The sequence below is a fragment of the Chanos chanos genome, chromosome 2 (assembly GCF_902362185.1).
Source record: "Chanos chanos chromosome 2, fChaCha1.1, whole genome shotgun sequence".
NCBI classification, from domain to species: domain Eukaryota; kingdom Metazoa; phylum Chordata; class Actinopteri; order Gonorynchiformes; family Chanidae; genus Chanos; species Chanos chanos.
In genome coordinates, this window is record NC_044496.1 from 16,284,644 (window position 1) to 16,356,732 (window position 72,089).

Sequence of the window (72,089 nt, forward strand, 5' to 3'; positions counted from 1 at the left end):
TGCTTCAAGCTAATACTTGGTCACAGACTCACAAATCTCATTTCATTTTTCGTGAGCTTTGGATTTAGATTTCAGACAAGGTTCTGAAGGTATCACCTGAAAGTCTTATATGTCCAAATCAAAGGGTCCAATGTCAGTTTTTCTTTGACTACTTGAATGTAATGTTTCCACAGTGCAAAATTTCTCTTCCTGCAATGCATGTTCAGCAAAAGTTGATTTGCATGGATTGTCTGTCTCTGGCCCCATGTGGTAGTCCTTTCTCTATACGCACACACTCCGCACAACCCAACCCTTATCAGATTTTTCTTTACTTTGTAGCTCATATCCAATCTCTTCCTAATTTCACAGCTACATGTCTCTCCCTCCCCTATAAAACCAGTCTGGGGTAAGAATTTGCACTTTAGAGCGTGTGGTTTATAGATGGGAGAGAGTGAAAGAGAGCCCAAGAAAGAATAATTTATGTATAACTGTAGCAAACACACTGTGTTGTGAGTGCTGTATCAAACATACTGTGAAAAGTGAACTACTGAATTTGTAGTATTGTAGCAAACATAGGTAACATCACCACAGTGGAAAAAAGCCACCTGTTTTTGCTTAAACTGACTTATTGTTTGGATTGTTTAGATCCAATCCACCAAATAATTTAAATGTTACTGGCCAGTTTGTGCAAAGGCACAAAAAGACAATAGAAGAGGTCACTAACCTCTTTCTGGGGGTATGATACTATCCTTATTTTTTAGTATTGCTAGTGGCTTTTTTTATTGCCCGAGTAATTCTATTTGATGCAGACCTGATATGACGGTTCCTGGACCTGTAGTTTGCTTTTTCAGTTTCAAGGCTCATTTGGAGTCAAGTCACGTATTTCTGATATTTCTTCACTGATTGATGTAGTGGAAATATCCCCAGTGCTAATTAGCAGCCTCTCTGACTGAAACTTTCCATGGGACAGTACTGCTATGAGTTTGGATGGCTGGGCAATGGTTTAATTATTTGTGCCCTGACTGATAGTCAAGAAATTTAAAGTAAAAATTAAGTGAAATTAAGTACATGTTCATGACTGCCCATGAGTAACCCGTTCCAAACACACACTAAGAACTAAAGGCAGAGGTGAAGACTCTTATCTCTTGTACTGTACCACCTGCAGGGATATGAAGAATGTTGCAGAGTGTTTTATGAGCATCACACATAAAACATCTACTGAGCAGAATCTCCAGACTAGCTGCCTCCATCCCCATTCATCTGAGATGACTTACCTATTTCACTCGCTTCTCAATGATTCTCGCACCAAAAAATCTCTCGCCAACAACTCCATCTAAAGATCAAGGAAAGGCTTTTTTTTATTTTTACTTTCACCAATGAGAGAGAGACAGGGTTAAGAAAGCTTCCAGAGAGGCACAGATGACATCAGTATTGGCTTGCCAGTTATATGCTAAGAGACTCATTTAGCCTTATTTCACTGTGGCGCCACACTATTGCCACATTCTGTTCAAGTAAAGTGACTAGTAACATGAAATGTTTTTCAAATTAGTAGAAACAAATGAGAGAGAAGGGGACAACAGGCAGAGATAGAGGGGCTTCTGGGATTTTCGGAATGCCATAGAGGGCACCTTGCTTGGCTAACCACCTTTGATCCTGATTCCAGTAGATGTCCATTCTGTTGGGGGTATTTTGAGACACACGGGCACAGATGCAGTCCCCCACTGTGAGTCCCCTAAGCCCTCTGCCTCCCACTGCCTAGAATCAGCCCAAACACATCTGATCAAATCTTACCCCTTCCCAGCCCAACCCAAACACATCCAGCTAAAAAACAAGTGCTCATTGATACCTCCTGCCAGGCCACAGAGTTCAGTCATTTGATTAAAGCTATTTTGGAGGTCACTAAAAGGCTGTGTGTTCCACAGAGAGGCCTATCTTTTGTAGCAACATGCACATGTGCTTTGGCATCTCATTCCATCTTTACTTCATGCAGGCTGTGACTGTAGGATTATTTGTGTGACTTTAATATGTGTACTACTGCTTAGGTGAGCAGGTTGAGCATTATGTTAAGTAGTATGTTTGACTGTGTAAGAGTGAGTGAGTGCATGAGTAAGTGACAGAGCCTTGAACACAGATGCCTTTTTATTGAGGCAATGTGCCAGTATCCTTCAGTCCATTCTCTCTCTCTCTCTCTCTCTCTCTCTCTCTCTCTCTCTCTCTCTCATATGTTGCCCAAGCTCTGTTGTTAACACACAGACAGTTGAGACAAAGCTTCACAGACAGCTCTGTATTCACCTCATTCAAATACTCATTATCCTACTTTCATTTCCACACAAACCCAGAAAGTAAAGTACGCGCGCGCGCGCACACACACACACACACACACACACACACACACACACACTTTGGAGCTCATGAAAGGATTTAATCACACACAGTAACACTCTGTCTCTACATGTGATATGAAACTATGACAATCAAACAAAATATCAATGACAGGCTTGACCTCAACAACCAATCAGAGGGCAAGCCTGACAAATGACCTTGCTGGGAAGGAGCTGATTGGTTGTGTCAGGGCTGTCAGTCACATCAGGACCCTTCTGACAGAGGTTTCAAGATAGAGAGATGGAGATAGAAAAAGGGGGGCTGGAATGCCAGGAGAGGAGAATATGCAGTAGGAAGGACCATGAACAGCAAAAGAGAGAAGGGGGAAGTAAAAGAATATTAAGATGCAAAATAAGTATAATATTGCATGCTTACTTCCTATGATTTTACAATGAACTGAGTTCATAGGTGTTGTGTAACAGTGAACATTCCTCTCTTTCTCAATCTCTGCCTGCTTTTCTCTAATGAATCTCTCTCTTCCTGAAAACTGGCATCTTAATCAAAGCCACAGGAGACCACAACCACAGAATGCACTGCACTGACTCCAGAAAACATTGCATGACATGCCTAGGCATTGAACTGCTTATGAGTGAGTGTGTGTGTGTGTGTGTGTGTGTGGGTAGGGTGGGGTGGGGTGGGGTAGGTCTCTTTAGGTCCATATTAACCAAGAGTGTCTCTTTTTCTTAATTCAGCCCAGAGGATTTATAGGAATAATCAGCTTAATGAGACTAAAAACCAAAAATGCTGTCCTGCACCTCAGGGGAGGGGTCATAGTGTGAGAACAGCACCCCCAATTTAGCCACATTCCCCTTTGCCACCCTTACTAAGTTTGTCTCTCTCTTTAATCTTCTTTATTTACACCTGAAAAATCATGAGGTTGGAATAACATTGCCAGTTTATTCTTTTTGGGATTTTGGATCACAATTCTAAGAGCATATGATTTTATTTACACTTCAATAAGTCTACGACTTTTGATTGTACAATATTTACTTATTTACTTGTTTAATGTATTGTCTTAAATGCATATGCTGGAGTGTATCAGTGTCTAAAATGAGGAATGATAGTGGAGGACACCCCTCACCTCCCCCCTTCCTGCAGTGGCACTTCCTTTAGCCTCTCTGTGGGTGTTGGTCTCTTCTGGAGATGCCCCACAAGGCTTATCCTGTCAGGCCTGCTGCTCAGGAAACACACCACATGGCAGGGGTCCCCATGGGCAAGATGGCACACTGAGAACTGGCTATGCTCCACAAGTCAACACCACTCTCTGTCTCATTGTTTTTTTGTTTTTTTTTTTTATCACCGACCTTAACTGGCTATTGCTATTGTAGACAGCAAAGAATTGGGGTCAAGCCATGGATCTGTTTCAATTTTACTATCATGCTATGTCTTGAGGGGTTTTGATGAAGCTGGTTTTGTCACTCCATGAATACCTACTCCTTTTGAAGTCAAAATTTTAAACAAACAGAGCTGCACAGTACCCCAGCATCTACAGCTTTTGAATCTCAAGACAGGAAGTGTGGCCCATCTAAGCCACTCAAACACACCACTGCATTTAAGGAGACCGAGCTACGAGCATGTATATGTAACAAACAGATGCCTCAGTTTGGTACAAAGTTCATTCAGTCTCAGACCTCTGCTTTTACAAAGGCTGTATTAATCTTACACAAACTCTTCATTACTCCATAACTGACTAGATGTCCTTTCTCTCAACACTGGCGGATTTCTCATGTTTTCCCTTAATTTGTTCAACACAACATTCCAGTATAGAAAGAACTAAAATACTCAGACAAAGAGAAATGAGATGGTGGGTGAGGTCACCTTTATTCCTAGTCTTATTTCTGGCTGGGTTTGAAGCATGTTAAGTTGTAGTGGTGAGTCACAGAACAATGAAGTCATAAGTCCATAACCTGTGCACTTAAACAAAGTAACAGAGCCTGTTTAACCACTAGTGATGTAATGGATGCCCTCTGAGTCTGACCCATGTGTTAGTGGCTAGTATTAACCTTTGACCCTGTCACATCCTCCTTGCAGTCAGTGACCCTGGCTGACCCCGTCCAAGAACTTATTTATCAGCCCCTCCTAATGTATGATTTCTTTCCTGTTGACCACAATAGTGTTTATGAGGATACAAATCGGCAGTTTCTTTAAAAGCACATCCACTAAATTGTGTTCTTTTTTTCTAACTTCAGTCTTTCTTATCCCTCCTTTTTATTGCACCCTTGAAGCTCAACTCAGTGCATTAAGAGGGTTTTGTGGGAAATGTATGCTGTGGTATGTCCAGGTTCCTTCACAGAGTGCCTATAAGGTAAACAGCCACTTCACTTCAACAAGGTAAGCAATGAAACGCATCAAACCCAGTGCATGGCACAGCTGAAAAGGCTCGCCAGCCAGAGTACTTAACCCCACAGCCTCCCTGAAAAGTTCTCATAAATTACAGGCTGCTGGAAGCATTAAGCTGGGTAATTTTCTTTTGTGGCTTTCCTTTTTTACCTTGTACTCACCACAACGCCTCCGAACATTCTCCTACCTGATCCGTAAAAGAACATACAGAATGCTGAATGACTTCAAAGGGCAGTTTTTGAGTCACAAATTGATAGAAAATCTGTGCTTCCTTTTGAGGCATATTATTAACATGGCTCTCAGAGAAATGTGCCGTGTCGCACAAACTGTCATAATTTTTCTTGCATGTTTCATGGCATCTCAACATCAAGGAAAATTCCTTTTTTCATCTCTATTAACTATAGGTCTGTAGACCAGTCGGTTCTCTATTCTAAGGACAAAATGGTGCCTTAGAAACTATATAAGAACCTCTCAAGCAGAATCTGTAAATGCGGCATTTGTCAAAAAAATGTAAAAGAAATCCCTCAGTCAGACTGACGGCGTAACCCCTTAGTTGTAAAATATTTTATCAGCACATATAGCAACACAACAGTAAACTGATTTCAACTCAAAATGTACAGTTTCCATCTTTCACTCATTTTTACACGAGAGACGTAAGCGTCGATCCAAAACGAGAATTTTTTTTTTTTTTACAAGAATGTAAGCATGACCATCTAAATATAACTGTTTCTACCCTCTTTGCCACACCTAAGTGATGACTCAAACAGTTTTTAAAAAGTTCAGGCTAACTCTGAGAATCAACTCTTGCAATAAGCAGTATCTGGCTGATTACCATCAGTTACAATGAAATAATTTCCATGTGTTCAAAGACAATGACAGAGGAGGAGATGGGGGGAAAAGAAAAAAAAAAATGAACAGAAAAGATAGAACAGAGTAGGAGGATGGTATGAAAAAGTGTGGAAAAAGATGAAGTTCAAAGTGGAAAGAAGTGGTGGAGAACAGAAAAGAGGATTTGCAGGGTATGGCAAAACAGAGAAGAGAAGCAACACTGACATGCAGATTATAAATAGAACTCCAGATATAGCCAAGGAAGGTTCTGAGTACCTGGCTTGGGGCGAGCGGTTGCTAAGATAATAGGTTCCTGGAGATAGGGCTGATATACACCAGCGTATGGCGGAAAACTATGATTCTACATCGCAGTGGCCGGTGCGACAGAATCATCGACTAGCTCTGCTCAACTCAGACCTGTCTTGCACTGTCACAGAGGCTCAGACTTGCCCTCCGGGCTCTTTTTCACAGTCCAGCCTGGGATGATTCTGAAATGGTAATAAGTTAACAAGCACAGGGTTGATCTGTTTCAGTGACTTAAAAACCATAAAAACCTAAATCACTGAAACAGTAAGGCGTGTATAGAGTCACACTGATTGCGCTGATAAACAGTTTTGCTGGTGCCCAAAAAGTCATCAAATATTGCACATTCAAAATACTACTGTGGTAGAATGAGATGACTTATGACCATTTTCCTGCCCTTGAATGTGATGTTGGTTGCATTTATAGCTTTACAATTCCAACAAGCTAATTTTAGTAAGAAAACACACGCAAACCAAGTAATCTCAGTTAGAAATAACTGCCTCTCTCTCCTCTGTAACTCTCCCTTTTTTCTCAGTTCTGTCAATATATTTAATTTATCTAGCTCATTCTCTGTCTTTTCTTGTCCCCTTCCCTTCTTCCAAATGCATCATCCTCTAGTCACACTTTCTCATGTTCTTTTGTCTTCCACTTTTTTCTATCTTACTATATATCTGTATTCGACTTTCTCCCTGTAGGGGCTGAGGGAGTTGCTTTGAGAAGGTGATCATTCAGAAGTGCCCTTTGCGCTCTTGTCCCATCTTGATTGCTGGGATTGCTGGAGATGTTTCTTCAGGGGTGCTTTAAGAGAGGTCACCTGCAAGGCCCAGCACAACATTCCAGACAACAATACCCCCAAAAACATGACAATCACACCATTGTTTCAAAAAAACAACGCCACAGAAAAGAGAAAGGTCATGGGTATGTCTGAGGGTGACGGCAGGGAGTGTACACCAGTGTCACCTGTGATTGGCCTCTGGGACACACCGCAGAGGAAAGGAGAAAATCGCAGCCGTTGAATGAGATGTATAGAGAGACTCTATGGGCAAGACTCAGAAGACAAACAACCTGCAGCAGGGGAAGGACAGCACAACATAAATATTCTTCCCTCTGTTCTCCATTCTTTTCTTCCCTGTCTGTACACTGTCTGAATAGAGAGGAGAGCGAAAGAATGAACTCAGCTTCAGCAAAAATGAGTTGTGCTAAATCAGTTCAAACTGAATCAAGTAGAATTGTACTGTGGTTGACTTTTTTTTTTTTGTTTGAATTGACTGAGAAGGAGATTACCATGCATAGGACATTGTCACATGTGTCATTGACAGAGGGACACACTGAAGAGGCCTTGTAACTCCAAACCTCAAGGTTGCTCTTTCAAAGGTAAAAATATTTAGTCACTACCTAAATAAGCTTATTAAAAGTTTTTTAAAGGTTATGCAAAGGCCAGGGTTAAGTGAAGCAACTATAGACACACTTATTGTCATGAGACTGATAACAATGGGCCCCAAAGCATCAGATAGACTGTAATGAAATTTAATTGTATGGTGAGAAACAAAACCCTGAAGCTGAAATGAGGCAATAATGACAGGCGGGTTACAGAGGGAATAAAGTGCTTTTTTTGTGGTTTAGGGTTTTTTTTTTGTTGTTTGGATTTTTCTTTTTTTGGGGGGGGGGGGGGGGGGGGGGTCTCGTGGACAGTTTTCCCTCTGGTGTCAAAGAAGTTCTCCCAGCTCCATTCCCCCAGCATAAAAATACAAACATACACACACACACTCTCTGTCTCTCTCTCTCACACAAACACACAAACACAAACGCACACACAGACTTCACCTTTTGCTCTTCCCAGTGCCTGCCTTCCATGCAGCACACACACACACACACACATGCATACATACACATTTACAAATGTGCCTCTGCTTTGCTTTGCCACACCACAACCTCTAATATGCATGCATTCCTGCATTTGCTGCAAAAACAAATGGCTCCAGTTATTGGCAGAAAATAATAGCTCCATTTTTCTTCCTCTCTCTCTTTCTCTCTCTCTAAGACAGACTGTTCTTTACATCCCATGAATAGTGCATAAGCACAGCCACGCGCCCATCAGTCCTGAGGGGCTCTTGGTCAAGGCAAGCCAAGGCCCACTCAAAGAGATCTTTTTCCTTTATTCCTTGATATAGCAGACACTCTCCCTCTCTCACTCTCCATCTCTCACTCACACACACACACACGCATGCATGCATGCGCACACTTGCACATACATGCGCATATACATGCATGCATGCACATGCTCAACAAAACAGTAGAAAACAAACAGTGCAGTTTGGCTACTTTCTTACAAACATGGATTATACCACATTCATTGCCTCACAGTGGAATGAATGACAATGAGCCCTAATATAACAGTATTTTACATAGCTCACACTTAGGGACAGAAAAAGGCCACTAGTCTATGTGCTACAAACTTGGCCATGTCATCATCTATTTATGAACACCCAGTGTCATGACAACAGTTGCCCTGTGTACTCATAACTGGTTCTGACAGTATCTGCTGATCAGGCCTCTCAGAGACTTCAGGGCAGAACTGCATAGATAACTTCTCTAATGGCATAACAGCAATTGTCTGCTTCAGCATTCAAGTTTAGATCAGGAAATCGTCAGAGCCAACACAGCCTTGAAGGGGTTAAGAATGAAATTTAGGAAAACATGCTTGAACATTCTCACGTCACAAATCACTACGCTGAGAATAAACACTGAGATCATTTCAAAAATAGTCAATAGTGAACACTCATTTTTGGCTCCTCTATACAATCTCATCAACAGCTCTATGACAATTTGTCTGACCAGCAGGATGGGCAATAACTGATACTGCTCTGAGAGAGTGTGTGAGTGATGTATTGATGTCTCAGTGACAGAGTGAAGATGGCAGTAGAGACACCACACATCTGCCAGTCAGAGGGTTTGCTTCATGTGATGGCACTGAGTACTAAATAAAGATGCATTACAGACATACAGCTTTCGGTTTGACAATCTTTGTCCTCTTTTTCTTTGCATTCATCCTTTATCATTTCTCTTTTCTGTAGCACACACATACTGCATCTCTCTGTGTCACCATCAACCAAAGTCCTCACACTCTCCCTCTGTGTCACAGAGAAAGAGAGGGAGAGAAAGAAAAAGAGAGCAAAGCTCTTTGTTGTTCATCTTGATATAAATCATTTACAGGCTTTGCATAAATTTGTTTAATCTGCATTTGGGGGCAGGGCTGAGAATCTGACTGGACTGAACCTTAGGGGAGGGATTCTAGGTGTATGCTAAATACAGCTCTCAACATTCAAAATTAGACCAAGTAGTACACCTCTCAGCTATAACAAAGAAATATGAGAGAGAAAGAGAGAGAGAGAGAGAAAGCGAGATAGAGAGAGAGAGCGAGACAGAGAGAGAGAGAGAGAGAGAGAGAGAGAGAGAGAGAGAGAGAGGGTAGTGAGGGAGAGAGAGGTAGAGCAAATAGAGCTCTTTCATTTTCTTTTTGGGATGAGTTTGCTAAAAGACAGTAAATCACTGTTACAGGACAGCAGCAGTAGGCAGAGTCTGGGAGACCATTGACAGGATATAAAACACCATGTGGACTCCACTCCCTCATCTCAACCTCCATACACACAAATACACACACACACACACAGGGCGGTCTTCCTGTTTAGCATAATGAAAGGTCCATCTACCATCTCCCCTGCAGATGGAGTAGAAACCAAACTCAGATTAACAAGGAGTCTAGGTAAAATGGGGGTGGGGAAACAGACTGATATTTGGTGAGGGAAAGAAGACACATGAGAGAAAAAATATAAGACAGTTTAGAGAGAAACAGAGGATTCTCTGACTTAATTTGTATAATGCAAGAGAATGCAGGGGTGTGAATAACATGTAGACAGTTTTAGTCCTTTAACATGAGAAAGATGTTGTTTAATTCTGTTTTTTGAGAACAAATTTACACAATTACATTAAAATGGAAACTGGACTTCTACAGATCCAGCAAATCTCTGTTCGCTGTCTCTGTGTCAACACTCTTGCAAACTGTAATTCGAGAAATGGTAAATCAAATTAATTTGGCCATACTTATACATGGACTGTCTCCTCTCGATGTGTAATTTGCAATCATCGAATGCATATTCTTCATTTGATTTGTAGGAGATGATAATGGGGAGATATCTAGCACAGAGAATTTCCATTTTCAAATTATAAGAGGGAGAGGAGATGGCGTATGGAAAAGACTGATACAGATAGTGTAACACTTTCTGTCTCCCAGAAACCATCTAGTTCCAGATGACAGACAGAGAGACACAAAACTCCACATACCATCAGTGCAAAACACCATCAGACAGCACAGCGGGACAGAAAGCGATGAGGCTCACATTTATCCTCTGCTATCCTTACAGTTAGAGTCTCTCAGAAACACACACACACGCTTCAGTGTATACACACGCACACAGCAGCCATCATGCTCCTGCTCCTGCAGATGAGGAAATTTTATATTCACATACTAAAAACAAAACAAAGGATCCTCACAACATATTGGTATATGTGCTTTATACAGCGCTTTAAATACACCTCTTGCCTTCAAAACCCACCATAAAGATATAATTGTGGCATTTATATGAAAGATTAATGTAATGTTACATAACAGCTTCTATTGCATGTCCAATTATCTGAAAATAAGGGATCTTCTAACCACATTTTAAAAAACCCATACAAACAAGCAAATAAAAAAAAAGGCAACATCAGAAACGGGGAACATCATCGTATCTGAGCATCACTTGTGTAATCCAGTTTATTAAGGAATTCAGATACTGGGGCGAGTATCCCAGTCTGATATGTTCAGTTATGGTCATGTGTGGCCCACTTTCGCACAGAGAGGGAGAGGGAGAGAGAGAGAGAGAGAGAGAGAGAGAGAGAGAGAGAGAGAGACCAAGATAGAGAGAGATTAATATCTCATACACAAATACATGCACACAGTCTCATGTTATAGTGATAGTTCTTACCATTGCATCAGGTTTCTGTCTCTAAACCATATCTGAACTCTACACCTCTAGTTGCTCTTTCTCTCTGGCCTCACTCTCTAAGCCGAAGGGGAGAGGATGCAGAGGGACACAGGAGACTTACTCAGATTGATCTCTGTACCTCTAGCACAACATTGCATTAATGACATGACTGAAAGATTTCAGCCTCCACAGAGGCATTCACACAGCTGAACTCCATAGCCTTTGGGTAAAAAGGGGTACATCTGAAATATTAGCCAAGCTGAAAAGGAAAGTGGTGTGGGCGAAAAAAAAAAAAAGCTCTCTGTCTCTTTCTGTCTGTTTCTCTGAATGCAAATGCATGTGTGTTTGTTGTTTGGTATTTGTAATGAAGCAATGACATAGTTGTCCTCATCTGAATTTTAGCACAGTTAAAGAAATACCAGCATCTAAAAACACAAACACACCTCTTCAGAATATACAATATAAATGAACAATGTCCTTGGTATCAAATGACACAAGCAAGAAAAGCTCGTGTAAAACTAAAGAGAAAACTAAGAGAACTTCACAGATTGAAAATCATTAGTAAAGAAACTGCCCCTAAAATAACAGATGATAGAGACATTATATGAACTTTTCTTTTGATAAACAAGTTATGTATATATGTAGTACAAAATAAGCATGTGGGTGGAAAAAGTCTTTTAAGCAGTCTAACAGATCAACATGTATATGTGATTTAAATGCTATGATCATCTGGTAATCTGATTATTTATTAATGTATCTGATATGAGAATACTGGTTAAGTCTACACATATAATACTGTAACAGTTCGTCAACAAAATGATTAAATGCTAGGAACTGTCATTGTGGATTCACCCTCTTGAGATACAACCAAACCCTCACCATTCCTCCTTGGGAGACTAAGATGTGTGTTAGATGTGTGACTCATATGAACTGGTTCATTTTCCATAGCCTCTTCTGCCCTGTTTGTTGTATCTGCTTAAGTGAATATCATCCAGTGCAGTCAAATACAAGAGTGTCCAATTCTGCTTCCACAGTTAATATGGTTTTATTCCTTTTCCATTTTCATGGAAAGTCATTTTACCCTCTTTTATAGAAGGTCATAAAATATATAGTGGATTTTTAACACTTTGCATAACATTTACATTTTCCATTGTATAGATGTGATCACAGAGCGGGTTGAATAAAACATTCATGGCTAGGGCCATTTCTTCTGTGACATTTGAAGCCATATCTATCATCAAGTTTTTTTTTTCTTTTTTTTTATTATTTAATGCAGCCAGGGGAACAAATGGTGGTCCAGTGTTTAAACGTGGCCTCTCCGAATAAAATTTAAACTCTGCTTTCACGTTATTGCCTGCTGGCTAACCGATGGAAATGCATTTTCCAGAGATAAGAGAAAAGTCAAATGGAAATGATGCTTGCTTGCATGTGGTGGGGGTGAGAGCAATGGTGATGGTTTGTGAAAACGGAAGCATGTCAGTAAAAGTGGAAAATTCACCTTAGCTTTGCCATCACCAGATGTGTAAATAATGTTAGATGGTATTCTGTGGCACTGATAAGAACATGTTGATTTAGAAAATTCTGAATTTCTCTGTCTGGATTATTAATTTAATTTATAGAAAACACAATTTGCATACTGATATTTGTCTGAGCTGACTGCCCTGAGATGCTAGAATGACTTGTTTGGTTATCTATGACCAAAATAAATAAGCAAACAATTGTGGAGAGGTTTCACACCATTTAGAGCACTTATAGCAATCAGCCTTTCCACCCAAATTGTGATGTATCAGAGGAGTACCTGTATCATGCTGAATTCAAATGATCTTACATGGTCACTGACTATTCAGCAGGAGTCAAGATAACGAGTGCAGACGCTCACAGACTGGGCCAATGAAGCTAAATCCTAACTAAAGTTATGACTGTTCATAATATTTTCTCCTATTAGACTATTCCAATTTTGAATACTCTCTCAGCCGAATACAAACTAAGTAATCTTATTTCCTATTATACTCTGCAGGTTTTCTTACGTACATTGCACGAACAGAGACTGAGCTCACAATCATGGCACCACGGCAGCGCAGATCATGCACTGCCAAGCATGTGTATATTATTATTAGTGTATATATGTATATTTGCAAGTTATAAACACACACCAACACACGTTATTAATTTACTTAATGTTTTAAGTGAAGTAAATTTATGCACAGTTGAACAGGACAATTGTGCACTAGTTTTACTGATAAACTGCAGTAATGAGCTCCTGTCAGCGCCACACAACTTGCTCGAGTCTGTCTGTGGTTTTGCTTAGGGCCATTATCTTATCAGTCCCTCCAACTTCCTCAACCATTCGTGACCCTTGATATGAGGCGACCTACAGCAAAATGGTGGTGTTAATTCATTACGTTTCTCAACATTCTCCTTAGTAAACGAGTCTTCTGTTCGGTGTTCCCACGCCATCTTACTGAACTTATTGTTAAGATTCTTTATATTTTCAGTGATAAAATGTAGACTTATTTACTTAACGCACTTGATGCATCCTTTTGTACATTTGCTTCTCATATGCTTTTAATTCTGTACGGTCTTGTGCCGTATCGACCAAAACAAAATTGAAAAATTCAGTTAATTTTTCCTTAGAAGCACAGTAATCTTTGTCAACGAGAGAACCCCCCCCCCCCCCCCGAAAATCTCCTCTTTCTGTGCGCTTCCACACGCACTGCAAACACATAAAAGAACACGTTTACACTAATTAGTCTACTTATTGGAAAAGAGACGAATGTATCTTGAAAAGAAACGGGGGAAATTTCACTCAATCCCCATCGTCTATGTTATGGCAAATTCAAACAGCCGCGAGTTCGATCTGGAGATCTGATGTGTTGACGAGGACGGCGCGCACACGCACACACACACTCCGCCATTCTTGAACGAAGCTGTGCTCTCGTTGGTGCTCTCTGACCCCAGTGGCAGTCCCTTCTCACTACACTGTGGTCGAGACACCCCCTCTCCCAGATCGAGGCTTGCTTGCACTCCCTCTCTCTCCCCCTCTCCGTCTGCATCTGTCTCGCCTCTACTACAGCTAGCCGGAGGTCCTCCAGGGTCGAAGGTTCTGCCCTGCCTGCTCCGAGTTCCACCCCGTGGCCACTGAAATTTGCTTTCGTATGGACCAACATCTTTAACAGCGAAGAGGGTGACCTCGGGACATATCGGTCTCAGAAAGGTATTCACCGCTTATACAGCTTTGAAATTCACAGAGGGAAAAAAAACAAGACACAAAGCCGTGGGTTAGAGGTGCCTTGTCATTTACTAGTGAGATCAGGGGGTTAGTGCAGCCCGCCGTGATACGGCCACCTTTTTCAGCACATTATCAGCCTCGAAAACATAGGAGTTCAGTGTTTCGTAGATGCATGGTCTATTTTAGAAAACGACAGCGTTGTTGGACGCGACGCCGTGATCTCGTAGTATGCGGTGTCATAGGTTCAATTTGGTCTCTTTTCCTCTTTCTCTGACAGAAGTAATTGGCCGAGAGTGCACACAGTTCTTGAAATAGGTATTCTAAACTTCATTAAATGGACTGTTCCCTTCAAACCGACCCGCATATGAGTTAAAAGCAAAAGGCATTTAGAAGGCAAATGCAGTATATACAGCCAAAGCATGCATTTAAAATGCAATGGCAGGTTTTAGCCAGCTAAGCTAGTTGTTGCTAGCTAGCTTTGGTAAGGTAAGCGATGGGTTTTTCAGAACACGCAAAGTATGACAATGTAGCTGGGTTTTTTTTCTTTTACCTTCAGTTGGATTTCACCTTCCAAATGGGCTCGTACGAATTGCATATGTCAAAGTTAATTTCGGAATTTTAAAACCTAAATATAAGTTATTTTAATTTAAGTGGGTTGAAATTTGTTTAAATATATATGCAATAAAATCGTTCTCAAAGGCCTGTCTTGTCTTAAAGCAGAGAGGGAGGGATTTGGAAGGTCTACAAAAGCTAAGGTAAATGTATTCGCTTGTTAGAGCTATGGTTATTGGACTAGAAGTTCAGTAATTCGGATGAACCAACTGTGAAAACACTCCAAACTGAATTTTATTTCTGCGTCGGTTGAGTGAAGCATTCGTGATGAATTGTACTTGAACTCGACCGTTATGAGTTTTGAATGATAGGTTCGTAGTTGCACGTCGCTAGATTGAGTGACGGCATAGCAAGGGGGTCTTGTATAAAATGCTCCGAACTGCAATGTCAAGCCCACACTGGCTACTAACGAGACCTACCTTGAAGACCCTTGTCGGGCGAGCGGCTGGAGAGAGATACGGAAGAAGTGTTGGTGAGCAGTGTTACAAGGCGGCATGAACAAGCTGACGTTACCGGTAACTTGGGTGCAGAGTTTCGCGGTTCCCTTACCATGGGAAATCTGTGTTGTTTGTTTGTGCTCTGTTATTAATATTGTTTTTGGCATCAGTAAGGTTGGCTTTGTCCTTTCGAACTATTTTACTCGCAGAGGGATCTTCAATTTTCTTATCCTGTTATTTGATCTGTACAAGCGTTAAGTGAGTTTATTACAATTATAATTGTTTAAATTTTGTTGAACTTCTCTGCTTCGTTTAGCATTTTTCTAAATTACAAAATCTGTTTAGTTATTCCTCAGAACGTTCTTGTTTCTCTGTAATGAAAGGTTTTCTTTTTTTTTTTTTAACAACTCCTTCGTGTTTAACTTTCTCGCCAAGATTTTTCTTACAGGTGTTTTCTTTTTTTCTGTTAAAGCAGTTGAGTGGAATTACTGATTAGAGAGTGCTCAATGAAGGGTAATTCTAATGATTTACAGTTTTTTCCGTTATTCGTATTGACAGATGTTTCAGTCTTTGAATTTATTAAAATGATATATTGTAAAACACATTTATTTCAGTTTCTATTATTATTTATATTTATTTTAGCAGATATGTTACCGTCACCATGTAGGTCAAACCAGCGCTCTTGTAAGTCCAGCTAGCAGAAATTTACAGATTCACTCCACATCAGTATTATTAGAAAACTTTTCATCACCATGTTTTTTTTTCTTCCATCTATTTATTTTCTGATTTCTGCTCATCTTACAGGTCCTTAGTAATGGAGAACATTTGTGTTTATCTTCTTTCTGCCCAGCACAGGAATTGGTGTGGTTCTGTTGCAGTACTGCTGAGTGGAGTTTTTGGTTCTAAGTGCTGGTTCTGAAGGATGCCGGCTGTGCGGCACTGTTCAGGATCCTGGTGAAATTTCTGATGTCCAATCGGAGGAAGGATGGCTCATGGAATGCCGTCTCAAGGCAAAGTGACCATCTCGGTGGACGAGTACAGCTCGAATCCCACGCAGGCCTTCACTCATTACAACATCAACCAGAGCCGTTTCCAACCTCCACACGTGCACATGTAAGTCAGCCTGTGTCCTAGCCCTCTGTCTGCCAATAGCTTTGTTCTGCTACACTTTTTTTTCTCCTAAGAGTTTTGACTGTTTTAATTAAGGTCATTTCTTCACTTGATTGTTCTTCACCGTTTTCATTACCCAACAAGCAGTTCATGTTCACTTTTCTATCTGATAGTTTTTCTTGCTTTGAAGCAAATAATAACTGCCAAAATAAAGGAAACATTTGAATGTACAAAGGATACAGAGTTTTTGAAAGCAGGCTACAAGTCTGGTTTGTGAATTAAGCAGCTTATCACTCTTGGATCAGGTATAAAAATGTTGGACGTGTCACCCATCTTTTTTGCACCCATAGTAAGATGAAGAGATCTCAGTGTTTGTAGAATAAATAAATAAAATAGACAACGTTTAGGTAAATTGACGGTTTGGCAGAAACTCCTCGACTTTCTGATGTTACATAAGAAACACTGCTTAATTTGAAGGGAAGACATTGTTGACTAGGGTCTGCTATGGTGAACAACACATGCTTCTGGACAGGGGTTTCCATGCATTCACGCTAGATGCAAAGCAAAACAGACAAGCGACTCAGAATCAGGTGACTACAGTTATCAATCTAGGGCATAAGCAGGCAGTTTAATGGAGAACAGTCCATCAGAAATTCCTGAGTAGGATACTGTGGTTGGGTTGGTGTACATAAACCCATTATTATACTTAAAAATGCACAATAGTGAGTAAAGAAATGTTAAGAACGCAGGCAGTGATGTAATGGGGGGGGGGGGGGGGGGGGGGGGTGGTAGTCGCATGGTCAGATGAGTCATCCTTCACCGTGTCCTAAATAAGAAGGCTTTTGTATGTGTGGCACACTCCAAAAGAAGTGTACTGCCCCTGAGTGCCGTTGTCCCAGAGTTAAGGTTTCTCTCTGCTCTGCTGGGGTGTTGGGTGCAGGTTCCTGACATGCTGTTCCCGGCACATTTTGGGTCTGTTTAACCTTTTAGAGGAAAGGGTAAACACCAGTAAATACAAGGTTGTTTTGAGCAACCATTTTCATTCTTTGGTCAAGCATTTCTGTCCTGATTGGAGTGTTCTCTTCTAGGACGACTTTGTCTCCATCAGCAGGATGTGAGTGGTTGCTGAGTGGTTTGATGGGCATGCAAACAGTCTAAACTGTATGCTATGTCCATCTCAGTCACCAGATCTCAAAGCAGTCGAACATATGGGAGAGATTCTGGAGCAGCACATTATATGGTGTTTTCCATCTCTGTCAACAAACACCAAATGATTGTATCTCTCCATTAAATTTCCAGACACTTTTGGTAAGGCACAATGAGGCTGTTCTTGCCACTGGTTGTGGCTCCACCCCCTATAAATACACTTAATAATGCATCTTACATATTTGTTCTGTATGTTTAACCTTGTATAAATTTTTCAAGGTTGTTATATTGTCTTTACACAACTTAAAGGGAACCAGGGATATTTCTTCTATGTTCGTTATCGGTGTTGTGTTCAACTGTTGGTGTTTCAGAAAACACTGATTATCCACTGTCAGTTCCAAAGCTCTCTGCATTAGGTTTTGGGCTGTATGACATTTGTTTTACCAGTTCTATGTGACAACACAACTCAAAATTCTAATAACACATTAGTACATAAAACAAGAACCTAGATTTGAAATGCTTTAATTTGAAACCTTTATTCAAGACCAGGCAAAAAGCAGAATACCTGATAGATGCTTATCATAATTATACCAGACATTGCCCGAACCCAAACTTCAGTCTGACTCAAAATTACACAACAGTGCTTTGTGGTTTTCCCAATTAGACTTGACAACCACACTAGTGAATAATACAGGTAGTACCTCATTAAGGTGACTTCAGAGTTGGTGGGATCACCCAAGTTACATTGAAGATTTAATTATCTGTGTTGACTTCATGATGTTGGAATTAACTTTTCAAATCACTCTGCTGTGAGATCTGCATATTTTTGTGCATTGCTTACAGCTTGGATGTGTTTAAGAGGTTTTGAGAGGGTATGGAAACATCTGACGGCAGAAGAGACGGGGAAACGTGATGCTCCCACAGAACAGAGGCTTTCTGCAGTGTTTTAAGGTTTAAGGAAAGCTAGACTTCTGAAGACTCGATTAAAAACCTGTGCTCAGATTCTCGCTGTAGTCTCTCCACTTTTTTCCACTTTTTTTTTTTATCGTTGTCTGTTGGAGTACAGATTGGTGAACTGCTTATCACCATTTACCTTTATTTATTCACAAGTTGTCGCAAGTTAGTCCCACAATGATTGTCTCATAAATGTGACATTCACCAATTGGCTCAAGTTGAACTACAAATAGATTTAGTGTCTTAATGTTTAATACATTCTGTATTAACATTCACACGTGTCACATAGAAGCAGTATAATTTATTATGTATCTTATATGCAATATCATTCTTCCCCACCCTCACCTCCGACCGCTAGCCCCTTCTCCCCTCCCTCTCTAATCGCAGCGTTGCTTATAGAATACTCACTCTGTTCTGGGAAAGTAAGCCTTGTTTAGATTTCCCAGATAATGATCCAATTCGCCAGGGGCTAACGCTCCGTCTGTGTCCAGATTATTTAGACATAAATAAAAATCGGTGTTCTTCATAGAGTCATAAGCAGTGAAAAATGAAGGGACCTTTGAAACTCTATCCTTGCTAGAGTATTGCCCTCATCACCCTGTTCAGGGAGCTTTTTGGAAAGGAGTGTTATGACGCCTGTGACTCGAGTCGTCATGACTTTTGTACGTGTGTGTGTGTGTGTGTGTGTGTGAGAGAGAGAGAGAGAAAAAGAGAGTGTGTGTGTGTGTATGTATATGTGTCCTGTTTGGTAAGAACACAGTGCTCTTTTTGGCACACATATGAGTACACAAGGCCTCCGTGCATCGTTAGCAATTACCCTAACTAGTGCATCACAATGTGACCTTGGAATCAAAGTGAACGTTCTACAGAACAGGGTTCTCTGTGCGGTTCTCAGACAGTAATGGTGCATTTGTTTAGGGCTCCGTTTTTTTTTAGTTTTTTTTCCTTCCCCCTCTTTATCTGAAATGCTCTTGGGAGGGAAATGCATGGCAACAGAAAACATATGCTGACTGTTCGAGCAGTAATCGCTGGGAAGGCCAGTGCAGATACATTTGAGAACCAAAGATACTGGGGACTTGAACTGGTTCAGATTTCAGGGATTTTGTTTGTGTTGACTTAAGGCACCCAAACCTAAAAAAGACTAAGGCGGTTCCTATTTTCATGCTGCGATAAACTCAAGCACCGCTTTCATAATGCTCACATGTTTCTCTCTCTCTCTCTCTCTCTCTCTCTCTCTCTCTCTCTCTCTCTCTCTCTCTCTCTCTCTCTCTCTCTCTCATGCGCACGCGAGCTCACACACATTCGTAGCTGAATTGGTTTAACAACCTTCCTGCCCTTAGCCACCTGCAACCTGAAATTGGTTGTGCATTTTTCCATTTAACCTAATTTAGCAGAAATAACCTATTGAGGCCCAGTACTCAGAGTGCCTTGGTTTTGCCAGCCCTGTTTAACAGGAGCGTAATTGATCTTTTGGCCACTCTGCTCTCCACATTTGCTGTGTCCAGACCTGTTAATAAAGCAGAACATTTGAACTTACAACAAGGTTCTTCATGCTACGCTGAAAAACCATCAAAAGAGCTTTAACGCTGTCGCCAGTTTTTACTGCGTTTTTTTTTTTTTTTTTTTTTTAAATCAACAACAACATCAAGATTCATAGGCTGTAAAATTCATTTATTGAAATAGCTTTTGTTGTTCTGTGCCATGTTTTTTTGTGTGTATTTTTCACATGCGTTCACAGTGTACTGATTTTTCATCAGTGCTGAGATTCTTGATCATATATGGGGTTTTAGAAGGAAGGTTCAAGTCTCTCTTTTTTTTTTTTTTTTTTTTTTTTTCGTTTTTCTGACCCGTTTTGTCATTTTGATGTGGATGCTCTTTGTCGGCATGTTAATTATCCTCAACCTCTGAATAATTGATAAGCTCATAAAAGTCCAAAGCATGTAAGAATTTCAACTCAGCATTCAGTCATGTTCACCATTCCATATCAGTGCATGTTTTCTTCTTTTTAGAGCTGCACAATCTTTTTCACATGCTTTAAAACCGCAATAACTAGCTTTCATTTGGCGAAGCTTGTTTTGTTTTGTGGTTGTGTCTTAGTCACTGGCAGACTTCAAAAACTGGATGATTTTCTTTAAAAGAGAACGGATTGAACTATAAAAGAGAAAAATTTCCAAATCGGAGGAAAATGTCATCAAGTGTGTATTACTCATTGCCTCATCTCTGGACTGCTGGCCCTTGTATCCTGGGAAATAATGTGAATTTCATTAACTGACTAAAACGAGAGCATAAACATTTATACATATGTTTATGACCATCACATTTCCTCCTCTTGGAGATCTCATGTCATTTTGGATAGCAGTTTATGTATTAAATTATTCAGATTTCTGAATGAATAGCAAGGAGAACAAAACGGTGCACAGTAACAGAACCCTCTAAAAGGGAAGATATTGGAAGTAGCAGAGCTTTTTTCGGCGACAGTAATTGCAGTGAACACCTCCACGCCGAGCTCCACACAAGCCCAGTAATGCAAATGTCCCACAGAATTACATCAGGGACTCCACTGCTCCTCTATTGTCTGTTCTCCTCTCTTCCGCGTCTATCTTTCTTCCCCCCTTTCGTCTGTCTCTCCTTCTGAAGAGGCCTTGAACTCTCCTCTCTGAGGACACTGTGCTCCTCTCTCCCTGTTTTTAGGTCCTTTTTTTTTTTTTTTTTTGGTCTGTGTGTGGGGGGTGCTTTTCCTTGGGCAAGTTGGATTGCCTTTGAAATGAGAGAGCCCTTGATTAAGCTTGCAGGCCCTTCTGCCGTTCCCATTGCACAAGGTCGCTGGGGTCAAGTGACAGTTGACATTGGGCAGGTCTGGCCTGGCATGGTTGCAGTTGTTATTGTTGGGGTTTTTTTCTCTCTCTGTCTTTTTCTTTTTCTTTTTTCTTCTTTTCTTTTTTGATGTCTCTGAAGATGCTGACCTGCAACCTCTCCACACGTTCTGTTCAGCCTCTATATCCAGCCTTATAGAAACAAGTCAACCTCTACCTGCAATGAGACACTAACTGCTCACTTATGCTGAAGATATGTGACTGCATATGATCTCTGAACAGGGAAATAATTTAATGTTCTACCACAGGAAAACTAGCAGGCATCCTACAAAAACTGGGTATGTCTATAGATCAGAGCGAGGTTTTCCATGTTTGATTACGCCCTCAGTGTGAATATCAAGAGAGGGGATCAGTTATACAGCTGAATCAAAGGACAGGGTCCAGAATGAACAGTGGCTTTAGGTACCAAAGGGGATTCACCCTCCACAAATATTTGTATTTTGATCTAGGCTTCTGTTTTCCTTATTCACTGCATGCTGCCCCCCCCCCCCCCTCTCTCTCTCTCTCTCTCTCTCTCTGTCTCTCTGTCTCAGTACTCTCCATGTGTCCCCAACATTTTTGTTTTCAAATTGCTTCTCTTAAGTTTACTGAATTAGTGCTGACAGCTGAGCAGAAGAGAAACTAGATTCATTCTCTCTCTCTCTCTCTCTCTCTTCCTCTCTCTCTCTCTCAGATTGCATTTCTGTTTGTGGGGGTGGGGAGTGAGGTGCATAAACAGATTTTGATGTTTCACCTCCAAGAGCAATAAACGCTGAACACCAAGAGTGGAAGAGGCAGTAAATATTTGTTACCTCGTGATGATTATCATTTTAATTTTTTCCCGTGGCTTCAAGAGTCTTCTGGCCCTGCATGTTGTACACACACACACACACGTACACACACACACGCATGCACACACGCACTCACTGGTCCTGAGAGAGAGATAAGGAGGAAAAGTCCATTTCCCTCTGCAGATCAGTGCAGTGGTGCTGCTCTCCGTATCAAAGGCATGGCTGCAGGGTGCTCTTTTCATCGCTCTGTGCCCCACATCTCCGAAACACGGCTCTCTGAAAAATTAATACTCTACCATTCGGCTCTATCTCCTCTCAGACACAATCTGCTCCACCACGTAGGCTTAAACGAGCAGGCTCTACATAGAGGGAAGAAATCGGACCAAAGCCGGAAGAAAAATCCCACAGATTACTTTTCAAAATCCTCCAAAGATGGGGCAGTAACAAACAGTTAATATCCACTTTTTGTATTTTTGCCCAGCGCGCACATTTCGTTGTCATGCGATATGATTTATTTTCTCGTATCGGTAGAAGAAAACGCTTACGTGCGATTGCGTGTTGTGTAACTAACACGAGGACTTGAGCCGACCCAGCTTGATTGGTGATCAGACTGGTCACCCTTTGACCTCTGAGATCAGAGTGTGAGCTCTAAATTAGAAGGTTATTGACTGAGGAATCATTAGGACATGATGAGTGGTGCAGGAGGCTAAGAGGTTGATAATTATTCCTGCTTTTGATTGGACAGCAGGTGTTTGTCTGTGAAAAACACCTTGATTGACAGCTCTACTTAGTCATTCAGACGTGCTGCTCAGGTTAAAGGTGGACAACCTGACCTGAAAAGATGCCAGTAAAATGGTTTTGTTTTTTTTTAATAGTTCATGTTTTTGAAAGAATGCAAGTATGGAACCTTGTTCATTCAAGAATAAATTGTGTAAAGAAAGAACTACGCATGTCCTGTCTTTTATTAGATTAATTTGAGGAGTTGGTGACAGAACTTAATTTTTTTTCCCTATTGTTTCACTTAATAGTACATCTATGTTAAACCAAGAATTGCCAAGTTTTAACATTTCCTGCATATTGTGTTTGGAGTTCACCAAATAAAAACCTTGAAAAAGCTAAACCCAAATCCCAGAGCTCCTAAAACAAAAGAGAGCCAGTGGTACACAAAAGGCAACTTTTCTTTTCTGCACTGAATTAAGGGAAGTCTAGTCAATAAGCAGTGACTGGCAACCTTTGACCCAATTTCATCGTCTGTTTTTCCAAAAGGCCAAGGAGCCAAGTGAGCTCTGTCAAATAGAATATCATTTAAGGATATCAAAAAGACTTCCCTCTTCCCTCTTTTCCCCTCCTTTTTTTCCCCTTCTTCACAATGACATATGCATTCAATATGCGGCCGGCTGTGAATGTGGAGTCTCAATGTGTATTTCAGAGGGATTGTAATGAGGGTTTGTTTTCTCAGGGTTTTTTTTTTTTACCGTTTTTTTTTTTTTTTTTTTTTTTCCTTTTTGTGTTCTGCAAGCGCTGATGTGAAGAGCGGTATCAGATTTCTACAAGTACTTAGACCTGCATTAGATTTCAGTGTCTCGTGCTTTTTCAGTGACTCTGTACACTTAAATACGTGTGCTATAAGTAAGATAACGTTATCATTCCTCTTCTCTCCTCATTTCCTCTGACCGTGTTTCATCCTTCGGTTTTTTTTGTTTTTTTTTTTTTTGGAAAGATGTTCTCTTTGGTTTTTACCCTAACCCGTTTTTTTTTGCTGGCGAATAAGTCAGGCTAATCTGTCCCTCTTCTGCATACTGAATATTTCAAAAATTCATGCAACAGAGGATAACGATGGTGGGAGGATATGGCTTTTGTTATTTTAATGTTTTTGGATTTGAAGGTTCTCTAATACATCTGCGCGATGCTACATAGAATGTTACTGTCGCTTATGGAGCGATATGCAGTCAAGGCACATCAGTCTTGTCATGTTTCTCTGTCTGATTTATTCAAGCCTGACCGGATCAGCGATCTGTAGCTAGAGTAACATTTATTAACACTACTGCTGTTAAACCATTTACTGTTTAGTAGGAGAAAATAGTGTACATGTAAACGGACCAAATGGCTTTGGACCTGTTTAATTTTATCACAAAGGTTGGTTTGTTTTGGTTTGAAATAGCTTGTTAAAATTTAACGGGCTGCTTTGTTTTGTTCAGTCAGACTTGACTAGTGACAGACAGCACCCCATACCATTGAGGGGGTCCAGTAAGCCCCAGCTTTAGTGGATGTGTGTGTGGTGTATGAGTGAGTGTGAGTGTGTGTGTGTGTGTGTGTGCGCGCACGCGCGCACTTTTGTGCTCCGCGGCCACCGAGAGATGTGTGTATGTGGGTGGCTGTGGCTGTTTGTAGGTGGGCCATTCACTGGGCTGGCACCCTTAACACTTCTATAACTAGAGTTGTCAAATCCCTCTGAAACACCATGGTCACTCCGGCCACCGATGATCAAATGTAATTTTAGTTTCTATGTTGTACTTCTCCCTTAACTCTTAACTGTGTCTTACTGATTCAAAAGTAACTAAACGAGTGGTTGATTTTTATTTTTTATTTTTTTGTAGCTCAGATATGTTGCTGCACGTGTTTGTGCACTCATCCTACAAAAAGTTTTTGAGGTTTTTTGATTTTTTTTTTTTTTCTTGCTGCTTCTGTATACAGTTGTGTTTGATGCCAGTTACAGAGAAATGGGAAAATGACGTCTTTTTTTTTTTCTTCTTTTTCTGTTTTCTTTTTTCTTTTTCAGTTCAAGGCCCCATTTCCTCATATATTCCACACATTACAGTCACTGTCCCTGTTTCAGAGGCAATCTCACTATTTGCCATCATGTGTGATTTGTAGAGCTTTCTCCTTTGTATTCAGAACTGCTTATTTTTTCTTGTTTCTCTTAATGGCATGGATGTGTGTGTGTGTGTGTGTGTGTGTGTGTGTGTGTGCACAAGCGCACGTGCGTGTGTGTGTGTGTGTGTGTTTTCTCCCCCTCCCTCTTAGCTTCTTTTATATTTTTAGCCAGATAGGAGATGTAAGTGTTAATTAGGGAGCGAAGGCCTTTCTGTCGACTGACAACTCCTTTAGTAATGAAATAATGGTGAAGACACAGAGTGCTGCTTATTGCACATAGCTGACTTCAATTACAGCCAAGATCTCTTTTTTTTCACTCCTTTTGCAGACACAGAAGAGTTTTTTCCCCCCCGTCTTTTTTCTCTCCTCAAACAACCTTTGGAAAAATAAATAAAAGGATGTCCAGACGAGACAACCGTGATTCTTTCAAATGGACATAAAATACACGTTTCTCTTTAAGTCAGCTTCCACTCACACAGCTACCGCAACAAAAGACTCTCACCAGTTTGACATGCTCTTTTCTCCTTTGTTCTGAAATGGCTTTCAGTGCAAATGATGTTTTTTTTTTTTTCTCTCTCACTCATCTGCTGTATCTTCTTTTTGAATTTATCACCATAATGTAATTTCAAATTGTTCGACTAATGAAGTGAGCAATGTAGGTGCAAAATAGTTTCACTTTTTATTATTTTTACTTCTGCTGGGTTGCATAGCTCAGCACCCATGCTGCGTTCTAGTTTTACATGAATAATGCAAAATAATGTGGTTCTTTATTTTTAAGTGAAGAAATGAACATTGCAGCAATAATTTAAAAAAATGTACATTTTTATTATTTCTTAGTGAGTATTTTTATTTATTTCCCAATCAGTTAGTCTAACGTTTAGTACTGCAATAATGCAGGAGCAACAATAAAGAACGATTTTTCTAATCCAAATTAAATATTTCTGTTTGAAATACAGAACATACACCAGTGACAATAACTACAGAAAACCAAAAATTTAGAGAAATGTATAGAGTAGAATAGTATGTCTGTCATACCTACCTCTCCCTTTCTTCTAGTGACTTTGCAGTTATTTTTTCCGTCTGTTTTAGACCTAAGGATTGTAATGTTTGTTGTTTTGCATGTTTAATTTCTGTTTATGTCGTATCTCAGGGGACTTATGCTCTCTTTGAGAGCTGCGGTTAAACTGCCGTATGATTATTATTATTTTTTTTTTTTTTTGCAGTGATGAGACAAGTAATGATTTTACACTGATGATTTCAGTCTCACTTTGAAAATTTAGTTAATTTATTAAAAATACTTTTCAAATTGGTCTTCTCAAATCAGGCAAACAAGCGAATCCATTCAGCGCAGCACTAATATTGTCCACTATATTAATACTGATGTGCTGTGGTTTTACAAACTGGAAAGGACATATTAATGAAAAAAACTAATGTTATCCTGATGTTATTTAAATTTTTTCGATGCTGTAATAGGCCTGGGATTTTCATGCTCGCCATGAGAAACTGATTTATCAGTAACCGTTGTGCTGAAAGTGATTTTTTTTTTTCTCTCCCTAAATCTTTTTGTGAAAATTCAAGTGCCCGCTCACTTTTGTGAAAGTGGCTTGGCCGTGTGGCAGCAGTCTAGCTTAGGTTAGAATTATCTGAACTGTGTTGAGTGTGAACTTTGCTGAGAATGAATCAGTCTAACTGTTTAGTAATGCCCCCCCACCCTCTGAGGTATGCTCATCATTGTCTTAGTAAACTATCACGCCCTTTATCACATCCCATTAAAACATCCCTACACTCTACATATACATTTAGATGAATCTCATGTACTCGTCTACTGATTCTGTCCGTTTGTTTCTCTTTAATGAGGTGACATGAGCATTCCCAGTCTTACTTTCTCTTTCTCTACCTTTCCTTCTCTCTCTTTCTCAGGGTTGACCCCATTCCGTATGACACTCCCAAGCCAGGGGGCCACACGCGGTTTGTGTGCGTGTCGGATACACACTCGAGGACAGATGGCATCCAGATGCCATACGGGGACGTACTGCTTCACACGGGGGACTTCACTGAGCTCGGTCTGCCCTCAGAGGTCAAGAAGTTTAACGACTGGTTAGGTAAAGAGTCTTATTAAATTCCCGTTTAACCTCCTCTCACAGCCGACCGCCGACCCGCCGCCACACGCACGCACACACACACACACACAGAGGCATGTTAGCTGTGCTCTCCCAGTGTTTGGCCGTGTGTGGTGAACTCAGACCCGGGTGTAGTTATTATGACTGCCATGAGAACAGGCTCCCTCTCGCAAACAAGACATGGTTTTCTGACCATCGTGCACCGTGAATTAACAAGGTCTTGGAGAAAGAGAGGGAGGAAGGAAATGTAACGCTTTAATCTGTAGTATTCTACTGAGCATGTCAAGTTTTATATATATATATATGTGTGTGTGTACACACACATACATGCATATACATGCATACACACATGAATTCTTGATTGTAACCTAAAATTTGACATTTTTATTCAGATCTGTTTTGTTTCTCAATCCAGGGTTGCTGTGATAAAATGTGGAATTTTTCACATTAGTCTTTGTGTGTATCAGGTGCTGTTTTCTGTCCTGGTAATTAACAGTCTCCCACTTCCCTGCTATTAACTCTTGATTCCACCAGTGCAAAAATGCCATTATTTTATTTATTTATTCATTTTTTAAAATATATCGTAGCTGTTTTTTCTTTTTCTTTTCTTTTTTGGTCTTTTTTCACTTTGCCATTATATTCATGCTGGTCTCTTTTTGTTTGTTTGTTTTTGAGGGAATTTTTTAAGCTTTGCTTCCCCTATTTGTGTTCATTTGTTTTGTTTTTTTTTCTCTGTGTTTTATAATTTTCTATTCACACGTTTGTTTTTAGTCCGCTAGTCACAATCCAAAATAAACACTTTTGTTTTCGTTGAAGAATAAGGGAATATACAAAGTTGACACTCCCCCTCAGCCTTCAACAGCTGAATGTGAACAAGACTAACCACTAAAAAAGTCTGTCCAAATCCTCCCAAGACCTCCATGTCACATTAAGCCTGTTCTCCGTTGGCTGGCTAATTTCAGTCTAACCTGCCTCTCCTCTCTGTCTTTATTTCTTTGGTGCATCTTTTTAGCAGTTTCTATGGTGATGTCACAGACAAAGCTGGTAAAGGACACTCCCACTTATCAGTGTGAGACGCACCCATTAACCTCATTCAGTGATATTTAGCACAGATGTGAGGCTCTTGATTTCCTGTACGAGAGATTTCCTATACATGCACCTCCCTCCCCCACCGGCTCTACTCTTTAACGGTACAAAGTCTTTCTTTCAGATTAAAACATCAATCTTGCTCAGTGTTACATTGTGCTAATTTATAGAGGGACCTGATGCATGACATGCAGTGATTAGTGTGACAGCTAGCGTAAACATTTCACTGTAATAGCACCACAAATACGCATCTATCCATGTGGATAATGCGTGTATACCAACTGCCTGATTTTTGGTGTGGGTTTTCTGTGAATGATGGTCATTTATGCTCTTCCCTTCACACTTTCTCACCATGACTAAAAACACTAATGATTTTCTTGAAGGTTCTTATCTACCGAGCTGCTTGAGGTTTTTTCTTTCTTCTTGTAGCGGTGGGGAAACAAAAAAGAAATGTTATTTATTTTTTATTTGCCTTCTAGAATTTTGATCAACCAGTATGTGCTTAAAATATGTGCCCTAACATTGAAAATTGGTGTCGGAGCTTGTGATAGCTTTTTTTTCATTAACAATTGATAAGTTTTAATACATTGGTTTGTGAGCTTCAAGTACAGTGTTGTTTCAATATGTTACTTTGTGTCGCTTCAGCTACATTATTGTTTTGACATATTATTTTAGCTTTAATTGCATTTTTGTTTTAATGCAGTATTTTGGGAAGTGTCATCTACACTATTGTTTTAGTGCATTGGTTGAGTAGCTTTAGCAACATTATTTTGAATAAGAAATCTTCCTGTAAACAGTGTCTTGTGTGAGCTCTGGAAAGTCAGACAGACATCTGTTATGAATGTTTTGGTAATCATGCATCTAAATTCCCCCAAACTCCCTCTTCATACATTATGTTTTGATATAAACCCTGACAGTTATAGACCATATGTGTAAGCCTGTTTTGGTTCTGCAAAAACCAGACAATTTCTTTCATGGTACAGATTTCCACTGCCATTTAGTCAGATTTTTTTTCTCCATTGTTTCAGATGCAACTTTTAATGTGCATGTTGAAATGTAACGGCTGTAGAAACAGGTGCAGATTCACACATTGGGAATATTGGAAAATATCTGAATTCAGCTCCGTTGCATGCAGAGTGCAGCGTAGCCCATTGTCTTACAAACACACGTGCATAAACTCACAGCGTTGCCTGGGATCCTGAGCAGTGGGATTAGTGTGTTGGCGCCTGGTAAATGGACCAAGTATACATCCCAACCTTTACACCACCCTATTTGGCCTGTTCTTATCCAGCTGCGTGTGTGTGTTTGTATGTGCATTTATAAGAAAGAGAGCTGCTTCTATGTCGTCTCTTTCTGAACGTGATTGTGTGTGTGTGCGTGCGCGCCTGCGTGTGTGTGTGAGTTTGCTTTTATGCCATTCACCTAATGCCTTCAGTATGGCATGCGTCACATGGAATTGAAATACTGCATCAGCGGGGATAGAGGAGAGTGTACACAGCAATCCTCTCTTTCCCCCATCCATCACTCCACACTGGAGTTTGACACCCTGTTCACTCTTCTGTCCCAATATGTGGCGGTCATCTTTTAGTTGTGTATGTGGGTGAAAGTTCGAGGTAAACCTTTGCTTAGAGTATGATATAAGTCAGTTTCACTTTTCAACATGTCTTGCTTATATTAAATGAAACTTATTACTCTCGCTCTCTTGAAATGTTGGTATGTATGCATTAACAATACTGCAGCATATTCAAGATTTGTTAAAGCATACCGTGATGTAGTAACACGCAGTAACACAAAGAGGACTTGTGCATTTTCATCATCAGAGCTAAGGAACATGGCTGATGCCATTTTGTAACGTGAACAATTGTGAATATTTTCAAGGCCATCCTTTATTCTCCCGACTTGGCAATGGAGGCCAAGTGATTATATTGGATTATATTGGGAGATCTTTTCTGCATTAACCTTAAGAAGGAAATTTGCATTCTTCCTTTTTTTTTTTCCCCTTTCTTTTTTTTTTTTTTTTTTTTCCTAGCTTGAGACCTCTCCTATATGCTACTGATTTTTTTCTCTCTCACCAACATGCATAAGGCAGCACAGAGGTAGAGCCAGTTTGTCTTCCTTTAGTCTTTGGGATTGATCACTTTTCTGTCAATGCACAGGACCATTGGGAATCGTTAAGGTGAAATAAGATTTCTTTTCTCCAGCTCAGAGCTATTCAATAGGCAGCCTTCGAGAGCTAACCCTTTAGCACTCCAGCACACACACTGTTGATTAGAGGTCACAACTCGCAGTTTGTCCGCAGTATGCAGGGAGCTTTTATAGGCCCTCACTAACTTTGTCTGAGGTCACTGTCAGCACATCCTGGGCATGACTGATTGCTATCCAACCAGTCCACAGCAGGTTTTGTTGGTCAGGGTGTTGCTGTTTAAATGTTATGGTACAAAAGAGTGTGGGTCAGAGTTTTATCAGTGTTATAGTGTTAACAGAGTTTTATCTTTTTCTCCTCTCTTCTTCTTTTTTTTTTTAAATGATATTTGTATATAAAAATTTTCAAATATTCCTGTTACAAACATGACAAGCTGACAAAAAGGAAAGGCTCTTTTAATTCCTGATACGTCAAGCAGCAGATTCTTTCTCTTGATGTGTGCTTGCTTATTGGTGAATGTTTAATGAATGTATGTTGTAAATATCTAATTTCCTAATTGCCTGTAAATGTCCTTAGGTTCTGCATGGTATGTCTCCCAGACACACTGCGCTTAGGAAGATGATGAGAGTCTGTTGAACAATCTGTTATTCATACGACATGAAACCAGATTGATGTTTCTGGAGGTTTTTTTTTTTTTTTTTTGAAATTGTGATAAATTGTGAATTTGGTTGAGCTCATCTTTATTTAAACAACGCTGAGTGACTCGTAATCCTCAGCTTCTCTCATATAACGTTGCAGGCCAGGTTCTGGTCTCCCTCTCAACTGATTATGAAAATAATAAGAGGGCTTTGAATACATGGCCTTTTTGAAAATACATTTTGATAGCAATGAAATGTTGTGAAAATTCCCGTTGGGTCGCGGAAGATGGAGTCGGTCGGCAGTAATTGCATTCCAGCTTCTCTCTCAAGTGCAGGGGCTGGTGCGGCCCTAGCCCTTTGGGGGCTGTGATTTTGTTTTGTACGGTGGAAAAGCTCCATGTAAATGGATCTGTGATGTCGTTTGGCTGGCTGTGCGGACTCTGAAATTGAGAGATGGTCTCCCTTTATTAGGTTAGACTTGGATTTATGATAGAACTCTCACGCCATACACTAACTGAAAGGAACAGAGCGAAACAAAGGAAACAGATGCTTGTTTTACCTTACATTCAGTCAAAATGAAACTATTTCAGATCTTTCTTTCTAAGAACTCGTTGTAATTCTTGTCTGTCTCTGTGCTTTATCAATCCTATGACTCCAAAATCCCCCACCCTACTGCTCCAAAGAAGATATAGATTTTAGAAGAATATATTCTGTTCATTTCCTCGTAGACTCTCTGACATGAGTTATTCCTTGCTTTTCCACATGGGTTATGTGAAAGCTTTACTAACAATGGTGGAGAGCATGCTCAGTTTAAGCTGTTTGAAGAGCAGTCTTTGGTCTTCACTACCGTAATATACCCGCACAAAACAGGATGGCGGGAAAGGTCAGAAATGAGAACTGGAGAATGAAGCAGCCGTGACTTTAATAGATGTTCTCCGCTTTTTGGGTTGGCCTCAACATTTAATGTTCTTTAGGGTTCCAAAGATGGAACAGAGGAGATGGTATTGACCTGTTCGCCACTGATTATAATCCTCCCTAACTTTTTATGCTTTTTCTCTGATTTCTTCTTTGAAACTGGTAAGGTTTATGTAATATTATATAGTACAGCTCAGAAACAAAACAGCAAAATAAACTTGCACATACTTGACTGCAGCTTATTTGTGAACTAGATATTCACAGCTATAAAGCATATACAATTATTGGTCTTTAAGTTCATGTTCATCGATTCTCTGGGCTTCATCCACCATGCAATTCAGTACAAAAGGTGTGCAGTTGTTTAATGTGCAGACCATGAAAATAGCTGTCTCTCAACACATGATACTAGGATTGTATCTTGCTGTTGATTAACCTCGGTGTCCTTCCCATTGGTTTGACAGGTAGTCTGCCATACGAGTTCAAGGTGGTGATTGCTGGGAACCATGAGCTCACCTTCGATAAGGACTTCATGGCAGAGCTGGTGAAGCAGGATTACTATCGCTTTCCCTCCGTGTCCAAGTTGAAACCCGAAGACTTTGACAATGTTCAGTCACTTCTCACGAACTGTATTTACCTGCAAGACTCGGACGTCACTGTTAAGGGCTTTCGAATATACGGAACACCCTGGTAAGTTGCGTCTCACTATTTGGCAAACATTTGTACGGAGACAGAGAGAGAGTGTGTGTGTTCGTGTGTGTGTGTGTCTGTGTTTTCAAACTGTGTAGGCTGTTATGGACCTTAATCAGATTTGTCTGGATTCTTGTAAGAGGCTGATTATTTCAGTCACCCACTCCTTTTCTCTTATGACTTAAATGAGTAACATGTACCTCAGTGGTTCTTCTCTCACCTCTCTCTTTACACCTGCGAAGGGCTACTGGTTTAGAGCGCAGGCTTTGTGTTGGGAGACTCACACACTGTGCAGCCAAACAAAACAGCGCTCCCTGGAGACAGCAGTCTTTTGCCGTTCCCAGAGTCCTGTTTCAGGTGTGCTCCGCTGGGTTAAGTGACACGTGTGGTTTTTTTTGTGTTGTTCATGTTATTGTGATCCATGTTGGACTCACACTTTGCTGCCTTGCCGTGGGAATAGCGAGGCCATTGGTGCTGTGGGAAAGCCAGGACATTGCACACATATAGCTGCACCTCTGCTCTGTGTGCCATTTCCTGTTTACTTTTCGTCCAGTCTAAAAGAAAAAAATGACCTCCGTCTATAAATAGCATAAGAAGACAGCTATAGTCTTCCTGTTACATTTTTTTAAATATTCCTTTCTTATCTTTCCTTTCTGTTTACTCGTGGATTACTCAAAATAGGTGTTTGGGTTGCAGCGTTGTCCTGTTTTGGCTATAATTAGCCATAGAGCTAGGTCAGCTGGGCATCCCTCAGACGGCTCTAGTGAACAGAAGGCAGGGAAACAGGAAACGGGGAGAATCTGAGGGGAAGGAAGCCCCCGGTGGCCTTTTACTCTGAGAGCTGCTAAATGTCTGTTGTGACAGCGTTTGGCCCTGGGGACAAAACGAAGGGGACACTCTGCCACCTCCCCCATATGGCCCCATGGCTCCCCTGACCCTGTCCACCAGCGTGAGGTCTCACTTACCCACACACGATGGGTGGCCCTCCCACACTCTGCTGTGTGTGGCAAGATGTTACGTCAAGGTCCGAGCCAGCTCCGCTGTTAAACGAGACGGCGAAATGGTAACGAAGAGTATGGCGCTGTCTCGTTTTATTTTCTTTCATGTTATTTTCTAACCTTAAACAGTTGAAAACAGTTTGCTAGTATGCAGTGATGAATCTGAATTATACAGTCGAATTGCGTAGGAAACACCTAGTTTGTCAATTTGACTGATAAACTGCTTAGATAAGTTGGGTGAACTTAGATTTTCTTTGTTACCAAATTTCAGAATTGGCTGCAGTAAATCCTCTGCTGGTTCTGCTGTGCTTCATTCATCTCTGTGCAGAGCCCAGAACTCAGACATGTGAGGAATCCCCATAGTGCTGCATATCATTATGAGCCCTGCTGACTGATTTTCAACACACACACATGCACAGGGAAGAGAGAGGAGGGTCCAGGGAACAGAAACAAAGTGAATTGACTATGTGGAGAGAGAAATGGACTACACAGGAATTCTGGGAGGGAGAGAAAGAGAGAATATACTAAAAAATGAAGAAAGAGAAAATGAATACCCAGGAACGGGCACAGAGGCTGTGTGAGTGAGTGTGGTGGAGAAGAGAGGAAGGGAGAGATTGGAGAGCCAGAGCAGAACAGAGGAGGAGAGCGAGAGACAGAGTTACTGGGGGGAGGAGTTGGGAGTAGTGACTTCTTTCCTTTTATTGATTGCCTAATGCAGCAGAGTCTGCAGCATAGTCTCTGAGCGTACACATGTGCACCTGCACGCAAACACCATAAATCTTTTCACAAGAAACAGCAGGTAGTCTCCAGTTACAGACAAGAAGTGCATCTAAAAATGTGACACTCGATATCCCAGCAACCACATTCAGTACTTGGCAGCATGTTTCGAATCAGTATATGTAACTGATGAATGTTATTGCACTGAAAAGTGGTGATCTACACATTAAATATGTTTTGTGTTCTTGAGGAGGCAGACCCCAGCAAGTCCTCTGCTACTGAGTATAGACTGAAGAAGGGGGGGGGTGGAGAGATCTCTAGGGGTGGGCCAGACCCCACCTTCTGTGCATGCATACGGACACACACTACCCCCATCCTATTCTCTGCATCGGCAGCTGGTAAGAATACATTAGAGAATCCATGTGATTTAGGTACACTTCGGTAAATTCCTCCTATTGAAATCGTATGTTTGTCCAGGCAAGACTACAGAACTAAGACCGAATTAGCAACAACTACCGTGGAAATGCACGGCGGACGGATCAAATGCTGTGTCTGTGTGTGTGGAGGCAGATAAATGGGTAATTAAAGTGGATGTGCATTATTGAGCCCCATCCAAATGTTAGAACCCATATGAATATCTTCTGTGTGCCAGTGAGTGCAGTCTAATCAAGAACAGTTAGCTGATGAGTCCAATGGGGTGTGATGAAGTGTGTGTGTGTGGGGGGGGGGGTTAAACCTGTCAGTGCTGTGGAGCAGCCTGGAGCAGGAGCAGGGGAACGTAAGTTTGGGATGTTTGTTTCATATGAATAGGTTAGCCTCAGGGAGGACAAACGCAATTAGTGCTTCAGGCTAGTTTGACCGCGTCTCACTGTTCTACTTCCAGTGGTTTATAACCGTTTAGCCATTTATTTAACTTTGGCTCAAGCCTGTTTATGATGACCCTCTGTTGTGCTGACATTTTGGTTAATATCTGTTGCGTTTCAAAAAGCAAAGCAATTACAGCAGCACTGGCCGCAACCCAGAATAATAGTAAGCAAATAAAAGCATGTCCGTGTCTGTGTTTGAATCAGTGGATTCACAGTGAGATAAAGGGAAAGATGGTTTTTGTTTGCGTGTTTTGTTGGTAGAGAGCGAGAGGTGTGTTTTAGACCAGTGGAGTTTGTTTTCTTGCACTGATTCACCCCCCTGGCAGTAATGCGGCTGGGTTCCCAGACATCCCTCTTTCAGGAAATGGCCTTTTGTTCAGGAACATCCTGGCGCTTTTGTCAGGGGCCAAGGATCAGACCCAGGCACGACCCCCAGAGTCTCTAGAGGGCCACTTATTCTTTCTCTCTCGCGCTCTCACACTCACACACACACACACACACACACACACGCACACAGAGAGAGAGATGTACCATGTCAAGGCCCTGCCAGACAAGAAGAAGAGTGATGTAATACAGAGATTTATGCCCCAAAGCCCTCACTCTATGTTTGAGTCTCTCTTGTTGGCAGGCAGAAATGGAATAATTGAGTATGTTTTGTTTGCAAATATACATATGTGTGTCAAATTTTGGATGGACCTCTTGCTCCCTTGGCCTCATAACTGGTCTGTTGCTTTTTGACAGCGTAAGGCTGATGTCTGTGTATGTGCCTACGTGTGTGTGTGTGTGTGCGTGCGCGTGCCTGCACGAGTGTGTGTGAGAACAGTTTATCATCTGACAGGTCCATTAAACCTCAGCTAAAACCAGATGAAGAGGTTCTGGTCATTGTCACCTCAGCTCTGCTCTGTGAGAGAGGTGAGGTTACGTGTGGGGAACCGGGGCAGAGGGTCTGGTAATGGTGTCGAAGGTGCAGTGGAATGGAAGGGGATGGGCTGTGTGGGAGGAGGAGGCCGTCTGGCTTTTGAAAGCCGCATGCTTCCTCTAATCTCCCCCAAGGCCAGACGAGCCTGTGGGCTCAGCAGTTATGTGACTCCAAGAGTTCAGATGGGGTGAGCCCCTCGTCCGTCAGTCTGAACTGTAAATCAGCTCTTCTCCCTGAAGTCAGTCACAACACACTCACAATTCCCCACAAACACACATTCACACAGACATTTAGCATGTGTCCTGTTATGGCCCTGATACTGAATCTAATGTGAATGCTGTTAAAGCATTCAGCTGCAGACTACACAGTCACCTTGCACATTCCTCTGCACTGTCCTTCTGTTTGATTTTGATGTCGTTGTGTAGCTTATAGTATAATTTTTGGAAATTGTACAGATCTGATTGATTTATTGATTGTATTGACGGCCTTTGGATTCTTACAGCTCTCTGACTGTGGAGGGTGTTGATGCCCAATGTGATTGGCTGAGTGTTCTCAGGTCATGTGTGATTGGTACAGCTTGAACAGATCCTGCGTGACTGTTACTGTGTTGGGTAAATATTTCTCTGTTGCTCTAATGGGGCTTCTGTAGCAGGCGCCAGGCTCTCTTCTCGTTTGTCTTGGCCCTCTGCCCCCAGCCCTCATACATGCCTGTTGGTAATGTGAAAATCCCCAAACTCCAAGTGTCTACAGGCCTGCACACTCACTCCTTCACCCAACCATGAGGTTCACTCACTCACTCACTCACGCACGCATGCACTCACTCACTCACTCCTTCACTTGAACACTCCCCCATCTCGTTCTTTCTGCGCTCTCTCTCTCTCTCCCCAAATTGTTCTCTAATTTACTCAGTCTGTTCATGGTTTGCGTGGGCACCCTAGGGGCCCATCCCCAAGCATTCACAATGTGTATTACTAACATACATTTGAATGTGATTCTGATCCAACCCTCCCACAATACCATGGCCTTGAATATTGAAAGAAATTCAGAGATGATAGATTTTGACAGATGTTTTCAGGCCGCAGAGATTGAACACTTGTTTTTTATGACATGGCTTCCATAAATGGACAGAGTGGGTCTGTAAGCCGTTGGGCTGATGTGGTGGCACCAGGTGTTAGACTACAGCACAGCGCTCCGTGGCTCTTCCTCTCACCGGCCCGGGCCACGGTGCAGCTTTAGGCTCCGGGCTGGCCTCCTAATGCAGTCAGGTCACTGATACAGGGGGATTTAGCCTGCCCAAGTCCATACAGACTTTATGGAGCCTGGAGGCTGGAGGGGGGCGGGAGAGCGAGGATGAAAGAGACAGAGTGGTAGAATGGGTTTCCCAGGCTGAGTCACTTGCTTGAGTGAGTGGGTTTTAAATGACAGATTTGTCATCGCTTTTGCTCCATGGTGTGTGATGGGACACAGAGAGCCTTCCAAATTCTCCGACCTACAGACACACACACACACACACACACACACTCCCTCCCTCTCCCTCCCTCCCTCCCTCCCTCCCTCCCTCTTTCCATCATTTACTCATTAAGCACGCCCTCCCCTCTTTGGGGTTATTCCTCCATCACACTCTCTCCATCAGTCAGGGGGTGAGCGACGGCAGCTACTGTTCAGAGCACCCCCACCTTTTACGTCCCCCACATTTATCTATCGCTCAGACAGCAGAGCTGTGGGCTGGGAGATCTCGCCGAAAACAAACAAAACACTAGGGCGAGGGAAACGACTTACTTGTCCAAAAAAAAAAAAAAAAAGCCCTTAGTTGTGTTTGTTCTATCCTGGGCCTGAGTTTTTGATCGACTGTAGTATGGTGGTTTTCTGTTGTGTAGTTTTGCTGGATTAATATGGATTTGTCAAAATATAATTAATCATTTCACCTTTTCCATGCCAAAATATGGCATTTGTTTCTAAATCTGTTTTAGAATCTGGTATGTTTTTGTTTTGAACATTACTGGTACCCTGAGAAGACGAACCTTTAATGTTTCCTCTTAAATTTCTTTGGACATAGACTACATTTATTTCTGAGCAAACCTTGCTCTATGTTGCAACGCTGATATTAATCATTGTTCTGCTTTTTTGAACACTAAGGGCTCTTGTGGCACTTACCCATGAATTATATTATATTCCTGTCCGTGATCTGCTCTGACCCATGTGTTTTACAGTTTGTATTTTAAATTAAATCTTTGCCACGAAATGATTGATCTTTGTTTGCAGCTCCATCATTTGAATAATGTCTTTGTTTTAAGAGATTTATTGAATTGAATTTATTTTCCCCTTGGTGACTCTGTACTTAGAGAACAGATGGGCTGCTAAACATTCACATGTCCACCCCCCCCCCCCCCCCCCCCCCCCCCATCTAAATTAGAATGATTAGAATATAATTTCAAAACATTGCATCTTCAATACACTTCTAGTCTTTGTCACATCACGTGATCTTCGCTTAGAGCAGGTCAGATGACAGAGGACGACCTGGGTGAGACTCAGAGATGATGTTATTACTATCAGGGGACTACGGACTGCCTAAACTTGACCTTCCACTCATTCCCAATGTAAGAATTTTTCTTTTCCCTCCTCTTCACGTCTAGAGGGTTTTTTTTTTCTAAACGCAGACCCCAGTGTTGCAGTTAAAGAACACATTATATATACATCTCTCGTGAGCATTACAGAGGGTAGAATATTTAGTGGGGGCTCCCAAGGTTTTATTGGCTTTATCCAAATTCTTCACTTCCTTTCTCCTCCCACAATCCAGCGCGTCATGAATGAACAAATGAACGGATGGCATGTTGGAATCTGCTTTTCTTGATAGAAGAAAGGGGTGATGGAACAATAAACTTTGCCCTCCTTGAAGGGGCTCAAGACGTCGAAAGAGGATTGGGGGTTGGGGAACTCAACTGTGTCCGGGGATAACGGGGAGAAAGGGGAGGGCAAGAGGCTTGGGTCGTCTTGGAAACCTGTAAAGCCTTCCTCTTCAGACACTACCTGCTCCTGTCAGTGGTTGTGAGCTGACCCTTGACCTCTAGGAGTGGCTGCATGTCAACATTAATTAGTGATCCGTGTCTGTGTATGCTCACCAGAGCCTCAACCCTGACCGGCACAGACACACTTGGAGGGGGGGGTTGATGGTGGAGGGCGTGATGCAGAAAGCCTGTGAAAGGCAGATAGCCCCCATTCTCTCTGTATGACTCTGTCTCTCCAGAATGCAGCTGTTCACCCTCCTTCTTTGTAATATTTCATTCTCAAATCAAAATAAGCTTTTAATAGAGGTGCATTTTTGGCGTGATCATCTTCCTCAGTTTTTGTGCATCCTTGGAATGCTTTGAGGGCACATAATGAGAGCAGCGATGTAATCAAGTTGAGAAAGCTGGAGATGTCAGAGGCACCGTGAACAGAATCAGTGTTTGCTTATTCCAAGGCATATAGGTTAAATGCCAGCTCTCTCCCTGGCCCTTCCATTAAATCCATCAGTCCACCCATTAAATGTGCCTGCAGGCAGTTTGACCCTTGCGGTGTTGTGCAGTTGCTCACTGTCGGATAGCTTGGTTGGGGGTATAACGGGTGGCAAGCTACTGGGATGCTGGCCCAGATTGTGACAGGAAACACCATGCCTCTTGTTGTACCACCAGGATCAAGTAGCTCATTAGAGAGAGAGAGAGAGACAGACCCGCAGCTCCGTAATGAGCATTAAGACAGCGGTGTAAAACCTAATGACCTGTGAAACAAACAGCATCGTGATGCTCAAGGCTAGGGGATGTTAAGTGGGTTTGTTAAACAAGCTTGGTATTGTACATACCACTGTGCAAACACAAGACAACCCCTGACCCTCTCTGTGGAAGGAGAGATATGCATCTCCTGTGTTGTGCCAAAACAGTGTTTGACTTAAAACGAATGAAAGTAATAAATGGGGATCTGAGAGTCAGTACGTGAGAATAAATGTAGTTTTGGTGATTGGTCCTTGCCATCCTGTGTCATGGAGAAGGGGAGTAGGTTAACACATGGTGTTGTGTGATCAGTAATAATATATGTTGAATAATGGGGATATTTTTCCAGAGAAACAGGCATATGGGTCGAAGCAAATCGCTTTCCTACTCCCACGTTCTGTTGGTACAGGGTGCACCCCGAAACCCTGTAAAAGCAGATAAAATCCCTACTGCATGAGGCCAAGATAAGGCATACAGTGTCCAAAGTAAACGAGATGTCCAAGACAGCCTTGGACCTGCAGGTGGAGCAAGGAGGACTTAGGAGTTGGTGTCCTGGACAGGATCAAATCCAAACAAAATAATATGACACTTTGGCCTCAGGCCAAATACTTCAAAATATCAGTGGGGAAACAAGTACCCTTACATTACAACAGTAGCATTTTCTACCCCCACCCAGCTCTGTGCCTCCAGATAGACAGACCAGCACTGAGGCTTAGATCCAGACAGCCCAGTTCCCAAAGGAGTTGTTCTGGAACGGGAATGTTTTGTAAGAGTGCTTTAGTAAGTGAAGTGCTTTCATAAATGAGTCCGATTTAATCCAAGAAATAGTTTAGATAGTAGATAGTAGGTTTGAAACAACAGTCTGATCTTGCAGCCTGTCGTGAAACGTTGCTGTTTGAATGCAGACGTTGTTTCCCCGTCTCACTCACTTTATGCCTGTTGCTTTTGCCTTTGTGTCATTACATAAATAGTCAAGTCATAGAACAGGCCTGCAGCTGGACTGTTGTTCTAGCAGACACAGAGCTCCAGTGTGATTTCGGATGGCCAGGGTTCTGGCCAGCGAAGCCACTATTAACCCATGTTTTGCTCAGCTTTGAGTACATGCTGTATTTGTCTGTTCTGATGCGAAATGGGAATGACAGTTATGGTAAGCCGGTCTGAAATATCCATTTCAAAGTGTTCCTGAGATTCACACTCCCCCAGAACAGTTTGAACCAGGGATAATATTGACCTGAATGTGGTCTTGCTTGGAAGATATGCTTTTCAGGTTATTGTTGGTTGTTTTGTTCTCATGACTGACCGGTCAGTAGAATGTCTGGAGCCACATTTCCTCGCTGGGGCTCCTGTTACGACAGGATAAGTATTTTAATATTAAACAAACTCTGCGGACGAGTTGCCGAAAGTGGGTTTTTTTTTAAATAGCAGGCATTTACCATCAGGACCAAAGGGGGAAAAAAGGAGAAAGAGGACAGTCACTCAACTGTCATTATTCGCTCTGGAGCTCAGTGCAAAAGGTCACCCAAGTAAGTGCTAGTGTAGCTGAAAACAGACCATAAAACTTATAAATAAATAAATTCATCCATATAGATGACACAGCATGCAACACTAAGAGCTTTTTTTTTTTTGGTGAGTGATCCACTGGCGGGTCATGAATAATGAGGATCTTGGGGACTGGCAGGGAGCTCAGGAGTACTGTGCTGAAAACAAATATGCGTCTCATCATCCATTGCTATACTGTGGAGATGGCTTGAAAACTTCAGTTGGAAATGATTAACCTGGTACTTTTTTACATTATTTTAGAAATAGAGTCATCGGGACTGGTGTCACAGACTATCAGTATTTCATCAAGCACAGTATGTTGTGCTGCACTTTGAATAGCTTTCTGCTTTTATTGCTTGAATTATTTATGGAAATTGGTGTGCAACTCAGTCTGTTGCTGAATTTTCAGTCATCAAAACTTTGATGACACGTAACTTTGCTTGCTCTGGACCATAACAGCGCAAAAAGGAGAAATAGCAGAGGAAGTACCCCACCCCCCACCCCCCCCCCCCTTTTTTTTTTTTTTTTTTTTTTTGGGTGAGCCATTTCTGCTACACAAGTTAGGATTTCACACTAAAATATGAATAAGTATGTATATGTAGGCCTATGTAGATATATATGTAAAATGTTTAATCCAGTTTGCAGTTAGATCGCAGTTTAGTATTGAAGCAGAAAACCACAGTTCTATGGTGCTCTTTTTGGTTCGCAGTATATGTGAAGTGAACCAAGCCCCCCCCCCCCCCCCCCCCCCCAACTCAGATTCTGAAGGTGAAGTTGTTTCCTTTTTGCTCCCAAATCAATGGGAATACATACCATTAACATAGAAGAACATTCCTCACTCTTTATGCTTTGGATAATGAAGAAGAACATTAATCCTAATGTGAAGCTGCTACACTGTTTCTTTTCTCACTGTGAGAAAATATGTGCGCTTTTCTTGTCAAGCAGTGCATGTATGTTTTAATTGAGCGTGCGATTATCAAAGCATTAATGACAAGGTCGACAGTTTTGTATAGGAACAAATCACATGGTGGCATTACTCACACCATAAATAAAATGTAATATTTGGATATATGAATCCACATAAGCGAATAAAGCAGATCTAATCTATAGGCTTCTTTAAGCAGGATCTTTTTTTTTTATAGCAAAATAGCCGCACACTGATCTGAGAAAGGCCAGAGCAGTTTGGTCGTCAGTTTGCAGTAGTCCTGAGTTTCTTTTTCGGCCGAAATGGCTTGATCGAGCGACAGTTTCGTTGTTCAGGTTTGGTTTTCCTTCACTTATTTTCTAGTAGAATAACTTTAAATAACTAGTGTTGAAGTTTAGTTTTATTGCAGTCATATTCGTGATAAAAAAAAAAAAACTTAAATAGAAGTGTACTGGTGTTTAGATTTATAGTATTTCACTCACTGTCGTTGACAACAGCCTCAAAATAACTTTCTCAAAGTTGCTCAAGTTTACTTTTCTTTCGTTCTAAAAAAAAGATCCTTGAAATAAAACATGCTGAAAATTAAGTTTTCTATTACTCTCATTGTCAGCTTTGTTACTGTTTGTATTAAATTTGTTGTTGTAATTTTCTATTTGTTTAAATGAAAAAGTAAGCTAGAAAAGAAAATCTCTTTTAAGCCAAACCATAAAAGAAACCAAACCGTGCCCGGACAACCAAGGTATAAACCAAACCATGAATGACCAGTATAAAGTAAAAGTGTACATGAGGATTTTCTGAGGGCTATCTGTGTATCTGAGTTAACTGTAATTTGGTAGCTGCTGCCCTGTGAATGATCTCAGCTGTAGTACATGGTTCAGGATCTTCACATTGACCAGTAGTTTACATCTAGTTATTGCTAGATGATAATGGCAAATTAAACATAGTATGACCTGTGGTTCCTTCCTTTGTTATTGGTCTTGCAGGTTAAACAACAGACATGTCGAAATACATACATATGTTTAGGTATAAGTTAAATATGTGCTTGTATTAATGAGTAGTCTGTTTTTGCATTTGAATTGTGAGAAAGTTTATCATTTCAAAAGTCGCACAAAGCTCCTTTGCTCATCCAGAATGCATTGTGATACAGCAGTTCCTGTGCCAACCTTGCTGTGCAATTGTGTTGGAGTTTGTTTTCAGCCTGTTCCTGGTCTTCTAGTTTATGCAGAAATCTAGAGAAAACAATTGCCATTCACAGTGCATCCTGCTCTCATTGTCACCCCTTGTTGACCATGCCCTTACCAGCAGCCCATGTTGTAAAATTTAGACAATACTGTTAAATTATAGCCCCCTCCTCTCTCTCTCGCTCTCTCTCTCTCACACTCACACACACACACACACACACACACACACGCACACACGCACACAGTGTTTGTGGTAGTGATAGCCTTTAACCTCTAGGTTCTGTCAGTGCTGTAATGTGCAAGGCTTTGTGGATTCCGGCGCTGAAATCCACTAAGAGACGACCTTCTGTGTGCCCCTCTGTAGACTTCAATAGATTTTAATCTTCCTCTGCTGCACATCCACTCCTTTCAGCACTGAGAGTATACTGCTTTTTTTTTTGAGGGGGAGGGGGGGGTTCTCCTCCTTCAGACTTTAGCTCTGACCTCTTGGACTTTCACAGAACAATATCATAGTGAAGCTGCAAAAAGAAATCTCTTTTTAGTTTGATACCACCGTTTCTTTTTCCTCTTCATATTGTGCCTTTTTTTTGCGTGTCAGCCACAATGTCTCTCTAGTTTACGGGATTTCATTTTCTCCAGGGGTTTCTGTTGATGTTGCGAATCTTTGGGTTTCTGTGGCAACTCATGAGAGTACACAAGCACACACTGATAAAGTTAGTTGGATGCCAGAACACTAATTGATACAGCCTGGGAACCTGTTCTCTCATCTTTCTTTAATATTTTTTTCATCATGTTCTGTTTGATCTCTCGCACTGTTTAGGAAGTGGAGCAGGTTTCCAGTAGTTCTTCAATGGTCCCTCCACTATACTTTTCCAATTATTTTCCCCATCTTTGTACACAGCTTATTAGAATGCAGAGCTGTGAGGAAAACGAGGGATTGAGAACTCTGTCATTCTTCTGAAGTTCTTTTTCACCATCAGTTTCCTAAAAGAACTCACTGCATTCAAGACGTTTATTTTTAATCCCGTCTTAATGTTCTAAATTATCTGATTGTCATGCAGCAGGTCAGAAAACATTTTAATGATTGGAACATTATTTTGATTCAGAACAATGGTTGTGATTTCAGGGAATTTTATGACTACACTGAAAAAAAATGACATTGTTAGCCTGTTTGCTAAGCCCACTGTTTAAGTCCACCAATCCCCCGTCCCGTTTTTTCCTCAGCACCTTTTTCTTTTTCCATTGTTCTTGATAGATCAAGTTCAAGAGAAGAGGGAAGGGGTGATTTTGGTTGGCCAGGTAACCTAACCGCACCCCGGGTGCTTTCTGGGTTGAATAGGCCTTGGTCTTGTCTCCCAGGGCCATGCTGAATGGGAGAGTTGTGTAAATGGGCTGAGCCCTGGGAATAAGCCACGCTGTGTTCCCCCCTCTATCAAAAAAAGGGTTCAGGTTACTCCCGGGCTTCCTGAAATGAGACATATTTCAAAGTCACATTGTCCAATGCTGACATGGAAATGTACACATCTTCATTTCTTCCCAAGAGCCTCCGTTTCTCATAAGTGTACCTTTCTATATTTGAAACAAAAATACTCGAAGTCAAAATACTCGAAACTCAGTGCCAGGGGGGTACGCGGATTCCTGCTAAACGTAAAATATGTATTCTCAAATACGTGAATCTTATTCTTCAGCTGGTTCTTATTAATGAAAGTTAGGGGTAAAGTGACATATGCCTGGAATGCCAAAAAGTATCTGTGAAGCCCAAAATATCAAATTATAAACAAACTTAATCTCCTACAACACTGTAGATAAACTAGCCCATTGTCACTCCTGAAGGTGCACTTTGTTGCACACAGGGTGGGCAGAATAAGTGAAGCACCAGACAGTAAATGATGACTCATTGTTTAATATAGACTTGGGCTCGTCTGTGGCCTCACAAGAGTTCCAGTCCCTCTTGGAATACTGTTAAAACTGTCTGTACTTTGGGTAACTCTGAACTTCCCAGAAACATTGTGTGTGATTGCTAGATCTTGTGATTAGGGAGTTTATGGAAGGTGTTTGAATTTCACCACTAGTATTTGTAAAACCATTCTTCAATCCCTTTATCTGTGTGTAGAGGGAATTGAATACTTTGAGTATGGGAACATTTTTAGGAATCAGTGTATGCACCATGGAATACACCTGGTTACCAAACATGGTTTCGTGTTCCTTTGGCTGTAATGTTACTGCTGAATAATTGGACCCAGTGAATCTCACAGGAGGAATACCCATACCATAACCCATGGTATGTAACCCCATAGTCCTGAACCACGCTAGAGGATTGAGAGCTTCCTTCAGCTTTCTTCAAACATAAATATGATTGAGGGGAAAAAAGCAAAGGACAATTTGAGATTATAACACTTTCCTCTCATGCATGGAAGTCTGTTTTACACTCTTTACACTAACATGAATATTGCTGTGGCAGTCCCCTTCCAGCTTCTGAGAGTCATAATATGAGGTTTGTTGTTAATTTGTTTGTTTGTGTGTTTTTGGAGAGGTGAAGATTCAGATTCTGATTTTTTTTATTTCTGTTTTATGGTTTTTAGTGAAACTGTTTTTAATGGCTTTCCATTTAGTGACTCTTGATTGTCTGTCCCCATGGCTGCAGTTAGACTTGAAACCAATGTTGGTCTCTCCTGCCTCAGGTTTACCATGTTTGACATGTGTTAGCATGATTTTCAACAATGTTCCATTGCATATTAAATACCCGTTGCATATCTATTGCATATTAAATGATTAGGCTGTTTCTCTGTCTAACATATCTACAATTCCAGCACTAACTATATATAAAAAAAAAAAATCTGTTAGAATCTCATGCTGCAAAAAAATTAAAATGTACATTTAAAAGCCATTTTTGAGAAAGGAAACAGTAGTAATATTATTGAGATTAATATGGAACATCTTTATTGCTGTATAACCTATTAAATTATTATGTTGTCTGGTAATTTTTATTTTACCATATCCAGCAATTAGTTTTGTCCTCTGGTTCTATCACATTTAGAGAGTGATGAAATTCAGTTATTATGATATATTATGGTGGTGCAGGGTTTTCTTTTAATCAGTATTTTGTCTACTCGTTCTCTTTGCAGCATCCACCTATCTGTGGGTTAATACGAGGGATGGACTTTTCTAACCTGGAACAGTTATCCAAAGTAAAGTTTTATATAGAGTTTTGCTTCACAGAAAAAAAAATATATATGTAGAAGTTGTTGATACAAATGAACATGAGTGTAAACCCTTCTTTTATTTTTAAAATAATGAAACTTATACAGACAACAGTACTGTCCCATGTGCAAGGAAGAGGTTTGTTTTCTTACTTTGGATCTAAAACAGAAATTGAATATCTTAAAAATAATAAAACAGCCTAACTTAAATGGTCTTAAGCAATCATAAGTTAATCTCTAGTTATTTGGGTTGATATTGCTACGATGGCATAACAGTACGTCCACAGAACGTATTGCACTTAAATGACCTTTGTATTTGTCAGGTATGTACACAGCTTTTACAGATAGCTAGTGTATGTTTGTCAACTTCAGTGGTGCTGATTCACACGAGACAGATTGAGACGTAAAACACTAGGAAATGGGATTGGCAGAGCTACGTGGTGATGCATGGTGTGTCACAGAGCCGTGTTGAGTCTGTTAAATATTTAATGTGTGTGTCTGACACCTTTATAGCAGAGCTCAGGTAGAGAAGCTCTAAGCCTTGCTCTCCCGCTCCTCTGTGTGTGACCCACATGCACTGGAAAGCGCTCCTTCCCGTCGAGAGCGCTGAATATTTCACTCACACACATTGCCCTTTGATGCTTGGCTTAATCCTCAATTCCTCTGTGCAGACAGAACTCTCCAGGGAAGTGTGTGTGTGCGTCTGTATGCTCGGCTCTTTTAATGATCCTAGTTTCTCTGTGAATACTGTAGTCAGGTCATATTCTCTCTGTTGTTTTTGTGTGTATATGTGTGTGTGTCTCTGTGTGTGTGTGTGTCTTTGTGCATGTCTGTGTCTGTGTCTGTGTGTGTGTGTGTGTGTGTGAGTATGTGTGTCTGACGGTGTGTGATGTGTGTGATTCCACTCTATGAGGTCCATACAATTCAACTAAGGAGGTGTATAACCTTTCTCACACTGGATCTGAGCAGTTAGGAGAAAATCACAGTTGACATAGGAAAATGACACTCCCCTTACGCCAGTTGCTCTCTCTTTCAGTCAACACAGATTTTCTTCCTCCTGTTCTGAATGGACTCGCTCCTGAGCACGAGAGCTAAACTGTGGCACTTCACCTCTGTTGTCCTCTTGAGATGAACCAAAAGTACTTCAGTGAAATCTGGCCTTGCCGCTCTACATCCAAGCCCATCAGTCATGCAGCCTGGGTTATTAGTGCCTCAGCAGACCCGCCCAGAGCAGAGACAAACTCCCCTATTACCCCCACGCTCCCCTCTCCTCAGCCTCCGCTGGCCAGAGGCAGAGTATGCAGTGGCCTTGGGCTAAGGGGGCATTTGTCAGGCCTTAGGGTACCTCGCTGTTTGGCTTCCATTACAGCAGGAACCACAGGCTGTTAATAAGTGGAGATGAGCAGTTTGGAGTGCTGGGCTATATATATATATATATATAAATATATATACTACTCTCTGTCAGGTGGGCTGTCCCCAGGGGCAAATAAAACTCCTATTAACATCCTCCCCCTCATTGGTTCTGACAGCTTGATCAATTAGGCCCCTCTTTAGATGACCTCTGCGTTGCTGTGACAACGAGGTGAGGGCTGAAATAAATCGCACGGTCACTGTATTCTTATCTCTGGAGACTTCACACTGCTGTACTGCACTGTCCACCCCCCACACCCCATCTCGCTCGCTTGCTCTCTCTCTCTCTCTCTCTCTCTCTCTCTCTCTCTTTCTCTCTTTCACTCCATCTCTTTCACTCTCTCTCTCTCACTCTCAGTCCCTCTCTTTTGCTCTCTCGCTGTCTCATTCTCTCTCTCTCACTCTCTCTGTCTCTCTTGCTCTCTCGCTCTCTCACTCTCTTGGTATTGAGCAGGAGTTCAGTGGCTGAAATAAAGATAAGGTTTCACCTCAGAAAATCTGATTGTATCTTGAGGTTCTGAGCATGACTGAACAAAAGGTATTTTTTTGTGTCTATGCGTGTTTGCCCCAGACCTCTGAGATTGTTAACATTCCTTGGCTAATATCAGTTTTATCAGCATTAGCTTACGTCGTTAAAAAAAAAGTGTTTCAGAGACGGACAGAAATTAAGAGTCACTCTTGACATGAACCTTATCCTCATAATGTGTATAATCTACAACACGAGGTGTCAGCCTCACACATTTTGATTTAAGAAATGTAAATATTGTGTAAAAAGTTCATGGAGGGGCAGAGGTGTAAGAGTTCACGATTCACTGTTGACAAAACATTCTGGTCTCTTCCTTTCCTGGCGGCAGACAGAGTTTGCACAGAAATGTCACTCAGGGCATCCAGGGGTCAGGTCCGTGGGCTTCATGGGAGTTTAATAGATCCATAATTGGTTCAAGTCAAAAGCCCAAGCTATGAATTGAGGTATTTGGGTGAGTCCACCATCCTTTTGATCCTTCTGTGCAGAATTACCAGCCTTAAAGCTCTTTGAGGTAGATACAATTCAATTAAGAAGAAGTATAACCTTTCTCACACTGGATCTACATAGTTAAGAGAAAGTCACAGTTCACACAGGAGAGTGAGACTCACTCTTGTGCTGAACTGCTCTCGCTCTCTTTCAAGCCTGTTTCAGTTCTAGTCCCTGTTCAGCTCTCTCTCTCTCTCTGACTGCAGCCACAGAATTCTGCTGCCGTGTAATATACTGCTGCTGTAGGTGTCAGTGTTCAAAACAAAACTCTGTGTAGGTTTATTTTAGTGTATTAAACCCTGTTAAATACAGTATAGGCCTAATTTATTTTTAACATGTTCAACCCTGTTAAATACAGTAGAATTTATTTTAACATGTTAAACCCTGTTAAATGCGGTAGAATTTATTTTTACATGCTAAACCCTGTTAAATGCAGTAGAATTGATTTTAACATGTTAAAACACCCTGTTAAATGCAGTAGAATTTATTTTAACATGCTAAACCCTGTTAAATGCCGTAGAATTTATTTTAACATGTTAAACCCTGTTAAATGCGGTAGAATTTATTTTTTACACGTTAAACCCTGTTAAATGCGGTAGAATTTATTTTAACTTGTTAAACCCTGTTAAATGTGGTAGAATTTATTTTAACATGTTAAACCCTGTTAAATGCGGTAGAATTTATTTTTTACACGTTAAACCCTGTTAAATGCAGTAGAATTTATTTTAACATGTTAAACCCTGTTAAATGCAGTAGAATTTATTTTAACATGTTAAACCCTGTTAAATGCAGTAGAATTTATTTTAACATGTTAAAAAACCCTGTTGAATGCAGGAGTATACTGTGTCCAGCAGAAAAAAGCGAGTATTCCACATCACTCACCTGTGCTGTGGCTTTTTCCGCTTTAACTATAATGACAGTCTGTGAACATGTAAAATATGCGTAGTTCTAATTGAATATTGACGTTCTGTACACGAGACTAAATGGGACCTGTCAAATACATAACTCCCAGGCAAATTGCTGCCTTAACCTGCATCACTGGTGTATCACAGACAGTCGTTACGATTCTGTCACTGTGGCGACACAATAATTTTTTCTTTTTTTCTTTTTTTTTGCTCTTCTCATTTCCAGCATATTATCAGCCTTCTCTGTTCAATGCGTTTGCAAGATACAATTTGTTTTTCATATACAGTTAATATTTAATTCTACATCTGTTTTTTTGGGAGGGGGCTGGTTCTGATTTTTGCTTTTTTCTTTCTTTTTGTTCAGTATTTTAGTATTGTCTTTCTTGTCTCATATGTGCTCAGATTAAGTTTGGTTGGTTTCGCAGGGCTGGTTCACATAGCTGGCTGACAGAAATCCCAGGTCTCACTCAGGACTGTCTCGTACGCTTGTGTGTGAGTCCCAGTGACGTTGTCCAGATGGCAGTGCAGTCAGGGAGCTATCTAATCTGCTGCACTGGTGCAGTCGGCTGCGGAGGGGGGGCATTCACATCCTTCCCACCCCCACTGCAGTACAGTATAATAAGACCTGTGTGCACAGGCCCATGGAGGAAACAAGTCTTCCTTTATGTGACTGGGATGTCATTAATCTTTATGGAGGTTAACAAATGCACTCGCATGGAAGGTATATTTCATACACAGGCACCAACAATGGGGCCATTGTGTTCCTCTGCTCACAGCATACGCAGCAGCCTCACCACTGCCGCAGATATCAGCCGACACTGCACAGAAAGGATGTTTTCTCTGTTGATGAACAGAGGATGTGTATATGTGTTGGAATGGAATATGATTTTTTTTTTTTCTTCTTCTTCTCTCTTTCTCTCTATCTGCATTCTTTTGTTTTTGTTTTGAAACACACTAAGGCGCTCCATTCTGCACAGTTTGCCATAGAGGTTTTTTATGTGGGTCTTTTTTCTTTTTTGTCTTTTTCTTATATGATTAAATATTTCACGGGCCTTTCATTTCATTTCATTTCATAACATCTCTTTGATAAATCATATTGGTGGAGCAAGGAAGGCCCTATTAGGTATGACTTCTGACAAATCAGTGCTATTATTTCTCTCTCTTTCTCTCTCTCTCTCTCTCTCTTTCTCTCTTTCTCTCACTCACACACACACACACACACACATTCTTTCTGTCTCATCAAATTTTCTTCAATGACAATGTCTTTTAATGCAGCATATCCTCAAATGTCATTTTACCCTTTTCTAACTACTGCATCTCTGATTTGTTTTTTGGGGGGGGTTTCTTTGTTTTGTTTTTTTTCCCCTCGTGCTTGAGAGGCTCTTTTTCCCGCTTTTCCATCCCGTCGGATCGAAAGGCTGCAGGAACCGTTTCATTTGTGTCAGAACTCACCTCTGCCGGCTAGCGCTCGATACTCATTCGTCGCTGTCGCAGTAGCAGTCCCTCACTGTAACAAACCTTATTGATGTTTCACAGCCCTGATTTCCCCCCTGGTCAAATTCAATACAGAATGCTGTGGCTAAGTGACTCAAAATAGCACCCACAACCACTCTCTCCAGTGGAACCGGTGAGAACCGGCTGGACGGAGGTTGTAACACAGACCGTGTTGTGTTTGACTTTTGCTGTTTTTGTAGATTGTATATTCTTCTGCTCCTTCATTCCTGAAATGTTAGATGTAATAACTTATAAAGTGTCGGTTGCCAGTACTTTTGCTTTTTTTTTTTTTTTTTTTGTAAGGCTTTGGTCTGCCCACCCCCTCACTGCTATAACCATGTTTATCCTGCAGGATGTTTATTTCATTTTTCTTCACCCCAGGCTACCCCCGCCCCCTTCTTTGTCACGTCAGTAGGGGGTGGGGTCTTTTGTTGCCTTTTAAATTTGGCATCATAATTTAGCATTAGCATTAGTAATGTTAGCCTGCAATGAATCTGTTCATTTCACAGATCAGAATCCCTACTGGGTCTCTGAGGAAAAGGGAAGATCAGTTTGACAGGTTGAGATTGGATCCTCGAGTCTGCTATGAGATGTCATTTCTAAGTGTGTGTGTGTGTGTGTGTGTGTGTGTGTGTGTGTGTTTGTGTCCCAGGACACCTTGGTTTAATGGCTGGGGATTTAACCTGCCCAGGGGCCAGTCTCTGCTTGATAAGTGGAACCTCATACCAGAGGGCATTGATATTCTTATGACCCATGGGCCTCCCCTTGGTGAGTACAATTAAGCAATCCCACATCTCCATTAACCCAGCTCACACACTGTCATCTCATTATTCAGACTTCCACAAATGCATTTGTGCTCGTTTTTAAATGGCACGTAAGCTGTTAAAACACCTGGAACTGAAAGCTCTCCTCATTTTGGATTGTGTTTGCTGATGAAACTGTAGGTATAGAAAGGTGTAGAGGTGTAGAAAACATGCAGGGCACTATAGAAGCTGTGTCATGCCTGTGTGTGTGTGTGTGTCTGCAGGGTTTCGGGACTGGGTACCGAAGGAGCTTCAGCGAGTTGGATGTGTGGAGCTGTTAAACACGGTCCAGAGGCGGGTTCGACCCAAACTCCACGCCTTCGGCGGGATTCATGAAGGTCAGAGTCTGGCTATACTGTACTCTACAAATGCTGCACTCTAAATAAACCATCATTTCCTGAGGCGAAACCCTAAATTTATATGTAATGCTGAAATAAACAGTGTACCATTTGTTTATTTAATACATTCTACACCTTAATGAAAAAAAATAATTAAAATAAACCCCCCTAAATCATATTTAGAACCCCTAGGACACCATCCTAAGAGTAAATTCATTTTCTAACTACCACTCAAAACATAGCGGAGAGATTGATCTGTAATGTCCGTTTGGTGAGTAAAAAACCAAAGACCTCAGGTAACATCTATGTTTGGCGTGCTGTATTTGCTGGGATTTTTTACCCATCAGCACTACCAGATAAGAGTCCAGCTGTTTTTGGAGAAGAAGGGCAGAGAGCTCCCAGCGATTTGAACGTGGAGAGAGATGTCTCTGGCATGTTTGTGGCCTGAGCTGAGCTGAGCTGGAGAGACTCTGTTTACCAGATGTGTTTATATCATGCCCCTTTTCTTTCTCCTCTTTCCTGTCTCATTTCTTCTTCTCTCCTGCTTTTGTGTGTGCGTGCACATGGTTTCTCTTTTTTCTTTTTTTTTTCGTAATCAAACATTAGAAAAGAAATGGCCTCTCTCCAACGGCTAATTAGTCAAGCCTACCCAGAGAGAGAGAGGAAAGCGCGGGAGTGTTTGTTATTGCAGGCCTTTGTCTGCATAAAGGGATGTAATCCATTTTACTCCGTGTCCGTCTTAAAAAATAAGATGATTGCAAACTTATTTCCCCACTCACCCATCTCACAGCATGTGTATATTTATCTGTTTATTTGTATAGATACAAAAGAAGTTTGGGACTGTGAGATAGCTCAGCTTTTCTGCGCTGCGGCGCTGGATCGTGTCTTGCGCGAGCGTGACGTAACGCTGTCTCTGATGTTTGTTCCACAGGGTATGGTATCATGACGGACGGCTACACAACGTTCATTAACGCCTCTACGTGTACGGTCAGTTTTCAGCCCACCAACCCCCCCATCGTGTTTGACCTCCCCAACCCGACCAGCTCCTGAGAAGCCAGAGGTCACCACGCCTTTTTTTTTTTTTTTTTTAAACAGTACTTCTGAATAATTATATTATTTCTTTTCAAACGATTGGTCTTTTTGTCAACTGTCCGTGGCAGTGGGCGGTGGCGGGGGTGGGGGGAAGCACGGATGTTGAATTGGTGAACAATCCTATTAAAAAAAAAAAAAAAAGCGTTGATTAAATCTGTAAGATAATTGAGCTTTGTGAATTTGTACATTTTTCTCTCTTTTTTGTGATTTTCTTGAATAAGTTGATATTGGATGCCATTGTTCATTTTATATTTTGTTTTTCAGGACAATTAAGCTTTCTTTTGGCTGACAGGGATACTGCCTTAAACTAGCTTTAAATGTCCCAGCTAGATCACCCTCTTTCTGCTAGCAAAGAGAAAGCCTTGTATTTATTATTACCTGTTATCGATCCAAATCTTTTTACATTTAAAGAACACTACATACAAGAGCAGGGAAGAAATCAGTGAAATTTAACTCAAAAATACTCTACATATAAATTGGAAAATGTCTTAAAGTATGAATATATATGTATGTGTGTGTGTGTGCCGTAAAAAAAGGAAGAAAACGAAAAAAAAAAGTGTGTTATAAACATTTTATCATTCTGAGAGAATTGTGTTTGCTTGTAAATGATTGCATATATGTGCACAATGCACACAAGCTCTTTTTTATTCTTATCAACTGTTCTCCAAGTGTTCTTCTAATGTTCTATCAATGTAACCCGCAAACATTTCATCAAAAAAAAAAAAAAACAAAAACAAAAAAAAAACTGGATATAAGGTATATTTTACTGTACAATCTGAAAGGTTGTAACTTTTTCCTCTTTAAACTGGCCTAAATAAGGTTTAGTTGTCCTTTAAAATATTAAATATGATAGTTTTGTGTTTTATTGCTTTCTTCTCTAATTTTGCACTGTGTAAATGCAATCTTGCTAGCACAAAAAATGTTGCCAATAGTTGTTTCAACTCTGCCACTGTAAAATGCCTCTGGGCTCTCTTTCAGTTAGTTTGTCTTGTTCATGGAGAATTTAGATCTGCTTTTTTCTTCCAATGCATTGTGATATATTTAGCTGCCTTTATATGCAAATAAAACTGCAAGATTTTTACTTAACCTCTTTTGCCTTTCTGTTTACACCCTTTTAATTCACACTTTTATTATGTAATCATTTGCGTTGCACTTATGTTGGAGTTCTTCCGTATGCAGGTTGGTTATGATAATATTTTGCTTTTTAGATTTCACATTGTCCCTAAAAGGCTTAAGTTTCAGTTCTATTCAGGGTAACATTACTTTGTTCAAAAAAAAAGAAAAAGCCTGACAGTACTTAGTGGAGACCTCAGTAATCTTCAGACTGCTAGGTGAACAGTTAACATAAAGAGAGAGAGAGATTTTTAATATAAAATTGATTCCTGTTAAATATGGCATTTCAGAAATATGGCATGCATGATTTCTCTTAAAATGTTGCACATATAATGTAACCCATAATCCAATTAATGTTCATGGAGTGCCAGAGCCCACATGTCAGTGAATATTAGTGACAAAGAGACAAGATGAAAGAAAGAAAAAAAATTTGGCCTTGTAGACTGTGGGCATCTGAAAGCAAACGTTAAATCCTCCAAGGCCAAAAATAAAAACCTGCAAGTGCCTTAGCTCCCACCCACACACACACACACACCTTCACCCAGTTCGTTTCCAGCAGACATACATCAAAGGCACCACACCAGTACCAGTTGACACTCACTCAATTGAGCGCATAAAATATTGCCTCAAACCTGCACACACTGCCATGTTCATTAGCATAATCCTCACTAATCATATTAGCATAACCCTGCAAATCTATGCTGAAACCTGTTTGCTCAGACACATGCTTGTGTGGTTTGCTGTGTTCACATGTGGATGCAGCTCTGTTTCAGCTGTTTTGATAAATTTATTGTCTATTAAGAGCACAGGTGATGCAACCTGTCAGCAGTTCAAAACCAATTCGACCTGTATTTAAAAACATGAAAATGACTTGCTTGCTTTTTTTTGTACCCTTTTTGGTCAAAAAGAGAATTCTAAACCTTATAGATACATTCACAGACATAAGCACATTCAGAATTTAGCACATTCTTACACAAGCACACACACACACACACACACACACTCACTCATTCATATACCCATATTAGACAGGGAACTTGTCACCTCCGTGCATTTTTCCATGCTGGCATTCACTCAAACAACTCCACCTTCCTTTCCCATATGCTGTGAATTCATGAAATGGTGCTTGGATTATCTATCCCTCAGTCCCTGAAGAACAGCATATGCCTGTGAAAATATGAAAGAAAGTTTAACACACACACACACACAACCTGAAAGACCAGTATAGCTTTATTAAGTAATTTACTCATTACTGGTATGCAAATACTGTCATTGGTATGGTCAGACCAATATTCTTCTGCCCTTTGAAATCCTTTATATTCTCTTTGTTCCATTTAATGCTCTCTCTCGCTCTCTCTCTCCAACTTATCTCTTTTTCTTTCAGAGTATCTTGACTAGGGCGTATGACATGTTCCAGTCCCCTTTGTGCAGTTTGTTTGTGGATTGGTGTTTGCCATGCTGCTCCACATAGCTGAGTGTATTAATTAGCTGTCCTATGACATAGATAGACATTAATATGTGCTCCTGACAGACAGCCATAACCCTGGACTGCACCGCCAGCTGCTATTGATATTGGAAATATGTCAACCCAGCCTTCATGCCACTAAGATGGATGTCACACATCTCTCCGTGAAGGCTAGCACTTTGGTCATAACAGGGAGTGTCTGCATCACTCTGAATGTGTGTGTGTGTGTGTGTGTGTGTGCATGAGCACTTTGATGATTTGTCAGAGAAATCCTTAGCACAGAGGGAAGCTATTAAGCAAGGGCACATATAAAGGTAGAGTGTTTGTAAAGACTGTAATTGTACCGTGTGTTTATGATTGCTCTCTATGTGTGGAAGGACTGAGGTTTGTGTGTGCTCTTTAATCATATGTTAATACATACACATTTCAGTATAACTGTGTGTGTGCGTGTGTGTGTGTGTGTGTGTGTGTCTGTTTGTGCACACACACAAAGTCTTACCCTGTTGCCAGGAGCTGGGTACAGAGCATTTACTCTGTCCTAATTGAGCCCAGCTACAGTATTATTCTAATCTGGAGTTCATTTGAACCAAGTTTAGTTGACATGGAATAATGAAAGAAATCAGTGCATGAGTTAAAGCATTTGGTTTTGCTTTACATCTTCTCATTTTACCCATGTGTTTTAAATTACACTTCTTTATTAGCGATATTATTTTATTGTTTCAATTAAGATTAAGGGATTAGCCAAAGCACTGGGGAAAAGGAACAGTGAAAGCGAGATGCTGGAATTGTAAGATCTTTCAGTCCGCAAAAACGGGAAAAAAAACCTGTGATGTCTAATGCCTTTGTCTTCCATGTTATTGCAGTGGCTATACCAAGTTTAGCTGTTATGAACAGTTAACCTTGGCTTTTTGCAAATTACATCTTTTTACTTTTTGACTCTGGCTACTTTTCTCTCTCGCTCTTTGTGTATGATAAACTGATATTTTGTGTTCTCTTATTATTTGAGGCTTTGATGGAAAGTTTGAAAGATAGGTGGAAAGAGAAAAAAAGGACTGTAGTCTATCCTTCAGTACTCGCTGCAATTCATGAAAAAAAAAAAAGATGGTAACCATGTCAAGAGCTGGGCTGCCATCACAAAGGCATGTTCATTGTTAAGGCCACTGTCAGGTCACATAGGGGTCACGCACAGCCTAATGGAAGCTTTTCTTTGGCTCTGAACATGACCCCATCCGCTCATAATGGACAGTCACACACTATACCCACATACACAAACAGATTTATAAGAAAATGGAGAACTGACTGCTTACGCTACCTACGGCCTTATTCTTTTTAGTTCTTTAGCGCACTCTTCTGTCTTCTCTTCTCTTTTTTTCCACCTCTCTCATGGTCTCTCACATGCACCGTGCTCCTCTGAGATACCACCTGGCCTCCTTACATTAGAAAAGTGCCTCTCCCAGCCTTTCCATGATAAATGCACCACTATTTTGAGCGACAGTATAATTTTTTTTTTTTTTCTGAGAGTTGAGTTTGTAAGAATTCTCTTCCTGCTCTTCTTCGTTACCCAAAAATAAAGACAGACAGCATGTGTTGATGTCCGTTAGATTAAAGTTGATATAATTAACACCTTGATTGGGTATTCAACATTAAACATAACACCGGAGCTGATAAGCAGACACCACTTTAATTTCCCTTAATTTACCTCCTGCCTGTTTTGACAACCCTCTTAAGCTTTTTTTTTTTTGAGTAACCCATCAAATACATAGGAGTCGAAAACATTGATGCATTTCTATCTCTGTCCTACGGTGATTGGTGGAGAACAATTGAATGAGAGACTAATTACTGTTATTTGGTGAATTAAAGTGATGTCAGTTCAGTGGTAATCGTGAACATGGAGGAACAGGCAATTCTTGATGACTGTGTTAACTGATGCTCTCTTTCTCTGATCATGACAATGGAAGAATCTATGTTAGCACGTCGTTGAAGACTGACTGCTGAAAAAAAATGTAAATTTGTGTTGAAAATTAGACAGATGTTAATTAGTGCTCCTGATAATGTGAATATTGTCACTGTGTTTCAAGTTAAAACTGTACAAGTTTTTGCAGTTCTGACTGTGTGATCTTTAAATCCCAGTTAAGTAAAATGCACCAGCAAATTAAGAAAGGCAGAAAACACAACAGTGTCCTTAGTCCTAGTCCTTTATGACCTGTAAACATAGGGTAAGGTTATAAATAAGTGATTTCTCCCCATTTCACTACCATACCACTGCATAAATAATATATTGTTTATCAGGATTTGAAGGGGGATTCAAATAGAAAAGTTCAACTATATTTCCACAGGAAAGTGAAATCAATTAATGCGATCAAAGCTTGCGATCTTTATTTTTATTATTCACTACATACTGATGAATCTTTGTCATTGCTCTGGATAACTGCTGTTCTGACGTGCGTAAATCAGGGACGAAATAAATGATTTAGCACATATGTAGGACATTCTTCTAATGATAGCATGTGTACCTCTGGAGTCAAATCTGATAAATGCTTCCGTCTAACCATTAATATAAACACCTGTGGGCTTTGCAGCACTGTCTCTCTCCCTCTCTCCTTCTTTCTCTCTCTGTTAATGACTTGAAGGTTGATTCATTTAATTAGCTGTAATTTATTTTCTCTGTGCTGGTGGATAGGTACATAGGCCTCCCTTAATTGAATGACCTTCTGAGTAATTACAGTCATTGTGAACGTGCAGGGACAGGAATGGTGACTCTTTTCTCCTTTTTTTCCTCATCCATCACCCCCTGCAAGAAGAAGGTTAGCACCTTTTCACCACCGCTGTTTTCTCCTCTTCACCTCATGAATGTATGCTGCTAACTGCTGCCACCTGAGTAACATCTCGTTCCCTTCACTCCACAGATGAAATAAGCCTCTAAGGCTCTCTCCTACTGTCAGCTATTTCACTTTTTCAATAAGAGAGGATTTATTGTCTGATGAGTAGCCATATATTGTACACTGCATTTCTACTGCCTTACAGTGACTGCAGAGGCTATTTTACATTCAATAATACTGTAGTTCTTAGTACTGAATGTGGTTAAGAAAAGTCAAGTGGTGGAATTTCATTCACCTTACAGAATAGGGAAATAAAGGGACGGAGGGGGAAAAAAACTCTGAAAAAAAAAACAACAACCCTGAAATGTCTGAAAAACTGAATGTCTCTTTCCCTTTGTTCTCTGGCTAATTAAATCACTGCTAATCATGACAAGGCTAGGGATGGGAGGAGGGGGCTGGAGCAATTAATGGGTTACCTCTGTTAACACACACACACACACACACACACACAGATATATATGTATGTATGTATATGTGTGTGTGTGTGTGCATGCGTGCGTGCGTGCGTGTGTGTGTGTGTGTGTGTGTGTGTTTCTTTTTTTTGGGGGGGGGGGGGGGTATTAGAGATTTTTTCCACTCGTAAGGAAAAATGTAAGCAGTTTTATCAAAATGACTGTGCAGCCCATCTTGCACATTAGATTTAGTTTATGTATTAAATTCTGGGAATTAATCATAGCCTTTTTGTTTTCATTGTTTAACTTCATCATTAGCTTTAGACATATTGATCTTTGAGGATACGTAAAGTATAGATGCCACTGAACCCACATTGCCCAACAGTTGGATTTTCAACAGAATCATGTTTTGCAAACTAACAGAGTTTTGCATACAAGAGAAGGTGTAGGCACTGTTGCACCATAAATTCTGTTACACATGTTTGAAAAATACCTTTCCATCCATTAGATAAGGTTTAGACAACAGTTGGTCACAACTACAGCAACAGAATCATTTACCATAATGAATAATTCAGAACCTCATCATCATGGGAGTTTTGAGATGAAAATGGCTTCTAAACATTGAATCATCAACAGGCAGTCATTGTGACATTGTGTTCTATCCTTGACACAGAGGTGGGGGGTGGGGAAGAGGGGGGGGGGTGGTAAAAATGGTGGATGAGCGTGGGTGGGAATCTCTGACAAACTTGGATGCCATGTGTCTCAGTTCCCATAATCCTGTTGGTTTTGGTTCTCTTCCCTGCTTCCCCCTCCATCCCCTACCCCCGCCCCTGGTCTATCTATCTATCGCTCTCTCTCTCTCTGTGTCTTCACTCACGGATATTTTGCACACAGTCTGACACACACACTGGGTACTCTGTTTGGCTCACTTTGACACATCCCCATCCCTCCAGCTATCTTCCCGTTCCACTGGATCACTATAATCAGAGCGAGGCTCACAGCGACAGCAGCATATCCAGGCAAGAGACAGACAGAAAGAGAGAGAGAGAGAAAGAGAGACAGACAGAGAGAGAGGGAGAGAGAGAGTGGGGGGAGAGAGAGAGAGACAGAGAAATATGTACATACAAATTTTCAAGAGAGGGCATCAGAAATTCTCCAGGCATTGCCCAACGACAGTGTAAAAAAGCACAGGCAGAGCTCAAAGCAGTAATCCTCCAGTCTGAGGGTTGAGACAGACAAAAGCAACAAGACGCCAACAATCTAAAGCTCTCTGTGAACATAGGATGCTTCCCAGTACAGACAGCATTGTTGACAAGTATCCGTGTTATTATACGTCTGTTAGTGTACAGCTGTGAACATATTGTTCTTTGACAAAGAATTTCCTTAATGTTAAGTCAAGTCTTAATAATCAATTTGGAGCCAGTGTGTGTGGTGACTTAAAAAAAAAATCAAACATTTTACTACTCGACAGACAATATTCAGCGGCTCTGTTTTTGGATGAGGACCCAGTTTAATAGGAAACCAAATGAGACTCTATCTGAAAAAGATGGCACATGATCGACCTGATTTTCAGGGACGTTTTTGAAGCAGAAGAAAGTGCCGGTTTTCCTCTGATTCCCATTCTGCACTGTGCCCTGAGAGGACACGCAGTCCAGTGGGAGAGAAAAAAAAAACACGAGGGATGTTTGACAGGACCCCTAAAAAGGCTGCTGCTGCTGGGTATACCAGACTTAAGTGCCTGTTTCTGGCCCCTTACCTACTTAGCCACACACGCATACACACATACATACACACAAACAGACACACACACAGGTACAAAGGTAACCCAGCAAATTCAAAAGCCATTAAGATTTTCTTTTAGATATGGTTTTTCCATTGACTTCATTATTACAACTCTGAGCTGCACGGAATAGCACCCTAGAGACAGGACCCTCACTTGCTAACTACCTGCATTGCCAAGGGCAGATCTCTTTAAGGACTGGTTTGAAAGTGAATTTAAAAAAATAAAGAGAGAAATGGAATCAGACAGAAAATAGCTAAAGAAAAGAAACAAATTAATAACAGAGAGCCAGAGTTGAGAGACCATGTCCTGAGAGAGAGAGAGACAGAGAAAGAGAGAGAGACAGAGAAAGAGAGAGAGTGAGAGCGAGAGATAGAGACAGAGAGAAGCAGAAGAAGATTGAAAGGATTATCCTGAGGCTTTCAGACGAAGACATTGCGAGAGTCCTCTGCTCTTGGTCTGCTATGCTGTTGCTTAAAGCCTGTTGGTTCTTTTAATGCACCTTGTGTATCGATTCACTCCCAAGAATGTGGTTGACATGCCTTTTTATTAAAGTAAGCAGCTGGTCAATAGAGCTAACCAGTAATGGGAATTGACTTTTGGCTAATTACCCAAATGCCCACATTAGTATGCCCCCTAATGGAAAATGAACGCTTAAGCCTAGATCTCAAATTAGAACAAATTCTTAATATCTCTGCTTTTTCCCTCTCCCACAGGCCCCAAAAGTCTGATCATTATTTGTAATGTTTTTGCACTAAACTTGTAATGAAGATTCAAGTGACACGAAAGTTTCTGAGTGCTCCCCCCCCCCTCCCCACTGCTCCTCTACTCCACTTTGCACGGACAGAGCGAAAAGGAACTGAGCATGAAGAATATGATTTGTCATATGCCTTAAATCACAAGTCCAAAAGCCACAAGGGGGATTATGGGAAGTTTTTTCCCCATTATTTACCATTAAAACAGGTGCCAGGATGATATAAGTACATTTGGCAGTTAAAAACGCTAAATCTTGCAGATAGACCATGTGAAAATGCATTAAACAAATGGCATTTGTCTTGGAACATCGCTTCTGTTCAGTGCATTTGTCACATTTGTGCCGTTCTGTCTCCGTGTCTGTGCATGTAAGCGCTCGAGTCTGAGAGTGAAAGTGTTCAATGTGCTGAGCACAGGAGGGGATGGTGGCAGAAAAGATGCATACGAGAACAAGCTTGGTCAGTTAGTGAAGGGCTGTTTGGACATCCATACACATTAGGTTTTAAACAGGCGTAGAGACAGCGGCTGGGAAATGAGAGACATAAAGTGCAGAAAACATGCAACGTCTGCATGTCTTTGTCTGCCTCATTCAAATGTAAATTCTTCTCAACTCTCCAATACGCCATCAAGTAGAGAGAGTGAGCGAGTGAGAGAGAGAGAACGCGAGAGAGAGCGAGAGAGAGAGAGAGAGAGAGAGAGAGAGAGAGACAGAGAGACAGAGAGAGAGAGAGAGAGAGAGAGAGAGAGAGAGAGAGAGAGAGAGAGAAAGGGGGAAGGGTGGGGACGGTATGAAAAATTCTCCCTGAATTGAAATGTCAATAGTAATTTTTGGCACGCAGAAACCTTTGAAAGTCAAGGGCCTCCTCCCGGGTGGAATATGAGATGAGACAGAGCGGGAGAGAGAGGGAGAGAGAGAGAGAGAGAGAGAGAGAGAGAGAGAGAGAGGGAGAAAAGGAGAGAGAGAGAAAAGAGAGTGTGAGAGAGAAAGACAGATCCCAGTTGTCCTCTGAGATTTGATGTCACCTTGATGGACACACTGAAATACCAAAAGATACCACCTCCTTTAATGAATTGATGAATGAGCCTTACTCCCCCTCCACCCTTCCCCCGGAACACACCCTTGCACACACACTCAACCTTTCCACCCTAATCCACCCCCACAGACAGCAGAATGTCAGAGGAGACAGGGGGTGGAGATACTCCACTCTTATCAGTTTAGCACTCAGATTCATTTGGCCTGCTCGTCTCAACTACTGTTTCCCTACAGAGAACAAGCCCTACACTACTCTCTGTAGACTTTAACAAGAGCAGAGGAAAGTGTGCTAAGAGATTTGAAAATGAAGACAGACAACACAGAAATCTGACAGCATTCCATATGGTTGATACAACCGCTCACTACATTGATATCACTAGTAGACTTAATATTTTGTGACCTACAAAGGCTTTCACTCTATTATTTTTTGTCATTCCCATGAAGGGAAATGTTTCCATGTTTCCATGTTCCCAGCATACAGTACGTTGGCAGTCAAAGACTTCAGTTTCTCCACAGCTCATGTTAACTGTTGGTTTATACATGCTGTTGTACATTTCAGTCTGTTTCATTGCTAACGATTTCTTTCCACAATTACACAAAGACAGAAATTTGATGGAGGCTGTACTTGGAAGACTGAGTCTTGGTTTCGAGGAGATTTTAGTGTCATATCTGTTAATGCCACGAACATCCTTGTGTCATTTCATCATACATTTCAAATGATATAAAATCCTCACTGGGACTGAGTAGCATTTTGTACCTGTCAAAAAGTTCCTGAATTATACTTCAAACAGAACTGTGACCGGGTAAGGTCGTGAAATTCTTTATCTTAAATTGAAGGCCTTCAGGTTATTGACCAGCAAACTGCATTGTGTTGTCTCAGCATTATACATCGCCTCTTTTATCAAAAGCATGTCAGTATCAATGCACAGCTTTAACCCATTTACACTATATCAGTGTGCTGATTTATGTGGCAAGATGAATGAAGAGAGAATGATACTGCTGCAGTTATAGACACACACACACACACACACACACACACACACACAGTGTGAATTATACAGCGACAATAGGAGGGGTCAATTTTTCCTCCAGGGCTATATAGCATAGGATATATAAATGTTTTCAACCCCCCCCCCCCCACAACTGTTGTTTTTATCTCTTTTGGTGGGGGTCCAAGTCTTAATTAATCCTACCCATGTAATTCGAACCCTGCTCACATACTGTAGGCACATGCGTGCGCGCGCACACAAACACACACACACCTATTGGAAATCCCAATGCTCTCATCTGGATACTCTGAAAATGATGACTCTGGTCACTCCCAACACAGACGATCTTTCATATTGAGACGGGCTTTTGTCTTCTGCCACCATTTTCCTCAAATCATGTTTTAAGCTGTGACAGAATTTGCCTGTAGTATTTTTACTCAACTCAACCTTTTTTTTTTTAAAAAAACATATCTTTATGCAAGACTGATAAAACATTACAGATCATTCACAATTCACTGCCTTTTTTTTTTTTAACTCAACCTTGATACAAAGCTACATCCCATCCTTCCACTGTCATCCTTCACTGTCTTTCTGTAGACCCCATACTTCCTGTGTACTTCCCATCCACGGCACGCACACACGCACACACACTCACTCACACACACAAACACAAACACAAACACACACACGCGCGCGCGCACGCACGCATGCACACAATGTGTACATTCCAATCAAGCCAGGTCCTTCTCTGAAGCCCCATGGAGTGCAGATTATTTCTCTGCTTGCCTCCTGCCTGCTAACTGGCTGGACACAAGCCCAGTCCGAGCACGAGCCAGATTAAACACTTCATTTATTGCTACCCAACTCACTACCAAATGACACGCCATCTTACTAACTGACAACTCCACCATTTGGAATTGGGTTTTGGAATATGCTAGAGTTAAGTGCTACTTCAAAACTGATTCTTCTCGTATCATAGCTCAAACCTAAAAGTGTTTTGAGACTTATTTTGTTCTATGAGTGTATTTAAGCCCTTGGACAAAAAAAAATGCAAGGCTATGGATCCATCAGACCAATTATACAAAATAATTTTATATGAGATAAATGTTACGTGAAATCTATCTAAGGGTAAAAACTAATTTGGCTTTCGATGTTTCGCCTTCATTATTTGGCTTTGACTGCAGACAGTGAAACACTAAACACTCTTGAAGTTTTCTTTCTCTGTAGATATTTGATTGTATCACACAGCTGGGGCCTAATTAATCCAAAATAATCAATGACCGGAGCCAAGTTTTGTGTGGCTCTCTGTCTGGAAAACTGACAGACTGCAAAGTGACCAGCCCAGCTGACAGAAAAGACAAACTCAATCTTGAATTTTTTTTTTAATTTCCGGTGTAGAGATTATTACATTTTCTCAGTTATCATTTGCTGTACTTGAAAAAAGAGTGAAGTTAAAGGGGGAATGAGGCAAAATAATATTAAATTCATCACAGTTTTATACCTAAAAGTATCTCAAACTAGATGCATATCAAGTTTATTCTTCAGAATGCTGCTGACACAGTTTCAGAGAGAGGAAGGGAAAGAAAGAAAACTGAGAATGACCTGAGAATGAAGGAATTTGAGTTTCAAGTCCAAAACTGTGGACCCAGTGAAGTTAAATTTTTGCCAGAGAATAAAAAAGAATTTAAAAGTCCATGTATATGAATGCTGCCTTATAAACATCTATCTCAATAAGAAGTGTTCTTATTTGGTTTTTATTTCTTGTCTACATAGTGCGTGTAGCAATGTTTTATGTCCTATGTGGCTTCGTTATTTTAAGTACTTCATTAGTGATCAAGCAATCAAGGAAGTAAATTGCCCCATTTATGCCCTTGAAGTGACCTTGTGCCCCATTTAAATCAACAAAAACCAACCAACCAACCAACCAACCAAACAAACAAATGAAAACCTCATGTTCAGTCTCAGCAAGCAAATATGTCAAAGGGAAAAATCTCACTTTTGCTGACATACTGGTCAAATTTAATTTTTCTTAAACATTATTTCAGTTGATCAATATTTAGACAGATTTTATTATTTCTATCTGCATTTAGAACATATAAGCATGTATACATTCAAGAATTGATCCACAGTAAAATGTCTTGTTTCATCAAGCATCCTGTGAGAACAGTATCAAAAAGATTACACGTTCCTAAGAAAACTGAATGTATTTTAAGGTGTGAGCATTCCGAGCAAAAAAAAAAATAAATAAATAAAAATAAAAGGAATAAAAAATCCAAGTGTTGGATTGCAAAACTGTCTGAGAGACTGACAAGTACTGTGGTAATGGTTATAATGAGACGATGTGCGAAAAAGGTTGAAATCCACCTTAAAGCAGAGCATGTGCCCTCTACGTTCTGATTTATATGGACTTTATTTGGTCTCAGTGATCAGTGAAACAGATTAAAAGTAGGGAAGAGTGCATAGGAGACCAAGGAGGGAGGAGAGAGAGAGAGAGAGAGAGAGAGAGAGAGTGAGAGAGAAGCTTAAACAGTGCATTGCACCAATGGATAGCTCCAATGAACCTTCTATTCACATGTAGCAAGCCAAGTCAGTGCATGGAGATGAAGAGAGAGACAGAAGACTGGCTTAAAAACTAAAGAAAGGTACAGAGGGTTCAGAGTCAAACTAAAAAGGGGGGGGGTGACAGACGATGAATATGGTGAGAGAGGAAAAAGGCATGGGAAGGGTTGTGAAAGACGAGGGTATATACAGAAAGGCAGACATGCAGGAATGAATGATTGGGGGAAGATGAAAGAGGGGACGCAGACAATAGTCTAGCTAAAGTTGGATAAGGTCAAATCACTCCACTCTTCCTTCACTTCCCTGTGGGAGCAAGAGGACATCAAGAAAAACGAGTCCCTTAAACACACACATGCACGGACGCACACACACACACGCGCACGCGTGCGTGCGCACACACACACGCACAAATATGACTATTATTACTACTACTATTATTATCACCGTCATCATCATCATCGTCGCCGTCCTTATTATTATTATTATTATTAATAACAACAATAATGATGATGATGATGATGATGATGGTGACAATAAACATACACACACACTCTTTCCTCTTGTGCAGGCAGAAATATACCCTTATTTATACAGGCAAACAACTACAAGCTGCTCCTCTATTCTCCCATATACATACATGTATGCACAAACACAGGGTAGCATACGTGCTCCTGCAGACTCTGACATGCACTGAGGCGAGCTGCTCCTTTTCATATAAACATACAGCCAGAGCCTCTTCCCACACAAACACATAAGAAGAAGGGGTCAGAACCTTTACATCACAATATTAGACTGTCTTTAACCTCTCTGTGTGACTATTAAACACTAATGAGGTCAAATGGACTGCACAACTTCAGAGCGTGTGAGATGACGGGGAGGAGATGGATCTTTAAAGAAACGTCAGGGTTCTTATTTGTAAATGCAAAAAAATATAGAGGATTTTTCATTACAGTGGCCACTAACTCTGTATGCATGTGAGTGAGAGAATATTAAATAAACTATCCTTCACAATGGATTCAACAGAGATGTCTTTTTTCCGTGACAAATATTACATTCCTTTTCAATCCATTCTAATTTGTTGAACTTTCTCATAAACAATATTGGGCACTGGCAAGTTACTACATAAATCTCACCCACCGAATCTGTCCAGTGCATGTGACAGGTGTATGATATGATGGATGTCTTTCTTTTATGACTGGCTACGTCCACATCCATGAAATAATCTCTCTGTTAGAACATTCCAATCAGTGGCCATATGGTTTGAATGTTATTGTCCTGAACGCACGCTTTTCAAAATTATTACATTTTTAACATTGCTTTCATGGAAATCAGAACTTGGCATAGATAGATATGTCCCTGGAAAATTCATTACATGTTTAAAATGGGCTCAAATTCTCAGAAATCACTATTTGTACAGGTAGAGTACAGTGCAAACATATTAGTCCCATCATTTTGCCAGTATATTCTACACCCTCCAGTGAATTAGATTGGATAGACCTGCTGCCAATGAAAATTAATTATGCTAATATAGTATTCTCTTCCCAAAGGCAAGCATATTGCCACACACAGAGACAGTATTGGGTATATAATGAAACTAGACCTTTTCCCTCACAAACAATAGATGCTTTAGTTAATCTCAGCTCCCATATCCTTGTTCCCTTTATTATGGCATATAATGGACATTTTAATACAGTGTTAAACAACTGTCAGTCAGTAGTCAGTTGCAAAGGAAAGAAAGAAAGAAAGAAAGAAAGAAAGAAAGAAAGAAAGAAAGAAAGAAAGAAAGAAAGAAAGAAATGTCATCACACAGGTTGTCATGTATGATGTAATTATTTGTTCCTCAGAGAAGGAAGCAGATTAAGGGCTGAAGCTAACAGAATGTTTACAAGCACAGGAACTTAGGTACTGATCTTTTTCATTAGGCAATTGGGCAGCGACTGCTCTAGATGTCTAATAGTTTGTACATTGCTGAAAAAAGCAATGACTGTAATACTCCCATCCTGAATAAGTCGTTCAGACTGTGTCACAAAACTGCTTCACAGATAAAAAAAAAAAAAAAAAAAGGTGCTCAAACTACATGCTAATTCCCTAGCAGTATGGTGCAATTATTCATTTGACTATCTTTTTGCATTTATAAATAACATGTCTTCCGCATTAATATTTAATTTATTATCGTAGCTGATATGGGTAGAGCAACTGATGATCCGCATCAACTCAAGACATGTGCAGAAAAGATGCTTAACCAGAGTCTCAGATCAGATCAGAGTTTACCACAGGCACAAACAAGACATAAGACTGATGAGCAACCTAACAACTCAGTCCTAACCTGCAACCAAAACTACTGAGAGCAAGAACATTACATTTTTATATACCAGACAACACATTTACATGGATTAATGGCTTGATGATAGAGTTCCACATTATGAGACCAAGCATTCCTTATGGTAAAATTTACAAAATGTATAGATTTCACAGAATTTAGAGACTTGAATCCAAGAGGTCATAAGTGATAAGTGGCCGTCATAGCTAAAGCACATATGTGAGATCAGGTCAGCCATACTGGATATTTTCCCTCATCAGTAATGACCATATATGAGTTACTCTTTTCATCTTTCATGACATTTCTGTCTCTGACAGGGCATCCCAGTTTCTCCACTGACATTTCTTATTGTCTCACACATCTCAGCCAGATCTTGTACCAGACTTGGTTCTCTGTATCTCAGCTGTGGTATGGTTTGGTTCAGATTCTAAAACTTACCCTATGTGCTTTGTTGTTTAAGCCAAAATAAAAGGCATGTTAATTTTCAGTATGTCATATATGTAAGAAAAAAAAAGAATGAGGCTATACTGCCATCTACTGAGCAATTAAGGAATCTACAAAGTGAAACAGCAAAGGAAAACCTAAAGTAGGTGAAAGAAGACAGCAGCAAAACAAATACACATCATACAGCTCAGAAGTCACTGCAGAAATACAGAGCAAAATTAACTGTAGAAATAACTTTTAGAGAGCAGTGCTTTTAGTCTTGTGTAACTCTGTTCCAACTTTAGTCAGTCACTGTCAGTTGAAATACACAAAACATTCCATCGAATCTTGATTAGCACAATAAGTAGTGTTCATACAGAGATGGAGTGAACATCTGTCTGTCTGTGTATCACAAGCACGTTGTCAATCACCATGTAATAAACAGTCAATAAGCAATCAACTCTAACATAAGGACATATCTAACTAAAGTTGGCACACCAACTCACCCACACCTGGGGCTGAGACTTCCCATCTCTAAGTGCTGAACTTCTTATGGTATCACTGTAACAGAGTTTGTTTTATTGTCATATCAAACAAACAAACAAACAAATACTGAATCTGATTTGCTTACTAAAATGTAAGGCAGATAATACATTTGGTCATTTACTAACATCTGGTTAATTACTTACCATTTCCATGGTGTAACCATACCTTATTAATACATCGATATCTCGTTGGTATTTTAATTTCAGCCGGCGCAAGAGTATGTAACTGAATATCCTCACTTCTAAGTTTAATTACGTACGTGTACTCTTCATTTCTTCAAAACGCCTGTACCCCCCACCGACACAAATAATCTGCATCTAAATTTAAAAGCAAAAGCCTTGTAACTGAGGGTACCTCTATTGGTGTCAGATACTCCCAAATGTGACATGATCACAGTGACACCATGTGGTGAAAGGTAGAACCCCAGCACGACCCCTTCCATAAAGAGGTGGCTGGGGATGTGCAGGAATCTCCCTGAAGAGTACGTTAAGGAAATAATCAGAGAAAGTGAATTAAAACGCTCCACATAAAAGCGATTGTGAGTATATAAGGATGTGCAAGGAATAAGGTACACCTGGACTCAGTAACAAGGAAGACATGTAAAACTATGACCCATACTGTCGTTGAAGCCAGGCTGTGCAGTGCATATTTACTCTTACTACTTGTTCATTCACTAATTGCTTTTTTACAGGCGCTGAATCCTTTTTTTTTTTTTTTAATTATTATTATTATTTGTGTGTGTGTGTGTGTGTGTGTGTGAGAGAGAGAGAGAGAGAGAGAGAGAGAGAGAGAGAGATATGATCAGCATGCCCTTTTGTAAGTACTGCATTCCTGGAAAAGCAAAAATTCTAGTTACACTGGAATCCATTGCAGTCGTACTACACTGAAATTAATGGACCAATCAAAGCATAAGAACTTGAGCTGGTTTCCAGGAAGTTGAGGATGGACTGAATGCATGTTCAATCCAGGAACTTACATTTTGACATAACAATTTCTCAGCAGCAAGCAGCAGTGATGGACTGGAAAGATGATGATGGAGTAAGTTTTTTGTCAAGCTCTCTAAAGTTTGTTTCAGGTAGAAAATTACACCCCCGTCCAAAAATGTAATGTAGCAATGAGAAGTGAGACACTCCTGATGTACAAACTGGCAGGAGGTAGGTGGCTGTCTTGAGTGAACATATCGCCTGCTAGCTAGCCACTTAGCAGGTGTTGGTTAGCTTTGTCCATATGCATTTTAGTGATGCGGTATAGTTAACGTTAGTTATCTCCGTTGCACTCTCTCAGGAAAGTCGACAGCTGTTGATTCATCTTTTGTAACGGCAAAATGTCTTAACAGCGTGTATCATGCATAAACGCTCTGATTTACCATCCTAGTTTGATTCGGCGGTAATATCCCAAAGCCAAACATCTATTATCATGGCTAGAGGCTACGTTAAATTAACCTAGTTCATCACAAATAAATTAAATTATACCAGTTGGTCTTTTAAAGGGAAGCTCAGAAAGTCGAATAAGGTAGATCTAGTGAATCGGTTTAATGACAGTGGATGGTAACATTAGCCTTAGCATGTAATTTTTGTTAGCTTATTTGTTATAAATGTCGAAAGAGAGAGACGGAGACGTTCTCTTATGTTTCTTACTCATTGATTTACCTTAGTGTATTTGCAGTGCTTGACTCGTCAGGCAAGTAAAGTCTAACATTGTTGTAGGAAACTCACTGATTAGCTAGTTAGCTTAGTAGCCTAACAACTGACGACGTGGTTACTGTGTCATAGCTTTTACTTGCATGGTCACCTACTGACTGAGTATTTATACTTCAGTTTAAAATGTTGGATTGTTCAGCGCAGAGATACACAGGGTTATTGTTTCCTTGTTACTCCAAATTATGAGCATCACGTTGTCGTAATATTAGGTTAACGTAGAAAAGAATGTTGCGAGGAATGCACATTCAAATGCACGATTTTAATGGATTGCTGTGTTTTACGCGCTGCAGTGCCATTCTCATAGTCACATGAAGGACAACTGCCATGGGCATGGTGGGCACTCCCACAGCCATGGGCCCGGAGGACATGCTTTCGGTGGACACGGTGGTTTTATGCCAGGGTTCCATGGCCAATTTGGATCAAGGAGTGAAGCTATGATGGACCCCACGCAGCAACCTAAGAAGTACTCTCATGTTGAGGACAGCAGTAGCTGGGATATTGTCAAAGCAACACAGTAAGATCTGTCTCTCTATCAGTAACTT

At 40.7% G+C, this 72,089-nt stretch overlaps 2 protein-coding genes across 2 annotated transcripts in view; both read left to right on the forward strand.

Moving 5' to 3' along the window:
• The first annotated feature begins 13,888 nt into the window (after positions 1–13,888).
• mpped2a (metallophosphoesterase domain containing 2a) lies at positions 13,889–53,572 on the forward strand. The gene is made up of 7 exons (XM_030766157.1): positions 13,889–14,070; positions 15,985–16,247; positions 26,782–26,963; positions 32,225–32,450; positions 52,015–52,130; positions 52,390–52,503; positions 53,435–53,572. The coding sequence occupies exons 2-7, from the start codon at positions 16,120–16,122 to the stop codon at positions 53,551–53,553; spliced, it is 885 nt and encodes a 294-aa protein (XP_030622017.1). The 5' UTR covers positions 13,889–14,070; positions 15,985–16,119; the 3' UTR covers positions 53,554–53,572.
• Positions 53,573–70,804: 17,232 nt separating this feature from the next.
• zdhhc13 (zDHHC palmitoyltransferase 13) overlaps positions 70,805–72,089 on the forward strand; it is an 8,625-nt gene continuing 7,340 nt past the window's right edge. The window contains exons 1-2 of the mRNA XM_030794433.1: positions 70,805–70,885; positions 71,838–72,061. Coding sequence (XP_030650293.1) covers positions 70,862–70,885; positions 71,838–72,061 — 248 coding nt within the window. The 5' untranslated portion in view covers positions 70,805–70,861. The remainder of the gene's footprint in view (positions 70,886–71,837; positions 72,062–72,089) is intronic.

Excerpts from the sequence above, each read along its gene's own strand:
- mpped2a (XM_030766157.1), top strand. The coding sequence starts at position 16,120 with ATGGCTCATGGAATGCCGTCTCAAGGCAAAGTGACCATCTCGGTGGAC. Across the intron at positions 26,964-32,224 it reads GAAGTTTAACGACTGGTTAG|GTAGTCTGCCATACGAGTTC; the intron begins GTAAAGAGTCTT and ends TTGGTTTGACAG. Across the intron at positions 32,451-52,014 it reads CGAATATACGGAACACCCTG|GACACCTTGGTTTAATGGCT; the intron begins GTAAGTTGCGTC and ends TTTGTGTCCCAG.